This window comes from Cervus canadensis, chromosome 9 (assembly GCF_019320065.1).
Source record: "Cervus canadensis isolate Bull #8, Minnesota chromosome 9, ASM1932006v1, whole genome shotgun sequence".
NCBI lineage: Eukaryota > Metazoa > Chordata > Mammalia > Artiodactyla > Cervidae > Cervus > Cervus canadensis.
Window position 1 is genome coordinate 7,432,387 of NC_057394.1, and position 72,089 is coordinate 7,504,475.

The 72,089-nt window shown below is 41.8% G+C and overlaps 1 non-coding gene across 1 annotated transcript; it reads left to right on the forward strand.

Moving 5' to 3' along the window:
• The first annotated feature begins 44,667 nt into the window (after positions 1-44,667).
• LOC122447712 lies at positions 44,668-44,774 on the forward strand. The gene has a single exon (XR_006271362.1). It is a non-coding gene; the product is annotated as a U6 spliceosomal RNA (small nuclear RNA).
• The last annotated feature ends 27,315 nt before the right edge of the window (positions 44,775-72,089 follow it).

Consider the following 72,089-nt stretch of genomic DNA (forward strand, 5'->3'; position numbering starts at 1 on the left):
CAGTCCAGTCTGACTCTTTGTGACATCATGGACTGTAGCCTGCCAGACTCCTCTGTCCTTTGAATTTTTCAAGCAAGAGTGCTAGAGTGGGTTGCCATTTCCTTCTCCAGGGGATCTCGCCAACCCAGGGATCAAACCCACGTCTCCTGAATTGGCGGGTGGATTTTTTACCACCCAGCCACCTGGGAAGCCCCTGCAAAGCACAGGAAAACCCCATAACAAGGCTCCAGATCTCACTAGTGCTGAGGTTAAGAAACCCTGCTCTAGATTTAGACCTAGATCTAGAAGGCATGGTTATAGTATTTGCTAACATGAAGATGTCTTATTAATTTCTGTGAATTATAGTCCTCATATGGAACATATTGAAACTAAGAAGCACTACTAGAAACTGGTTCCCAAGGTTCTAGGTTATCAAGAGGTGTTTGAACATTAATACATTTGTAAATTTATCACTGAATAAATAATCCATCACTTGTAGTTATTTTTCAAATTTTGAACTTTGCAATCAGACCCCTGCCTGTTATGACATTCTTATTTAGACTCCAAGGCAGCTGAGCCACTGTGTAAAAAAATATTGATGGAAAATGGCATTGGTAGAATGATCTACAGCAACCGAAGCAAGAAAAGATAAAGGCAGAGAGGTCAATAAGGAGAAAAACACAGGTCTTCACTAGAAATCTAAAGATGTTTATAAAGAAGAAAACCACACTTGAAAAAGTCAAGGGCCCATGACTGTATCAAGTATCTATTTGAGAATTTGAAAAATATATAAAAATCCCAAACTTGGGAGCTTAAGATCATAAATATTATTGGACAGTTTTCTGGCCAAATTTTTCTTTTAGGTGTGTTAAGAAATATTTTCTACAAAACTTGAACAAACATGACAAAAACATAAACGATTTCCATGAGAATTTTGAGATATTTTCTATTCATTAAGAAAAAGGGTTTTGCCCCTTTCTAGATATGTTGGAATTAGTTTTCAGTGTATGAATCCTATTACTATGGATGTTTCTGGCCCTATATTATATAAATGAAATATATTTATTTATAAATGCTACAGCAAGAGAATTTGTTTCCCAAAGCTGTATTCAGCCAGCGGATCGTGTGGCCATTGAGAATCGATTCTCCCTCACTTTGTGGTCTGCGCCTGCAGTTTTCATTTTCCAGGGGAAACACCTGCGATCAATTGATGAACTGCTGTTTGTGGATCCAGCTGTCACCGGGGCCGCGTGGCGGCAAAAGCCTCATTACTAGGACGGGGATGTGTCTGCAAATGTATCATTGATATGCAGACTCTGAGCATGCACATTACTGTCTTTGCAGAGTCTCTTTTCAAAGCCAAGTCCAACATTTAGAACTAGCAACCCTGAGCCTTACGGAATGAATATTACCATTTGGTAGTAAGTTAGTGTGGCTTCCCTCGTGGCTCAGCGGTAAAGAACCCGCCTGCCATCACAGGAGTCATGACTTTGATCCCTGGGTCGGGAAGATCCACTGGAGAAGGGATGGCAGCCCAAGCCAGTATTCTTGCCTGGAAAATCCCATGGACATAGGAGCCTGGCCAGGATACAGGCCAAGGGGTTTTGCAAAAGAATAAGACATGACGTAGTGGCTCAACAGCAAGAAGTACGTTAATGTCTAAGACACACTCATATTCCTCCTTTGTCAGATCACAGTTATTTCCCAATTTCTTCTTCCCAAAATAACAACGAACAACTTCCCTCAGTCTCCCAAATGGAGTTGGGTCTGAGCATCTGTTCAATTTAGATATTGCTTTCAATAATATTCTGCCTTGTCACAGTTGATATGTGCTCTTCACAGCAATTTCTTTAAAAAAAATTAAGAGAAAGAGAGAAAGGGGTTCCTCTTTCAGAGTTATGGCAAATTCTGCAGTTCTTTACATTTGCTGTTTGCACAAACTTGGTTGCTGTAATTTATATTAAAATATCCGCACTTCTTATACCATCTCATAGTACTGTTGCACATGAAAGAGTGTAATTTTGGTAATTTAAGTGAATTAAGGCATTATCCTGTGTACTTCACTCATTTTCAGAAAAGACAGGAGGCCCATACCCTACCCAGATTACTAAAGCTCACTTAGCCAATTAGTGACAATCGTAACTTGAATCTGGGACTTTATTATATTCCTTAGGCCCCAGGATACTCTTATTCAATGGCAAAACTGAAGAGTTGACTAGATGTCAAGTAGTTCCTAATCTGGTCAGTTTTGGAAATGATACAACTTAGCATATACAAACTCCATGTGTATTCAATATTCAATAATCTCCGAATGAACTTAAGTGTTTGCATGATCTTCAAAGTTTTCAGTGGATAAGCTTTAACTAAGTAAGCACTGCCTTGGCTGGCATCTCTCTCAACACTGAGTATAACATGGGGAATAAAGGAGAGCCCCTACCCTCAAGGAGTTTGAAGGTCAGAGTGGGAGACATGAGAAAATATTCGTGGACATACCTTGTTTGATTGTCCTCTGCTTGATGGTCCTTCCCAGAAATTGTGCTGTGTTTTTTTGTTGCTGGTTTTTTTTTTTACAAATTGGAGGTTCGTGGCAACCCCGCAGAGAGCAAGTCTATTGGCGCCATTTACTCAACAGCGCTTGTTCACTTCCTATCTCTGTGTCACATTTTGGTAATTCTCACATTTCAAGCTTTTCCATTGTTATTGCAGTTGTTTTGGTGATCTGTGGCCAGGGATCACTGATGTTACTACTGAAACTTGCTGAAGACACTGATGGTGGTTCACACTTTTCAGCCGTAAAGTATTTTCTATTTACAGTATATACATTGCTTTTTTAGACATAATACTATTGCACGCTTAATAGACTTCAGTGTAGAGTTAGCATACCTTTTACATGCACTGGGAAACAAAAACATTGATGTTACTCCCTCTATTGCCATACTTGCTTCGTTGGCGTGGTCTGGATCTGAACCCACAGCATCTCCCAACTATGCATGTGACTGAAAGATAACTCGATAAGATGTTAAAACACAATAGATGTGATGCGTACAGTGGCCACAGACAAGAAAGGATGTTCAACCTCATCTATGGGGTCAGAGATGTCCTCACACCAGTGAGGTCTTGCATTAAAATGACCTTTCTAAGAAACATGTTTTGTTTTATTGTTTTTGTTTTCTTTCTAATTTACCATTCTGTCTCCAGGAATATTATATATTTTAAAGCTAGGTTATCTCTAAAAAATAATGTGAATAATATTTTAATAGGGAAATGTGGTACTTCTATTATTTTTATTTATCATGCAAATAAACAAAATAAGAATTAAAGAAATACAAATATAAATGCTTCTTCCCACTTGCCATTCTCCAAATTCCAGGTAGCACTTGCAGAAAAACACTTCCGTATTATTCGGTAAAAACTAACATTTATTGACTTTGTTGAAGTTGCAAGTCTCCAAGACCTGTTATGAAAGAACATATTGAGAAGAAGGAGGTGAAGGAAGGAAGTGCCTCTGGGGAGGGGGTGGGAGAGATAAGGGACTGTAAGGATTTGAGGGAACATGGAGCAGGAACTGGGAAATGAATTGGAGGACGTTGCTTTAAATGCAAGAGAGTCACTGTGAGACTCAGGAAGACCATTGAATCCCCAGAGGCCCCGTGGGAACTGGTCACCTTCATCCTATGAGCCTCTCCGCTGCAGCTCTGAGGGTCCAGGGGACTCTCCTCATCCCTTCTTTTGTAATTGGGGAAGATTTTCCTTTGTCAGTTTCTAGCATCTTGCTTGTAATTATCCACTGGGAGGGATGCTAGTCCACACCCCGTGACTTTGCTCCAAGACAGTATGAATTACTGGTGCGGGCATTTCTCATTCTCCAGCTTGAGCATCGCACTTAACATATGTCCAGGACACTATATTTCTGAGGGTGTTGCTGTTCAATTGCTGTCATGCTCAACTCTTTGTGATCTAGACTATAGCACGTCAGACTCTGTCCTTCATTGTCTCCCAGAGTTTGCTCGAATTCATGTCCATGGAGTTGGTGATGCCATCCAACATCTCATTCTCTGTTGCCCCCTTTCCCTCCCACCCTCAGTCTTTCCCAGCATCAGGGTCTTTTCCAGTGAGTTGGCTCTTCACATCAGGTGGCCAAAGTATTCAACTTCAGCTTCCGCATCAGTCCTTCCAATGAATGTTCAGGACTGATTTCCTTTAGGATGGACTGAGGATGGTGGACTAAACTGTGTTCCTGCCAAGTCTGTTATGTTAAAGCCATAACCCCTAATAAGATGGCATTGGAGCATGATGCCTTTGGGAGGTGGCATTAGATGAAACTATGAGGGTGGGGCCCTCATGATGGGGGTGAGCTGGCTTACTAAAAAGAGAGATCACTTTCTCCTTATGAGGACACAGTGAGAAGCCATGCCTGCAAGCCAACAAGAGAGCCCTCACCAGGGAAACTGAGTCAGCACCTTGACCTTGGACTTCTCAGCCGGCAGAACATGAGAGAAAAAAAAAAAATCCCTGCTGTGTAAACCTCCGAGTCTGTGATACTCAGCTATGGTAGCCCTGAGTTGACTGAGACACTAAATAAGTGGGGTGACTAGTAGCTCAGGGACTCCTCACCCACATTTGCACTTTGACCAAGGCAGTGAGAATCAGAAGCTGGGTTAGCCAGACTGAGGCATCCTGAGAGGAGCTGGTGGTCTACAGGATGCAGAAGAACCTGTGTTCTCTGGAAGTTGGGAAAATGGAAAGGTTTTTGATGCACTACGCCGCCCCCTTTCCTTCTCCCTGAAGTGAGCGGTTTCTCAAATCTCAGACCCGAGAGTACACACGTTTAATATGTAAAACCCAGAAAACTCTTGTAGCGTTAGGCTGAAGCTCCCCTTGGTTTCTATTCTTATCAATGAAAATATTTTTTCAAGGTGTCAGATTCACAGCTACTGAGAAATTCATAGCAGAATACAAGATCCACTGCCTTTAAAATCTAAAATGTGATTTCAGAATTGTTGAAAGTTGACGGTCTAAGACCCAAATGCTCTGAAAGGGAATTATTAACATGGAAACACTTGTTACCTAGGTGGTCACTCTGTGGAGCTCTCCACTGAGAGATTAGCTCTGGGAAAGGCATTAAGGCTTCACTGTGTTACTGTAGTGACCCAGGATACATGAAAGAATCCGAGCGCAGGAAGCAAAAAGCAAGTAGCTCCCTTAACCAAAGAAAGTTTGAAAGAGCAACAGCTGGTCTTCTTTTCTACACACTCAACTAAAGCAGGGCTTCTTAGGTGCCTCAGGGGGTGAAGAATCCGCCTGCCCACACAAGAGACGCTGGCAGGAGATGTGAGTTTGATCCCTGGGTCTGGAAGATCCCCTGGAGAAGGCAATGACAACCCACTCCAGTATTCTTGCCTGGGAAATCCTATGGACAGGGGAGCTTGGCGGCCTATAGTCCATGAGGTTGCAAAGAGTTGGACATGACTTAGCGACTGAGCATGCGTGTGCGCGCGTACACACACACACACACACACACACACGCACGCACATGGTATATTGCTGAGAACTAGCCACTCTGTCTCTCTTCTAAGGAGAGACAGAAACAGTGCTCACTTTGGAGCAAAACTGTGTGGTTCAGAGTAACTTTGACTAGCTTTCTAGAATTTCTAAATTTTAATCTAATTTGCTATACACTGGCAGTATTAATATCTTAGGATAGTAGTGAGGGAAAATGAGAAAATGCATTTATATTTGCATATATTCACTGGTAGAGCGTCTGCCTACAATGCAGGAGATCCAGGTTCAATCCCTGGGTCGGGAAGATCCCCTGGAGAAGGAAATGGCAATCCACTCCAGTGTTCATGCCCGGAAAATCCCATGGACCGAGGAGCCTGGTGGGCTACAGTCCAGGGGCTCACAAAGAGTCGGACACTTCACTTTCACTATCATTATGTGTGTATGTACTATATGTGCATTATATATATACATGCAAATGTGAATATCTATGTGTATATTAATAAGTATATGTATATGTTTGTATACAGGTATATTTGTGTAGGTATGTCAGTGTGTATATGTGCATTGTTGTCATTGTTTAGTCACTGAGCTGTGTCTGACTCTCTGTAATCCCGTGGACTGCAGAATTAAAGAATTCTTTAATTCTTTAATTCTTTTCTAATGGTGCGTGTACTTTTGACTTTTCATACTTTGGGCAGGAAAGCCCATTCCCTCCTCAGGGCCTGGCTCTGGGGCCTCCTTCCCAGCTCTTGGAGGAAAGTGATTTGCCAAAGACTTTCCACAATGTCAAAAGGCAATTGATTCATTTCAAGATCCCTAACAAAGCCAGTACTTCCATGGGTAAAGTTCCACCTCTCACTCTACCCCTCCCCAGCTTATGGCCACATTCTTCTAAGATAAAACCAGAAATGGCCACATTCAAAGTTCAGACCAACATCATCCGATGGGACCGCCCATTCTCCCTACAGGCTCACAGGCCACTCAGCGGGGTCCTCTGGCCTTATGATAGCTGACTTTGTCCATGTCCTCTATTGTATTTCTACACGACAGTTCTGTGAAAAGTACTAATTGATCTTGAGCTAGCCGCCATAGAGATACGGAACAGCTTGTAGCTGCTCTGTCACCAGGGATTCCTAGGGGGAAGGGAAGGGGTGAGGTGATTAACGACACCAGCAAGAAAGGTTTTATCTCAGATGAGATGCTTATGTAAGACAATCTGGCTTTTGCAACTTTCCTTTTCTGCCCGTGTTTTGTTAGAGGTCAGAAGAAGCGTGCATTCATAGGTGAGCCTTCCCCCTGGTGCTCTGACTTATTTTATGGCTCTGTTCTCCAGCTAAGTGAGAGGAGAGAGCACTAGACTTGGAGGCAAAAGGTCTTCATTTGGGCCTCAGCTTTGTGAACCTGGGAAAAATCACTAGACGTTTCAGAGCCTCAATGTCTCCGTCTGAAAAATGAGATAACAATCTATACCCTGCCTTTTCCTGTGTACTATTAGTCCTGTCTAATCCTGTCTTTTTGCCCTTTTAACACGCCCCCTATTAGAAAAAAATTAAGCATCTTCTCAGACAAATATGGCTATATACATGCATATGTCTCATGCACATGCAACTTCTAATATGTCATACATGCCAAATTCATGGGGTTGCAAAGAGTCGGACATGACTGAGCAACTGAACTGACTGACTGACATGCTAAATAAAAATAGACATTTTCAGAAGCTGATCAGAAAATCTAAGAAGCTATAATAGTTCCTTCTCATTCTCATCTTGTGTGTCCCTAGGGCCCATGACCACCACTTTGGAGGCAATGCTCCAGATATAGTAGATTAACCTAAACGTGACCTTCTCCCTTCCATGGTCTAAATACTCAAAATACAGTCCATGGACCATTAGCATCAGCTTCACCCAGCACAGGTTAGAAATGAAAAATTTTGGGTCCCACCCCAAACTTTCTGAATCAGAATCTGGATTTTGATAAAATCACCAGGTTGACTGGATATATACACGAATGTGAAGAGTCTTCTTACAAGCTCCCTCCATCTGGGGGGCTACAGAATGTTCGCTCACCTTCCAGGAGCGCGCAGGTGTTAAGCCATCCTTCTCCGGCCACCCTTGGGGCCCCACAGAGCAAGACGCTTTCACATTCTTGGTCCTTCGTACCTGTATATGCTCTGGCCCAGGGCCAGCTCTTAGATGTTAGAGACATTAACTTGCGTTTGTCAGTCTTCTTGGTGCTCAATATTCACTGACATGAAAATTCAAAGGAGTCTGTTGCCAGATCCAATGAGACAGTGCATGTGGAGAGACAACCCTTTATTTATTCATGATTTCAAGACCCGTATTTTGAGCAGCCACCAGCTGCTAGGAGAATCCCCAGGGGTGCAATAGAGAGAAGGCAGGAGCATTGCCTCACTTCGGGGACCTCACGGTCTGAAGCATAAAAACATCATGATTTTCATCCTCTCTCCTTGGTCATTCCTGTTGCTGCTTTGGCCCCAGTCATTGCAGAAGGCAATCACATTCTAAGAGAACTCAGGTGTTCACTCTTGGGACAGCTGTTGGGCCAGAACGTCCAGGTATCTTGTCCAGGAAAACCCACCTCTCGGTGTCGGTGTTCCTAGGACCCCAGCAGACCTTGCCATGCCCCAGGCCTCATTCTTCCCTTGGGGCTTGAGGTTTTGTTCCTGGCTGAACTATTTCCAGCTGTGAAGCAAATGGAAATGCATTTACATTTTCAATGGAGAACCCAATAAGTAAACCCAAAGTGTGTGTTACTCGTCCGTCTGTTTGTGGCCCCATGGACTGTAGCCCGCCGATCCTCTGTCCCTGGGATTCTCCAGGCAAGAAGACTAGAGTGAGTTGCCACGTCCTCCTCCAGGGGATCCTCTCGATCCAGGAATCGAACCGGGCCTCTGCATTGCAGGCAGATTCTTTACCGTCTGAGTCACCAAGGAAGCTGCAACAAACCAGAGAGGATGGCTAAGAGTTTGAAACAATGCAGTGTGGAAGTGGGGGGCTATGTGAAGCGTTACCATTGTTTTCATATGACCTTCTTACCATAGTTCAAGGAAACTGCCTCCAACTACAAAAACAAACAAACCAAACCAAACCAAACAAAAAAATGCTTGCAATGTATCCTATATACTACTACTACACTATAAATTGCAGAGTACCTGATAATCATGGCCCAGATAAAAACTAGAAGCCCAGAAAGTATGCTCTGAAAAAACAAGCTACACCAATTTGGTGGACCATCTGTCATGATAAAAGAATTAATCTCTAAATAAACATATTGAGCTCATTTCAACAGCTCAGAGCAATGGATGCACCTTGCCAGCTGCCTAGCCCCAGCTAAACAAGGGATTTCAGCTCCCTGGTTACCAGTATAGGAACCAAAGCACAGGGGGAACAACTTCTCCTGTAAACTCTAATCCCCGTCGGATGAAGCGTGAACTTGCCTTTAGTCACCAGGTAATATAATATCACCTTCAGAAGCTACTATTCCAACCATATCTCTCACACTTGGGAAGTAGCATCTTAGATACAATTCCTTTAAGAATTTGCCAACTAACTATAATTTTAATGCAATATTTCTCAAGGACTTAACAGAGATGAACTTTTAGCTTAATGCAGCTGTCGTTTTTCCCCTCCACTACTTAAGTTGCTCATAATTTGGAACTCAGAAGGGTCGATGCACAGCTCTATGCGAATGGCACTCCCTGGAATTGTTCAGTGCACAACTTGTACCTCATTACACGGCAGCCTGCTTTTACTTTTTCTCCGTTTTGCCCTCAAGATTACAATTTCAGAGTTATTGGTTTAATAGATAATTTTTGCCTAATTTAAATGAGTAGGCTGTTTGCACAGGGAAAGTATTAACCTCAGAAGAAAGACTGGTTTTCTAATGGAAATGCTTAACCATAGCAGCATGGATGCTGTCACTATAATTACCCTTTAAAGAGGGGAGCAGAGGATGAAGCAGAGTGGTGGACTCATTAATTTCCCTGCCTCTAACCAGCAAGATTCAGATGCAGCTTAGAGAGTGAGGCCAAAAGCCATATCCATCTGTGCTGTGAATGTTTAGCACAGTGAAAAGGAATGTCACGCGGAAAAGGAAGCAACAGGCTTCTCCGGCACTGTGTTGACCTTGAAGCAAAAAAATAGAAATGTTAATTATCATTTGGATTATCATCCTGTAATGATGTCTTTATTATGGTAATCATTAAATTTTAAGTAGAATTAAGCACATTAAATCAGATTCTTAGCAGATTCTACTGTTTGAGTTTATAAAGATACCTGATTTAAATGTGTCACTGAGGGTAAATGCATATAATAATTTAGTTTGAATTTGCTTATGAGTAACATTGTACATAAAGAAGCCTAAAATATAATATACAGAAGCTATAGCCAGTGCTTTTGTAATAAACATATTTTAAATCCCATGCCACATTGTACAGCTTTAATGAATGCAATTTACAGCAATCTTTACATGAGAATAAAAAATAGATATGGAATGTATGGGGAATTACTACATTTTAAATAGGGAAAAGAGATTCAATGTATTTGTTATTTCTACTAAGTGGCATGTACAAGTTCTTAGGACATGGAAACTACAAGTGATTGAGTAAAATATTTCAACAATTTTTATCAAAGACTTGAATAAGTTTGTAATAAAATGCATGCCAATATTTTAACAACATTTGATGATAGAATGGGGGCCCAACTGGCTATTATTCCTGGAACTTTATTATGTTAACTTCATAGAAAAATGAAATAAACAACAAAATTATATTCTTTGGTCACTATGTCTATGTACTTACATACTGTGTATTTTTCTTTGCATACATACATGTATCAAAATTTATACACGTGCAAGCACACACAAACATAGAAGATACATTTTAAGATTATGAGATTTGTAATAAAAATATGATTTGAATATGCATTCTGCAGATTCTCAGATGTATGCTCTTGGACAAAATTTTTAATCTCACTTTCCTTATTTGTAAAATGTAAATATGAACTCGACCTCTTGAGAGAGGGGTTGCTGTTATTTTTCAGTTGTTCAGTTGTATCCTTTTTGTGACCCCATGGACTGTAGCCCTCAAGGCTCCTCTGTCCATGGGATTTCCCAGGCAAGAATCCTGGAACGGGTTGCCATTTCCTTCTCCCGGGGATCTTCCTGACCCAAGGATTGAACCCAGGTTTCCTGCATCTCCTGCATTACAGGTAGATTCTTTATCAGAGAGCCACGGGGGAAGCCCTTTTTTAAGTGTACGGTTTAGTACAGTTAGTGTTGTGTGTGTGTGTGTTAAGTCTATCCTGCTCAGTTCAGTTCAGTCACTCAGTCGTGTCCTACTCTTTGCGACCCCATGAACCACAGCACGCCAGGCCTCCCTGTCCATCACCAACTCCCGGAGTTTACCCAAACCCACGTCCATTGAGTCCGTGATGCCATCCAACCATCTCATCCTCTGTCATCCCCTTCTCCTCCTGCCTTCAATCTTTCCCAGCATCAGGGTCTTTTCAAATGAGTCAGCTCTTTGAATGAGGTGGCCAAAGTATTGGAGTTTCAGCTTCAGCATCAGTCCTTCCAATGAATATTCAGGACTGATCTTTAGGATGGACTGGTTGAATCTCTTTACAGTCCAAGGGACTCTCAAGAGTCGTCTCCAACACCACAGTTCTAAAGCATCAATTCTTCGGCACTCAGCTTTCTTTATAGTCCAACTCTCACATCCATACATGACTCCTGGAAAAACCATAGCCTTGACTAGACAGACCTTTGTTGGCAAAATAATGTCTCTGCTTTTTAGTGAGCTGTCTAGGTTGGTCATAACTTTCCTTCCAAGGAGTAAGCATCTTTTAATTTCATGGCAGCAATCACTATCTGCAGTGATTTTGGAGCCCAGAAAAATAAAGTCAGCCACTGTCTCCCCTTCTATTTGCCATGAAGTGATGGGACCAGATGCCATGATCTTAGTTTTCTGAATGTTGAGCTTAAGTCAACTTTTTCACTCTCCTCTTTCATTTTCATCAAGAGGCTCTTTAGTTCTTCTTCACTTTCTGCCATAATGGTAGTGTAATCTGCATATCTGAGGTTATTGATATTTCTCCCCGGCAATCCTGATTCCAGCTTGTGCTTCCTCCAGCCCAGTGTTTCTCATGATGTACTCTGCATAGAAGTTAAATAAGCAGGGTGACATTAATTATTACTGTTCAGTCAATCTTCAGAACTCTTTATATCTTGCAACTTTGAAACTCTATCCCCATTAAACAACAATACAGTCTTTTAATTATTCCTGAATATATGATGGTATAAAACAGATCTGATTTGACTTACATTAGGTGACAAAGGAAACTCAAAGTACATGTAGCACATTCCACATTAACACTGAGTGCCAACCATGTATATATTGCATTTAGTGCTCAGAAATAACTCATGCTACTATCCATATGGGATCTTCCCTGTAGCTCAGATGGTGAAGAATCTGCCTGCAATGCAGGAGACCTGGGTTCAAACTCTACATCAGGAAGATGCTCTGGAGAAGGGAATGGCAATCCACTCCAATATTCTTGCCTGGACAATCCTATGGACAGAGGAGCCTGGTGGGCTACAGTTCGTGGGGTTGCAAACAGCTGGACACACTGAGTGACTAACACTACTATCCATTAGTAACATTAACAAATATCAATACATGAATATCATTATCCTAGTTTTTATAAAACATTACCAAAGAAGTAAATCATATTTTCCTAGCCACAAAGTTGGTAACTTATAGCCAGGATTTTCTCCCAGCTCTAGATACTGTGCTGGTCACTGTCTTTCCATTTCACTGGTTTTTGTGTAGCTCACACCTCATCATTTCTTGTTATGAGTCAACACTCAAATTCCCTAGTGGCTAGCATATTTCAATTTTTCCCCTCTTTGTGTCCAAACAGAGCTATGTTAGATGCAAATCTGACCAAGCAACTTTCTGCCTGCAATCCGACAAGCAGCTCCTGTGACCTTAAACACCAATGTAGAATTTCTTCCTGTTATTTTTCCATTCTTAATGAGATACAACTGACATACAATAAGAGCACAAATACAAAGGATATGAGTCCATGAAAGCATGCATGTGTACTCACCTTTAAAACTACCCACAGAACCAAGGTACTAAACATGTTCATCACCCCCAAAAGTTCTGACCCCCATTTCCAGGAAGTTGTTAATAAAGTTACATTATGGTTGGTTTGTGTTTTCTAGAATTTTATATAAATAAAAATCATAAAGTGAATATAGTTTTTCTGAATTCTTCCACAAAACATAATAATTTGGAGTTTCATTCATATTCATCTGTAGAAAGAAATGGCAACCCACTCCAGTATTCTTGCCTGGAAAATCCCATGGTTGGAAGAGCCTGATAGGTTACAGTCCATGGAGTTGCAGAATTGGACACGACTGAGTGACTTCACTTCACTTCACATGGTTGGGTCTATCAAGAGCTGTTTCTTTTTGTTGCTGAATAGGGTCTCACTGAATAGATAAGCTCCAATCTGTTTATTCATTCAATCGTTGATACACATTTTGGTTTTAGTTTGTGGCTATTATTTTTAAAGTGCTATGAAAATCATGTAAAAGCCTTTGTATGAAGGTATGCTTTTATTTCATTGGACTTCCCTGGTGGCTCAGAGAGTAAAGACTCTGCCTGCAGTGCTGGAGACCCAGATTCAGACCTTGGGTTGGGAAGATGCCCTGGAGAAGGGGATGGCAACCCAGTCCAGTATTCTTGCCCGGAAAATTCCATGGTCAGAGGAGCCTGGCTGGGCTATAGTCCATGGGGTTGCAAAGAGTCAGACATGACTGAAGGACTAACACGCTATGCTTTCATTTCTCTTGAGTAAATATCTAGGAGTAGAATGACTAGTACTCATGGCAGATGTACATTTCATTTTTAAGAGAGATTCAAACAGTTTCAAAAATTGTTTGTACCATTTTTCACTTCTCCCAGCAGCATATTAGAGTTCCAGTTGTTCCATATCCTCAACAACATTTGGTAAAATTGGCCTTTTTTTTTTAGCCATTCTAGAGGGTATGTAGTGTACTGAATGCATCCTAGGATACACTACATCCTAGTGTATCCCAATGGTTTTCATTGACTTTTCTTTAATGACCAATGACATTTGGCATCATTTCAGGGACTGTGTGCCACCTGTATATCTTCCTCAGCAAAGGGTTGGCTCAAAACTTTTGCCCATTTTTACAATTAGGTTGTTTGCCTCCATAGCTCAATTATAAGATTACATTGTACACATCTTTCATTTAACACAGTTTTTATAAATATTTTCTCATCTCTATCTTTTCACTTTTTGTAACTCTATTTTGAAGAGTAAAAGGTTTTAATGGTGAAAATTTCAACTATTGCATTTTCTTTGTGGGTTTTGCCTTCTGAGAAACTTTTCCCAAACTGAAAGTCACTAAGATTTTTCTCCTGAATTCTATAGTTTTAGCTTTTAAATATAAGTATGATCCATTTCAGGCCTTCCCATGTGGCTCAGTGGTAAAGAATCTGCCTGCCAATACAGGAGACATAAGAGACACAGGTTCAATTCTGTGTTGTGAAGATCCCCCGGAGAAGGACATGGCAACCCACTTCAGCATTCTTGCCTGAGAAATCCCATAGACAGAGGAGCCTGGTGGGCTACAGTCCATGGGGTCTCAATGTCAGATACAATTTAGCAAGTGAGCACACACACATACATGATCCATTTCAAATAAAGATTTGAATACATTTCAGCTGAAGATCAAACTTACTGTTTACTTTTTGCATATGGCTATCATGCTACCACTACTAACTAAAAATACTATTATTTCCAAACTGAATTACCTTGGCATGTGTCAAAAGCCAGTTGACCATGTATGTGTCTGTGGTCTATTTGAACTCTGTTCTAGCCCCTGGTTTATTTGTTAACATCTAATCCAGAATATTATGTCTTAGTTACACCTTGACATAGAGAATATAAGACTTCTGACTCTAATTTTCTTGTTCAAATATATTTTGGCTATTCTAGGTCCTTTGTATTTCTATCTGAATTGCAGAATGAACTTGCCAGTTTCTACAAAATGTCTACTACGATTTTGACTGAGTTGCACCGAATCTATAGACCATCCCAGGAGCAGAGATTTCTTCATCATGTTGCAGTCTATGATCCATGAACAAAATTCTGTAAAATACTCAATGTAGACAATAATATCCTCTGTGAATAATGACAGCTGAATTTTTCTTTAAGCTGTCAATGGACTTTATTCCTTCTCCTTGCCTTCCTTCACCAGTTATAACCACCACTACACTATTGGGCTTCCCTAGTGGCTCAGAGGGTAAAGCGTCTGCCTGCAATGTGGGAGACCTGGGTTCAATCCCTGGGTTGGGAAGATCCTCTGGAGAAGGAAATGGCAACCCACTCCAGTACCCTTGCCCAGAAATTCCCATGGACAGGGTGCCCAGTAGGCTACAGTCCATGCGGTTGCAGAGTCGGACACGACTGAGCGACTTCACACTTCACACTTCACACACACTATTGATAGAGCTGGTGGGGATGGCTGTCCCTGTCTAATTCTCGAACTGAGGAACAGAAGCCAGTCTGTCACCATGAAACATGATGGGAGCTGTAGATTTTCCACAGACGACCTCTAACATTCTCTTCCTAACATCCTGAGAACTTTGGTTTGGAACAGACGTTGGCTTTGTTTTTTCCAAATAGTTTTTTTTGTATTTTGTTATATGTGCTGAGTTGACCACATTGGCCTTGCTGGACCCCGAGACCCATCTTCTCAGCTTGATGATGCCTAAGGGTTCCCCTGTGACCCCTTACGTGCTATGGCCTGGAGACACTTCTAGAAGCAGAACCATCATAGGGCTCACCCCCTTGTGTCTCCCCCCGATTCACCGTCAAGTGCTGCCTCATGTGCATCATCTAGATATGGCTCCTTCACAAGTCGTTTCCTACTGTTTAGCTGATTGATGAAGGAGAACAAAACTAGACACTCCTCCTCCATCAAAGTCACCCCATCCATCTGCACAACCTTCTCAGTTGCCAGTCTCCAGCTTGCAACTTTGTCTTCAGACCTCCAAAGCTACTCCGAGATCTCCAGACGCACCGTATCTTTCCATACCATTTCCTCTGCCAACGGTGCCTTTATCTTCACCTCTATAAACCCGTCGTCCTATAAGATAAAGTATAGCTGCTACATCCTCCCAGAAAAGCTCCCTGCCCTTGCATAAAAGTCAGGGTCCCTCCGGTGTGAACCCCGTTGCCCTGCGCTTGTCACTGTCGCAGCAGCACCTGTGGGTCGTGGCTATCTGAGATCAGGACAGCTGCCACAGTCTTCCTTGCTTTCCCCAAATCAAGCTCATGATAGGAATTGAAAAGTTGAAAGAAGGAAGAGATGCTAATATACAATCCATTTCTCTTCCTGCTTTGGCATAGATGTGCCTGTATTTTCACTAGAGTTCCTTGATACGATAGCTTTTAATATTTTAATCACAGGGAAGCCTGGCATGCTGCAGTCCATGGGGCCACAAAGAGTTGGACACGACTTAGCGACTGAACAGCAACTTCCCGGGTGGTACAGTTTAAGACTTGACCTTCCAATGCAGGGGGTGTGTGTTTAATCCCTCGTCGGAGAGCTAGATCCCACGTGCCTCCAGGCCAAAGACCAAAACATAAAAGAGAAACAATATTATAACAAATTCGATAAAGACTTTAAAGATGGTCCACATCAAAAGAAAATCTTTAAAAAAAGAAATTAACATTATTCCAGGGTGAGATTCAGCCCAGGTCTGTTGGACTCCAAAGTCTTTTCTCTGTGCCATGATCTCGCTGTGATGCCCCCTAAAATAACTGAGAATCTTAAATGAGCCTGGGGTGAAGAAAGACATAGATAAAGACAGACCGGAAAAAGAACTAGTGATCTTTATCACAGTGTCTATCTCATTAATTTTTGCAGTATTTCTTCATGTCAGGCCTTCATATTCAGCTGAGTGTCCCAAGGAAAAGATTGTTTTCTGCAACCTTGTATTTTTGTTAAGCCTCATGAGACCTGGCAAATAATATTCAATATTTGTTATTGTTGCTGTTTAGTCACTAAATTGTGTCCATCTCTTCTGCGACCCCATGAACTGTAACCCACCAGACTCCCCTATCTACGGGATTCTCCAGGCAAGAATACAGTGGGTTGCCATTTCCTTCTTCAGGGGATTTTCCTGACCCGGAAATCACATTTCCTGCATTGGCAGGAGGGTTTTTACCACTGAGCCGCCAGGGAAGCCCAATATTCAAAATACATTCATGCAATTAACAAAATAAGTGTAAAAATGTGAGATCAGAATTTCTACACATTTTTGACTTGGAATTAAAAACTGTACTGCAAAAACAAGGCAATACCCAACACTTTGTATAGAGACCTAAAGGAATAAATTCCTTGATGATCACATTCATGTATTTCTGCTTTCTAGCACAAAAACCTGAGATAAATTAGTATTTAGAAAAATTCCATAACACAGCACCTTTTCACTGGCTGATGGTTTTTCCCAAAGCAAACCTCCCTCCTTGGTTCAGGGTCACAGACCCCTGCTTTTTGTCCTGCAGACACCAGCAGATACCAATCACCCTCCCATGCTCCTTGCTTCAAACAGATCGATGGCAGTCTCCTTCAGCACATCTCCCTGTTTTTCGTGGTCCAAAGCTTACTTTCCAGTATCCATTGCCCCCACCTCCTATTTACTGTGTAACTGAGATGTATATTAAATTGTAAACATAATTATATTTTCACAGTCTAGTGTTCTCATGGCAGAATCCTAGCTAAACTTTTTTTGTGTGTGACGTGTGACTGCTTCAGGAATATGCACACATCTGTGGAGAGTCAGCCACCCATTTGTCTGTTTCACAATATATTTGGCAGTAAATGTAATTGTAAATGTGGCTCTCAGGTCAGCGTGTCAGGCAAGTGTAGCGCTAACACGCAGCAGCGACCTTCAATTTAAAGCTGTATTGATTACTCAGGTCTTTGTGTATCCAGGGTTGGACCACTGACTTGAATGTGCATCTAAGCAACTCAGAGAGGACTTAGCAATTCTAAATGTTCCTTCTCTTTCCCTGAAATTGACTCACACGTGATTCTTTAAATGCTTTTCACATCCAGTTTGAAACTGAGAGTCTGTTCGGGGTCAAGTTCAGTGTGGTATTTCATGGTCCTGAAAAAGAAAATGAACTTTTGAAAAAAGAATCAGATTCTTGTCTCCGTTAATGGCAGGCAAAGCACCGGTGTGCACGGGTTTTGCATCAAATCTAAAAGATAAATTTAACTGATGTGTTTTCCAGTTCAACATTAGCTTTAACATGAACCGTGAGACTCTAACGTTTCATGAAGGCAAGTTTGTAATCGAGACGCATGCTATTTAAAACAGGTGGAGACCACGCACAGCTTCCCCCTTGGAAGTGTAATGTCATAGCAAATAACAAAATAGAATTTATTGGGCAAATAAGGAAAGCCACTCCAAATTAAGTCTCACAATGATTAGTGTATAAGGCACATATGGAGTGCTGCTTATTTTCCTAATAATTGCGATCACTGTTATGCTATTTCACAGATATCTTTTCCTCTACTGTTAATAGCCTTATTTTATTGAAATACATACAAGATTGGACAGTAAATCTGGATGTCAAGCATACAAGGGGGCATGCAGGAGACGCTTTAAAACTGGGTTTCAGTCCAAACCAAAGTTTCGTATGTAGAGTAAAACCTCTTCCTTAAGAGACTTGTATCCAGGACAATGAACATCATGGTTTCTGGTATTTACTCTTTTCAGCAGAGAAACTAAAGAAGTGCATGCTAGGAATCTGAAGGAGCCTTGGTCATCAGGAACATGTGATGGCAGCCCGAAGGTCACAAAATCAAGTTACAGTAAAGCCAACATGCCCAGCACACCAGCCCAGCCACGATGACTCCATTTCCCCACGTCTGCATTTCATGACTCTCAACTCAGTTTTCAAAAATGAAATTGTCGCCCATCACCAATCATGTCACAATTGCGTGTTCAGTCACTCGGTCGTGTCTGACTCTTTGCAACCCCATGGACTGTAGCCCGCCAGGCTCCTCTGCCCATGGGGTTCTCCAGGCAAGAATACTGGAGTGGGTTGCCATTTCCTTCTCCAGGGGATCTTCCCGACCCAGGGATGGAACCCATGCCTCTTGCATCTCCTGCATTGGCAGGTGGATTCTTTACTGATAGAGCCACCTGGGAACCCTGATGATGTCACAACCCAGTCCCACATTCAGAAATGTCACGGTTTCAGTGGAGGAAAAGTCAAAATGAACATTTACTCAACAGGAAAGTCGTGTTACCCTTCCCCTGTGTGTTAGGACCTTTGTAAAGTTGTGTTAAAAGGAAATGTGAATCAAAGACTGTAGAAATCCTGTTAGAAAGTGGAAGATCAGGGACAGCTTTCTGGAGGCGAGGAAAGGCAAGTGAATGGTGGCCAGGATGGCAACCAGGCCATCCTCCATTCTAGAGACTGGATTCATGTCTCCGGTGTGTACACCCAAATGAACAAGGGCAAGTCAAGAGTCGGCTGTCTGCAGCATACAGGAGGAAGTAATGGAATGATGTTGAACATGTTCAGTTCTGTTCAGTCACTCAGCCATGTCTGACTCTTTGCGACCCCATGAACTGCAGCACGCCAGGCTCCTCTGTCCATCACCAACTCCCAGGGCTTACTCAAACTTATATCCATTGAGTCAGTGATGCCATCCAACCATCTCATCCTCTGTTGTCCCCTTCTCCTCCTGCCCTCAATCTTTCCCAGCATCAGGGTCTTTTCCAAGGAGTCAGTTCTTCGCATCAGCTGGCCAAAGTGTTGGACCTTCAGCTTCAGCATCAGTCCTTCCAATGAATATTGTGGGGTATGATATTGACCTGGTGGGATACGCTATCTACTTACCTATGTAAGAAGTCCTTCATGCCCAGCAGGAGGAATCTGGGGCTGGAAGGAAAGAGTGTTGGTGTAGGATGGGGCCAAGCTGTGTGGAATCTCATCACTAGACTGGAGAGTGAAGATTATTTGTAAACGGGCCATAAAATGGCTAGATTACCTGGCACGTGTTCTCATCTGTCATGCGAAAGTGAGGAAAAGTCCTAGTCTGGGACTTCCCTGGCAACCCAGTGGTTAAGAATCAGTGCGTTGATTGCCGGGGACGTGGGTTCAACCTGGGGCTGGGGAACCAGGATCCCACATGCCGTGTGGCACAGCCACCAAGTAAATAAATACGAAAAAGAAAAGTCCTAGGAATACATCTTTCATTCCCTCACGCAAAACTTTTAACAGAAGGGAAAGAAGCTGAAAAATCAAATAGGGGCCGATCATTCAGACTTAAAATCTGGACCAGGATAAAGCAGTGTTAACAGAAAGGAGATGCGGCAGGGGGGTTTTCAGGATGATAAGAGTAAGAACACTGGTCTCAGCAAACGCAACGTGCACCCCATGTTCAGGTGACTCACGGTGCTGCTTGCTGAATCATAAAACACAATTTTACTGGGCGATTTCTCATTACACATTATATTCCTTAAGTTAATCTAGTGGCTAGATTCTATATTGACTCTCAGCTCTATAGATGGCTTGGAGGCCAATAAACAGTTACACACATTGAGTCCTCTACACGGCATACATGGATTAATGTTTCAGCAAACTAATTAAGGTAGAGGAGTTTTGAGCCGAATGCTACCCTAGAGGTTTCTAAAGTAAAAGTCAGAAAAACTCATCACAATCTTTGCTTCTAAACTTATAGTCAAAAGCAGTTTCAGGGTATAAAACAGAGAGCAAGTTATCATCCCCAGAGTAAATTGATCACTGCTGATAAGCATCGTTACTCAGAAGATGGGGACTCTAAGGGTCCAGGCTACACTAAGGCTATCCATTTGCTATACTAGAAAGTGTGTTCAGCCACTCAGTTCTGCCCAACTCTTTGCTACTCCATGGACTGTACCCCGCCAGGCTCCTCCATCCATGGGATTTTCCAGGCAAAAATACTGGAGTGAGTTGCCATTTCCTACTTCAGGGGATCTTCCGGACCCAGGGATTGAACCAACATCTCTTGTGTCTCCTGCATTGGCAAGTGGATTCTTTATCACTAAGCCAGCTGGAATGTCCATTCTAGAACAATGGGCCATGAAAGTTTTGAATCTCCAGATGGCCACCAAGTTGCCTGGAAGACAGTTGTAATCTTCAGAGTTACATCCAGAGAAATGGCAGCAAAAACACAGAAAAGATCTTGATAAAAATATGAAACCTGAGATGACAGCAGACTTCCCATTATGAAAAACCTCCATGAATTCAAGTTTATACTGCATAAAAAATTTCTCTACTCCAAACACATTTCAAAGGGGTCCAAGGCTTTTGAAAAAGAAAATCTCAGATTGTAGAAGAAAATCACCCTGTCAAGAGCAAAAACAATGAAGCTAATAACAATTAGAAGCGCTGCAGTTTGAGAAAGGTTGCCAAGGGTTATTCTATCAAAGCAATGCAAAACACCACTTAGAACATCAAAATGACTTGTGGTAATTATGTTCATGCCTTTGCTGTTGCATATAGATGAATATGCCTTGTGGAAAATAGCTGCTCTGCTATCATAGGCGTGCGATTTTTAAACGGTGTCCTCTTTCTGCAACGAATACAAGTTTCACTCAAGCATCAAATTTGGACTTAGGAATATCACTTCCCCCGTGGTTCAGATGGTAAAGAATCCACCTGCAATGCGGGAAACCCGAGTTTAATTCCCAGGTCGGGAAGATTCCCTGGAAAAGGGAATGGCAATCCACTCCAGTATTCTTGCCTGGAGAATTCCATGGACAGAGGAGCCTGGCAAGTTTTAGTCTACGGGGTCGCATAGAATCAGACACAAACACAACTGAGCTACTAATACTTTCACTCCCAGCCCCTCTGATGGGGTCTCTCGAGGATCCACCTACACACGTTCCAACTGCCACTTTCTCCTGAGCTGATCTATCTTTATGCCTATAGCGACTAATGGCAATGCTTCTGTATCTTTGATCATGTTTCGTTACCATGGAGACCCACCGTGACTGATGACTTCAATCAATTTTAGCGTTAAAATATTCCAGAGTAAAGCTATTGTCACGTGTAGGCAAATGTCATGAATGAGTTTGCGGGGAGTAGCTGTAATATTTCATCTTACTGAAGGAACTCAAACAGCCTAACTAAATGATGTCCCAAAAGAACCTGTGACCCTTGTCCCTCCGTGGGTGGTGGCCTCCCGTTCTCTTCCTGGACTCCAGAGCAGTGTGATTCTCGCCACCATCTGCCTGGCACCTGAACTGCAGCGGCTGTGGTCCTAATCTCTCCCATGTGGAGGGAAATAGCATTTATAAGTGTACTGGGGACGTGTGCATCTTATGCAACAGCAGCAGGAAGTTGTAATTTTCTCCACACAAAATACATGCAACATGGGTGTGAAATTACACGAAGTTGCATGAAGTCTCCAATTCTGGCACCTCATTAAAAACTTTGCTACATATTCTCCACTTAAAAAAAAAGGAACAGACCACATACATGAACTTTGATGCATGCACACACGATCCTGAAATATTCTGATGGGCAAAATTCCTATGCAGTTTCTCCTAATGTCAGTCATTTCAGTCAGAGACCACACTGTGTGGTGTGTTAGTCAGTCACTTGGTCATGTCCGACTCTTTGTGACCCCATGGACTCTAGCTTGCAAGGCTCTTCTGGCCACAGGACTCTTCAGGTAAGAATACTGGAGTGGGTAGCCAGTTCCTTTTCCAAGGGGTCTTCCCAACCCAGGGATCGAACCTGGGTCTCCCATACTGCAGGCAGATTCTTTTCCCCTGTGTTAGACAAGAGAAAAAATGAACTTTGGGGTTAGGATGAAAGATTTCAGAGTGCAATAAACATCCCTAATACCAAATGTCTTAGAATGATGCCACTTGTTTGCAATCTTGACTTTCAAATGTGACTTCTTATTCTGAAAAAAGTGATCATGTTCCTTTAAAAATGCATGTTCTCAACTGGTAGAGAGGCCACATTTTTAACAAAATAGATAGGGGCCAAATATAGTGTCAAACTGATGCGTGTTTCTTCTTAATGGAGCTGAGAATGTGAAAACAGCACAACAGAGTTAAAGCAAATGTGCTCTGATCTCATGCTCGATCAGAGAGCAAGAATGAATGGAAATCTTGCCACCCTGCTGCTCAGTAAGTGCCTGTCTGGAGTGAAGGTGAGAAGGGAGATCAATCCTGTGGACCCTTCCTCTGCCTCTTCAGTTATGATCGACTTGCCACCGTAAGGTCCCTAAACCCAAGTCACCCCCTCAAGTGAAGAACAAGGATTTGACGCTTTACAGGTGGCGCTATGGTAAAGAACCCACCTGCCAATGCAGAAGACATAAGAGAGGCAGGTTGGATCCCTAGGCCAGGAAGATCCCCTGGAGAAGCAAATGGCCACCCACTCCAGTATCCTTGTCTGGAGAATCCCATGGACAGAGGAGCCTGATGGGTTATAGCTGGGGTCACAAAGACTTGGACACAACTAAAGCGACTTAGCATGTGAGCACAGAGGAAAGACTGGCATGACCATCTCTTAAGCGGTGCCTTCCTGAAACATCTTTAGTCATAATCTTGTCTGTATGCACTTTTTCCTTGAAGTATTGATTTTAAAGTATCATCCTCATGGACAATGAGACCACTGGATAAAAATCCAGTCCTGCAGTGTAGCTGGTTTACTATGATTTGGGCTGATATAGAATTCCTAGCACAAAAAGAAAAAATGTTGAATGTTCAATTCCTTAAAGCTCCCACATATTTTCTGAATGATCTAAATGGACTGGCGATATGGCTTTTGTATTTTCATTCGAATTTTAAATCACATAAGTAACACCTGCTCATCTTTGAAAAGAAATCACAAAAAAACTTACAGACACAAAACAATTAGTGTTTTTGTACCTCTGTTTCCAATACACATATTATTTTATATGTTGACATTTTTCAAACAACAATCTAACTTGAAATTTTTCTGTCGGGAATATTTATATTCAATGTGAATTTAACAACTCTCAATTAGTATATCTTAAGGACACTGCAATTTATTTAAATAGTCTCCTGTTGTACTCTAGTTAACATTTCCATCATTTTATTAAAAATGATGAAACAAAGTCATACACAGACCTATCTTTAAAGAAAGACAACTCTTGGTATTTCTTTAGGACAAATTCCTAGAAGTGATCTTTCTGGTTCACAGGAAACAGACATCACCTTATCTGTTGAGGTATGTCAATGCTTTCCAAAAAGATCGTACAATTTACTCACTGCAACAGTTTAATCACAGTGTCTTTTTTCCACCATCCCCACAAGCCATGGATATCCTAACTCATTTTTTCCTTGCTTCACACTCAGTTTTTAAATATTTAATCCTTTCTGGGGGTAAGTAACTTTTTATTTTGGAGTAAGATTGCTTTACAATGTTACTTTAGTTTTTGCAGTAGGAAGAAATGAATCAGTTATGTATTTATACGTATCCTCTCCTTCTTGGACCTCCCTGCCATCCAACCCACGTCCCACCCCTTTAGGTCACCTCAGAGCACAGAGCTGAGCTCCCTGTGTTATACAAGAGCTTCCCACTAGCTACCTATTTCACACATGGCAGCGTGGCGTCCTGGAGAAGGAAATGGCAACCCACTCCAGTATTCTTGCCTAGAGAATCCCGTGGACAGAGGAGCCTGGTGGGCTGCTGTCCATGGGGTCGCACAGAGTCGGACGTGACTGAAGCGACTTAGCATGCATTGGAGAAAGAAATGGCAACCCACTCCAGTATTCTTTCCTGGAGAATCCCAGGGATGGAGGAGCCTGGCAGGCTGCCGTCTATGGGGTCGCACAGAGTCAGACATGACTGAAGCAATTTAGCAGCAGCAGCATAGAGAATATATGTCAATCCTAATCTCCCAGTTGGTCCCACCCTCCTCTCCCCGACCCTGTGTCCACATGTCTGTTCTAGGTTCCACGTATATGCATTAATATGCAGTGTTGCTCTTTCTCTTTTGAACTTACTTCACTCTATATGACAGACTCTAGATCATTGCCAGCAGCATAGCCTGCCATAGCCATGTGGTCCTCAACCACATGACTTCAGAAAGACAATCCAATAGTCTGAGTTAAATAGGTTAACAGCTGAGACAAAAATACCTAAATCTCAGAGACTTCACACAACAAAGAGTTCACCTCTTGCCAACACGCCTATTCACTGCAGTGTCTGGGTGGGCAGCTAGCCACGCAGCTGTTCGGGGACCTCAGCTTTGTCCATCTTCATCCTTCCTGTAATCCCATCACCCCGTAGGGCCCACACTGCCTTGGCTGGATCCGCTGTCTGTGGCCAGCACTTGTGGGAAGAGAGCAAACCTTACCTGGGAGAGTTTTATGGTCACGGCCAGGAAACAGCCTGACACCCCTGCTCAATATTCCGTCAGGGAGAACCTCATCTCAGGAGCACACTTAGCTTCAGGGAAGATCCAGACACGGTCTAGTGGTACAGCCCAGAAGAAACGCAACAGATTTGGCCAATATCTAACCATCTCTGCCACAAATACTAATATTCGCTTCTGTTTTAATCTACTTGGGGAGTTTCTACCTTTAAAAAAAAGAAAAGAAAGAGAGAGCAGTTAGTCCCTTCACTGTGATTTGGAGTGTCCACTGATATGTATGTGCCTATATGCCTGCCATTCTATGTATTTGTGCCGTTCATTACCTTCTAGTGTGATTTCCCATTTTACTCTGTGAGTTGGATGACACTATTATCATTCCACTTTCCCCCCTAATAATCTGAAACTAGGGCTATACTTTTCTATTCTGGTAATGGCTGCTGCAGCATGGGTAGATGGATTCATGAAAAGATGGATTAAGAACATATAACCTGTATTTCCCCACAAGGGCTTTTGAAATATCCATTTCAGCACTACTCCTCCCCGATATCATATCTTACATGATGAGAACTTTCACTTCATCTTTCCCTGTTCCCTCTCCCTTCAGACTGTATCTCCCCCTTATCACTACTTCTTCCGATGCCTAGATTTTAACAAAACTTGGGAGAAATTTAAGACAAGAGAAAACTTCATGTAGGAAACCTGCCCTGATTTAAATGACTGTACGATAAATTAAACACAAAGAAAGTGAGACAGAATTAGTCGGCAAGTGATGCAAATTATTTTAAAATTCCACAGAAATCAGTCAGTAGTGATATTTAAGCCAGGATGAAAACAATAAAGATTTTAATATTAGATAAAATATCTCTCTCTGGTATTGAACATTCTTACACACACACACACACACACACACACACAGACACTGTTTACCATGCAAGAGTTCACTGACACTGCTTACCATGGAAAAAGAATAATTATTGAATTAGAGATAAAGAGGATGCGCCATTACAAAATAGAATAAGAACTTAAATAGAACCCCAAGGAATCACCAGCACAAAAAAGTCTGCTCCTAAGGAGCAATTTTCTAGGGTGATAGGTTAAGCACATTCAAATAGGTAATAAATGAAAGCAGAGTGGCTTTTTAAGACAAAGTCCAAGTACAAAGACCAGCATCTCTCATTTATCAGTGCCAAAGCAAATAGAAAGCCTGGCCTGAGTCTTATCAGCTGTGTTCCTGGCAGAGTCAACAAGGAGCAACTACAAATACCAAAAGCAGGAACAACGAGAAAAGTTTGGTGCTTTTGTTCGGCTGATAATCAGTTCAACCTCCCAAGATTTTCTTTTAGTGATTTCATTTCAAAGAGATTTCATAAGCTAACACTCTTTGGCACGTTCTTATCCTCTTAGCAATCATTGTTGGGAGCTTTCAAATGAGAGAAAATATCTGCCTCAAAACACAGACTAGGTTTTGTTTTTTGTTTTTTTTTTTGAACGGCTCTTGCAGCCATTCCTACCTTCAAATAGCAAAGAAATAAACTATCGATGTAAAACCTGAACATCAGCAGAAAGGAAAAATGGGACATCAACTCTCCCAGGCAGATGTCACAACTTGAAGGGATTAGGATAGGAAACATTTCCATAGAGAAAATGCCATCTCTTGGTCTCCTCTGGAAAGGGAATCTGACTGCGGAACTGTTAGAACCCACACACAAAGTCCAGTTCAGACTGAAAATAAAACAAGTGAATTTCCACTCAAGTCAGCTGTCTAACTGCTCTCTATGAACAGGTGAGCTCCCTCCACTGGCCATTCAGAACCTTAAGTAAGTTGTGGGTCTCAAGTGAGAGAGAGGAACCCACTAGGAATCGTATTAAAAGGCAGCCCTGGAGTTCCTAGAGTTTCTGCCAGAATAGGTCCAAGAAAGGGCCTTGGAATCTGCATTCTGAAGTTTATCTTCAGGGATTCTAAGACAAGCAGTCCCTAGATTTCTTCAGGAAGCACCAATAAAACTGCAGAGACTCAGAAAACCTGGAGTTGCCTTAACTATGTCCTCAGATTTAGGAAATGGATTCCTTCTCTGTTGCGTTTCCTTTGGTCTGCTCCCAAATAAGTTCCAAGATGACACAGTTCTCTTGGAAATAAATCTTGGAACACCGCTGATTCTCTGGGCTGGTCCACAGGACCGGATGAAAACTTGGACTGCGCGAGTCATCCACACATCCTTTCCTTATGGAGAAGAAGCGTGTATGGACAGGCATAAAACGCAAAATTGAATTATTTCCTTCAGTAGGGCTGCATAAGGTTCATAAGCAGAGGAGAAGCAAATCACCAAGGAAGAATCCAAAAACCTGGCCATGACCTTTCCTCTCTCCAGGCAATTTTGTACTCCTTTGCTCCAACACCTTAAGCCAAAGTCTGTGCATGGTGCTAATTAATGTGCAATTATGTCATCAATTATACACACCAGTGCAGGCAGATAAACTATACAGCAGTCCCGTGGTCTTGCCCCCAAAATTACTGTCTCAATCTATCATGTGTAAATAGTAACATTATCCCACATGTGGTTCTGAGATATGAGATGATACAATAAAATGCCTATCACAGCAGTCCACAGCTTCTATAAATGGTCACTGCTTTTGTTTTTGTGACTACATTATTACTGTCAAAAGTAACTTCACTGTAGGAATCATGAAACTAGGACACTGACTGATCCCCCTTGACTCATCACCAGTAGGTGTTAGAGCGTTAAATCAGGTAAATGTTCTCAATTCCAACACCTCTGGTACTCTGTCCACAACCCCACATAGACCGAAAGTGGTAAAATGCCTTTTAAACATCTATGAACTTTAGTCAGCATTCAAAGTCCATGACATATAGCAGGAGTAATATGTATATTACAAGGAGAGGAATGCTATAATAGAACACCATAGACTGAGTGACTTAAGTGACATGTTTGGAAGTCTTATTGAGTTTGTTACAATATTGCTTCTGTTTTATGTTTCGGTTTTTTCGTCTGTGAGGCATGTGGGATCTTAACACCCGGAGCAGGGATAAAACCCACACTTCCTGCACTGGAAGAGGAAGTCTTAACCACTGGACCACCAGGAAAGTCCCCTTACGTGATATTTATTCAGCACAGTTTTAGAGGCTGGGAAGTCCAAGCTGAAGGCACAGTGCCTGGTGAAGACCAGCTTCCTGGTTTGCAGATGGTTGTCCTCTTGCTAATTTCTTGTGTGGCTGAGACAGCCAGCTAACTCCTTGACCTCTTCTTATTGGGACACTAATCCCACTCATGAGGACCGCACCCTTGTGACCTAACTACATCCCCAAGATCCTACCTCCAAAAACTGTCACATTAAGGTTAGGGTTTCAATATATGAACTTTGCAAAGACACAAATGTTCAGTCCATTGTAGAGAGTTCAACAGTCAAAAAATGTGGCCACTTGGGGTATTTTGCAGGAGAGAGAAAGTGTGGAAACACAGAATACTGCCTTTGTGGTTTGACATAAAGAACAAGCGTGAATCTGAGGTTCATAGGTACACATCAATCACCAGTTATTTTGCAGTTCCTTATTTACCTCTGCTGCCCAAACGTGACCTATTTTATCTTTGAGTTTTCCATTGTGTAGGGTAATCCTCTGTGCAGCAGCTAGAATTTCCTGGTAGACAAAAATACAATAACATTACAGCTAGAAAATGCAGGATTTGGTCAGAAAGAAGCAAAAGATAAAGGAGTTAGTTATCGACCCCGTTTCCAACACTCTCCAGCCTCATAAAAGTGCTCTGTGGTTGATAGGGCTCCAGGAAGTCCAATTCCCATTAGTCAATGAAATAAGCTTGCCAGCTGGGCTGACCTCCCTTCAAATATGCACAATAGGGACATTACTGGTGGCCCGCAAAGAGAAAAACAGGACTTTTCCTCAACAGCAGATCATTTTCTCTTAAGAATCTTCTCAGAGAAGGGCATCTGGGCATTCCCTGCTATTTTTCTTTTCTTTCTTTCTTTTTTTTTTTATCACCTGAGGCTTAACTTCACACAAATGAATTAGAACCATCAATTAAAAAGGGGTGGAGTGAAAGGGGCCCAGGGAAATTCTATTGCACAATCACAGACTCAAAACTGCAGAAATCATGAAGATGAGCAATATTAAAATGCATTCAGCACTCTTACACAGCCCACAAGTGTTCTTCAAATTATGCAAATGAATTAATAAAGTCAGAATTCATTTAAAATGTGTATCCCTCCACCACTCCATCTCTCCAGACACAGAGCTCTCTGGGCCTACATTCACTCATTTTTCTGTTAATCAGTGAAGGTAACTTTTTAATCTCCCAGGGTTTGGAAAACAGAGAGCTTTAAACTAAAGCCAAAGATGTCTTCAACTGAGCTATGCCAAGAAATCAAAATGAGCTGCCTTTCCATTTGAAAGCTAATACTGAAAGAAATAAGTAAAGGTATTTTCCCTGAATCAAACAGAAATCTATTCATGAAGATATTCATCCAACTGCCCTACCAAATAATTTCAAAGCTTTTCAAAATGAAACCATCTAACAGTTAAGACATTATCTTAGGTATCTTATTATCTGAGATATTAAGATATGCATCTTACTTATCTAATTTATATATCTTATATATCTAATTAATCTTATTTATATAATATATTAAGTTACTTATAGTTGGTAATGATTTTTATAAGAAATAAAGAGAAAAAAACAAAATGGTATAAAGAAAATAATAATATATATGCTCTCACTAAATCGTAGCAACATGATTTTAAATTAAAGCTTTCATAGCAAGTGCTTAATAGACCTTAAGTACTTTCATAAGTACTGTGACTCTACAATTTTAATTCAAACTGAAATTTTCTGTGTTTCAAAATATATATCTAGTTATTAGCATGAGTTTACAGCAGTCTAATCCACTTCTATAAAACTGTTTGCACCAAGAAGTAAAACATGACTCGGTGACTTTGTTTATATTATCAATTTCTTGGCTATAAATGTCCTCATTTCCCACAGGGCACGGAGGTAAATGTTATCCTGCTCTGCCTAATTATCACGAAACCCCAATTAGGAGAGTTCAAATCCATCACCTAGGATTATATGATATATTCCCAGTATTGTCAATACAGACCATGAGTTGTGTATGTTCTAGGTATGATTTATACCAGTGGTCAAAACCTTCATTACAGTGGCCCATAAAATATTAGCTTATAGTCACCGGAATGCAGCTTTCATCTTTCTCTTTCTATGACTGTAGCTCAGTTCTGTGAGCACAGTATCACACTGGAGAAAATAAAACGCAGTTAAGTCAAAATGGCACGGCTAATGCCCTTTGGGAGCTCGCATTTAAAATGGAAATATAAGCTTACCCCTGAGAAAGGACAAGAGGAAATGGGCTTAGAGTTACAGAGAAAGGGGACAAGGCGTTTTTCCTCTGGCTCTTCCATCCCCTAGCCTATCCAGGAGGTTGCTAACTGCCAGGTGAATAGGAGACGAGGGTGAAGAAGATGAAGGCATTATTCACGGACGACCATCCTCTTATCCTGATGTGGGGGAAAAAAGGACTGCACAGCTTCCGCATCATGTCCTCTTCATTTAGACTTTTTAAAAATTTTAATCTCTTTATTTGTGACTGGGCTGGGTCCTTGTTGCTGCGCACCGGCCTTCTCTAGCTGCGGCGAGTGGGGCTCCTCTCTAGTTGTGGCGCGTGGCCTTCTCATCGGGCGGGTTCTCTGGTTGCAGAGCGCGGGCCCTAGGGCTCTAGCGCTTCCGTAGTTGCATCTCATGGACTGGAGCATAGGCTTAGTTGGGGCACATATGGGCTTAGTTGCTCCGCATCATTACACTTTTTAAAACTCTTATTGGGGCTGTCCCCAGCAAAGTTGAAATGACAAGATCCATTATCCATTACTTTTAAACAAAGTTAGGGAAGTAATTGTTAATAACGGTTGGAAATCTCTGCTGGAAGTCATAACAAGAGCTCCCAAGATACAGTAAAAATTAAGACAGGGGTTTATTTGTTTGGAATAGCACTCCAGAAGTTTTGTAATCTCCTCATTACTGGCTTCAGGGACCTACTTTCATCCTTCATCTCTTCTTATGAAATTGTCGAACTAAACCAAACCAAATTGCTTCCAATAAAACTGGCTTGAAATACTCTCAAAGTGTCAGAAATCCAAATTATTCAGTATAGAAAAAAAAAGAAAAAAGAAAAAAGCCAAGGTGGTGATGTGGAAACATCATCATCTAGATTGAATCTTAGCTCCAAGAATTATAACTGAAACTATGGGAACTTAAAGAAGTTTCTCACTTATTTTTTAAAAGTTTCTCCTCACTGAAAAAGAGAGGTCTTATTGGTGAAGATGAAGGATAAAAGATGTGAGCCATTTAAGAGTAGTGACATAACAAAGAAAATTAATGAGAAGGAAGAGAAAATGTCTCAGAATAAAGATATGGGAGAATTAAGTAGAACAAAGAAGGAAAAGCAGCCAAGATGAATCATCAGGGGAGTAGGGTGGATTGTAGGCAGGGAAGTAAAGAAGGAGAAGGTTGAAGGAAAGCTATAATGAAGAAACATCGAGAATTTATGGGGAAGTGAAAATCAACAAAATATCTTTATTATAGATGAGATGTAAATTTCCCAAACATCTTACAGCAAATACTCCTTTTATGTTTTTGAAAGAAAGTGAAAGTGAAGTTGCTTAGTCGTGTCGACTCTTTGCGGCCCCATGGACTGTAGCCTACCAGGCTCCTCTGTCCATGGAATTTTCCAGGCAAGAGTACTAGAGTGGGGTGCCATTGCCTTCTCCAGGGGGTCTTCCCCACCCAGGGATTGAACCCGGGTCTCCCGCATTGCAGGCAGACACTTTAGCATCTGAGCCACCAGGGAAGCCCTTAGTTTATATTTAATGTGAAAGTTTTTGTCTTCCCAATCAGGGATCAAGAATAGTATTTTGCATTTCTTTATATTTCCATCCACACTCAAGACTGTATCATCACAAAAAAGGTCTATAATAATTATGCAACAAAAACAGTAGTTGTAAAGGATACAAAACACACATGAAATGATGCAGCCTTAGGTGAAGTGTCTATACAGGACAGAAAGGAGACCATGAACACAGATCACGGAGGTTTCTCCAGACAAAGAAAATGGGATGGAGAATTCAAGTACAGGTTGGAAATCCAGAGTGTATGCGAAGAGTTTAAGGAAGAGTTTGCAGGTGGGAAATGAAGTGTTAACAGTACAGCGCTGAGCTGAATGCGTGAGCCTGGAGTAGACACAGACATTGGTTCTGACTTCAGCTGCATAGGCAAGTTTAGAAGAACACTCCTCTAAGCCTCAGTTCCCTTAACTTGAAATTGAGTCTAATTATATCAACCTTAGTGGGAGATGGTGAAGTTAAAAGCATTCTCTGAATGTCAATAACTCCCCCCAGCACCTAGAACACAGTATGAACTCTATAGATAACCTTCACTGTCATAATTAGTGTTAGCATCACCACAATCATTCATCCTCAGTCAAGGATGCAGGAGAGAAATAGAAAAATGAATGTATGATTGAAAAGGGAGCCACAGAGACAACGCTGTACCTTAGGAGAAGAGTATAGAGGCATTGAGCTTCCCTGGAGGCTCAGATGGTAAAGAATCTGCCAGTAATGTGAGAGACCCAGGTTCTATGAGGCTCCAATACTTGGCCACCTAATGCAAAGAGATGACTCATTGGAAGAGACCCTGATGCTGGGAAAGATTGAAAGCAGGGAAATGGGGGGGCGAAAGAGGATGAGATGGTTGGATGGCATCACTGGTTCTGAACTTGGGCAAACTCCAGGATATGGTGAGGGACAGGGAGGCCTGGTGTGCTACACTCCATGGGATCACAAAGAGTGGGACGTGACCTGGTGACTGAACCACAAAAATAAAATCATTGCTGCAGGGAGGAGAGTAGGTATGGAGGAAAATTTGGGAGGAGAGGAGAGGACAGATGGCTGCTCACCAAGCTTTGTCCCGTGTCCTATGATGGAAATGGCAACCCACTCCAGTACTCTTGCCTGGAGAATCCCATGGACGGAGGAGCCTGGTGGGCTACAGTCCATGAGGTTGCAAAATCAGACACGACTGAGCAACTACCTCTTTCCCCTTCACTTTTCCACTGTGACTCAGAGAGGAGCGAGAAGGTACAAGCGTAGGCATCACAGGGCCCAGGACTGAGCGAAATCAGAAACACTGGGTGATGAGTAACTCGGTAAGACTAGTTCAAGGTACAAAGCCAAGGGGGGCAAGTGCTAATGGCGGACCTGTGCGTTCTGAGCATCAGCGGCAAGAGGATGATGCGGTGGACGCTCAAGGTGCAGAGAAGGTGGGAAATGCGGTTTTCACTCTGGCTTCATTTCCCCACCCTTTTATAAAACTCCTGCTAAGTGGGGGATTTTTCTACCCAACGTAGAACATTAGTACAGAGAGCAATCTTAATGTGAACTCAATTTTTTACGGATTAGAAACTTGAATTGTCAAAGTACAAATAATAATAATATAATAATATTTATATTTCAAGGTAAAATTGAAGATCACTAAGAAATCTAATTTGGAGGTAAAGGGAAGGGAAAAAATGAAGAGAAGATAGAATTAGATAATATCCTTATGTTTAATTTATAAGACCTCTCCCATACTCTGCTAAGTGAATGTGAAAATATAATAAATGTGCTGTTTTGAATATAACTTCTTTAGACTATCATGTTTTTCTTATTTTTTCTATGTGCATTAAAATTTTTATTCACAAATTAACTTTAAACATTGCATAATAACAGTTTAAATCAAGTTTAAAAAAATCCTTAATTTTATATTTGTTGCTATAAACTCAGAGATGCAGAGAACCATGGGAAGTAGTTTGCAAATCGCAGGTTGTTGTGCCACTGTATATTTAGTCTCTTTTTGCACTAATTGAATTATCTGAAAGTATATACATTATTCATTTTCTGGAGACTTGAGCTGATCTATCAACACAGCCTCTTCTGCTGTGACTTTTTAGTGTAAACAAAAGAACCCAGATGCCCACAAACCGGAGCCCCATTTGCATGGAATTTCACATTCATACACATCTCATTATCTTGGGAAAAGGCTTTATCTGAACTCAGCTGCCTTTGCACCCACATCCCAAGTACAATTTTCTACTTGTAATTTCCAATATGCTACTATTATAGTCGAACAAAAGAGAACACTTTACACATTTCCAAGAGTTTATAAGCAGCCTCAGATGCACGCTACAACCTAGAGACTTCATGATAAAACACGAAAGGTTTTATGAAAAGAAGAAACGCCTTTTTTTTTTTCCCCCTTAATTTTGATACACAACTTGTCTTAAACAAAAAGTAACTCTGAACTCTCAAAGTCTATCCCAGGGAGCATGGTGGTGCTCAGCCAAGAATTTTGAGGAAGGTGAGAGAAAGGGGTATTTTTCTTCCTTTAATGAATTATTCCCACCATTGAAACCTCCATGCCAGGGAGATTTGAATCAAGACAAACTTTAGACACAAATGAGAATTCTTTTATACAGAATATCTTTTTGTTTACTCTTATTTCCCTTAATGTCATCCTCCTAGTAGAGACCAAAGAGAGAAAGGGTTTAAGAGACTCTTATGCCCCAGTCGGTTGGGAGTTATTGGTCTAGACTGTGTGGTCCTTGAGGATAGAAGCCTGTTTAGCTCCTCACTCTGCTCTCAGTAGCAAGTCCACAGGCATTGAGGAAGTACCCAACATATGTTTTGTTTCTGAAAGATGGCAATCCACACATCTAGAGAGTATAACACACAGGTCTGAGCGCCTTTACTGTAAAGGGCCAAATAGTCAATATTTTAGACTTTGTGGCTCAGGTGGTCTCTATCATTGCTGTTTAGTGGTTAAGTTGCATCTGATTCTTTGAGACCCCATGGACTGTAGCCTGCCAGTCTCTTCTGTCCATGGGATTTCCCAGGCAAGAATACTGGAGGGGGCTGACATTTCCTTCTCCAGCACATCTTCCGGACTCAGGGACCAAACCTGAGTCTCTTGCCTCTCCTGCACTGATAGGTGGATTATTTCCCACTGAGCCCGTAGGGAAGCCCTCTTGGACAATATGCAAATAAATGGGCGTGGCAATGAGACTTTCCTTTCATAAACACGTGAGGGCCAAATTTGGCCTGTGGGCTGTGATTCCAGGACCTCTAGTTCAGCGTGTACAAATGATGGTCAGTTAGACCCAGTTCAGTCTACATGCAGGAGCCAGTTCATAGGTGGTTTAGGATAGAAAGCTTCAAGGTCAAGGGCAGGACTGAAGTCAAAGGGCTAATGCAACAGAGCCCCGTGGAACCTGAAGAGTAGCTCCCAAAGATTTCTCTAACATTTTCTCTAAAACTCTAGAGTCTTGGCCACTAGAGTTTCCTGTCAGGGTGTGGCAAGGGTTATCAGTAAGACTCCCACCCTGGGCAAGTTTCACTGAATCTTTTCCCAAACCTTCCTCAGTGACCTGCATGGTTGACTTACCAGTTAATTTTTAGATGGTAAGAATTTGGAGACTTGAACAAATCCATGATATTGCCACAATCTCCATGACACCAACATGTTATACTCAAAAATTCTCCCAGGAAAATGAAAAAAAAGAATAAGCATGAGGGTGGTGGAAAAGGAATTCTGTTTTATAGCGATGATTATTAATACGTGCTAGAATATGAACCATGTTAAGTGTTGTTGACATTTGTGCTCACATACTTCTCAGTACAACTGTGAAATAATCATTTCCCTCTTTGTGGGTGAGAAAACAAAGATTCAGAAATGCGCAGAGAAGCCTGTGTCCGTGGGATTTCCCAGGCAAGAATACTGGAGTGGGTTGCCATTTCCTTCTCCAGGGGATCTTCCCAACCTAGGGATCAAACCTCTGTTTCCTGCATTTCGGGAGAGACCAGGGGAGAACCTCAGAAACATTAATTCAAGTGAAACATGGCCTTCAATGCCTTCAATGGTCACTAGTGACACCTACCCTTCTAGGTCTCCTTGTCTCTCTGACTGGACCATGTTGGGCTCTGGAGCTGTGCTTCCATCCGGCCACCCTGAAGTGCCACTGTCCCCTGTGAGGTCATCTTTGGCTTTCTTCTAACTCCTGTGCTCCCCCTTAGGGATCTTAAACACTTCCAAAGCCACGATGACCACAGGTATGCCCATGGCGACCAAACCTCGACCACAGCCCGGTTCCTGCCCCAGGCTCCAAGCTCACATTTCACTTTGTCTTCTCCATCAGCACTGTGGCATTTCAGATGGAATATTTCCAAAGCCAGTCTCATTGTTTTCCACCCACAGCCTACCCCATCTCTAACATTCCCTCCATTAGCCAATGCTATCCCCTTCTACCCAGGAAATCGTGCTAGAAATCTGAGAACTATCTTCAAATTTTCAATTTCCCTTCCCTCCCACATCCAATCTGAGACCAGGTCCTGTCAATTATACTCCTGCCACTCTCAAATCTATCCTTTCCTCCCTGTTCCCCATGGCGGCTGCAAAATTCTTCATCATCTTTCACCTAGGCTGTTTAAAGTTTTCTAACTCTTCACAGAGTGAGTGTTTCAGAAGGAAATCCATCCACATTTCTCCCTTGCTTGAAACCCTTCAGCGGCCCCTTTTTTTGGTCTCAGTCAGTATTTTTCAAAGACATTTCCATGACCTTGATCTCGGGGGTCCTAGAATTCTTCATGAGTTTACCAGTTGTACACTTTTTAATAATAAGCCAAAACATAAATATCAGCATACACATAGGTGTATACTCCAGATAAGAAATGCATATATTCCAGAGAAGCAGAAACACAAGTATATATTCTTCTGACACAGTGATGTCACAAGACGTCAGCACCTTCTGTGCAGTTAGTGCCAACCATCTCATTAGCATCCGGTGACGCTACGCTCATTGTTCTAAGAAAGGGAAAAAAAGACATAGAAGAACTTAATGTCTTAAATCCATATGGCGCTGCTCATGGCATATAAACGCACAAAGACCTCTCTATGGTTTAAAGAGAGAGACGTGGTGAGCAAATTGGTCCTGGCGTGGTGCACGTCAGTGTTGATGGAGTCACGACAAAGTCAAGACTCCCACACCCAAGCAGCCAAGACTACGTTCACATCAGAGCAGTGTTTTAACCAAAAAAGAAAGCAGCATCCCTCCAACTTTGAATTGCAATCATTTTACAACTCTGTGTGTTTTTAACTTACAATTTTGTTTTGGTTATATAAGAGCTTTGTATATAAGGAGTTTGTTCTTGGTTTTACATGTATGCGTATGTAAGTTAGCATGTGGGTAAAAATAATTGAAGTGAACAATGGAAGTCACAAGAGCTATTTTCCTTTTAAAAAGCAGCCATATGTTACTCAAGTTTAAGAAATCCTAGTGTGATAAGCTCAAGTCCAAAAATGCCGTATGTTGACAAGTTCCTCCAAGATCCAGCCACCGGTCACCTCCCACTCCTCAACACACCCTATCGTTCAGCCATTTCAAACAATCTACTTTTTCTACCTTATCCCTGCTTTTGTATGCCTGGTGTTTGCAGTTTAGATTCCTCTGCCTAATCCAAATTCTATCTGGTATATCAGTGATATTTTTATTCTTTCTCATTTCTTTCATCTTCAACCCCAGTCAGTCAGGTAAATGTAAGTATTGTTTCCAATGTCTTTCTTAAGTACTGAATATGCCTATTATGACACTTACCACATGTGCTGTAATTCTTGATTTGGATGTCTGCCGTTTTTCTGAGGTTCTAAGAAACTTGAAATTAGGAGTGTTATTTTATTCATCTTTGCCTTGAGTGTGTGGTGCTCAATCCCTCTTTGGAATCCCATGAACTGTAGCACACCAGGCTCCTCCGTCCATGGGATTCTCCAGGCAAGAATACTGGAGGGGGTTGCCATTTCCTCCTCCAGGGGATCTTCCCGACCCAGGGATCACCCAGCATCTGTTGCACTTCCTGCATTGGCAGGCAGATTCTTGACCACTGGGCGCCTCCTGGGAAGCCCAGCATTTGCCTTACTGGTCTCTGGTTTATTTCCCAATGGATGGTAGCCACTTAATTGATCATTGTTACATAGACGGATGGAAGAATGAAAATATAAATGGGTGGATGGAAGGATGAGTGGCTGGGTGGGTAGGTAGTTGAGTGAATGGATGGATGATGAAGTTGATATATGGAAGGATGTTGTCACCTCAGAGTACAGTTTATTTTAAAGGGAGAAATCACTGCCCTTCTTAATAATAGTCATATTTTCTCCAGACTTCAGATCATGTTGTAGCAGTATTCTTGTTACCATAAATGGTTCCTTATGTAGAACATGAGGTGTAATCTTCCTTGAAGGTACTCACTTTGATTGTAGATGGTGACTCTTTTTACATCTTTTAGTGTTTCAGGCTTTTGGGTGGGGTTATTTAAATTAAAAACAATTGGTTACAAGTCATGATATACTTGCGAGAACAACAACAAATGGGTGGGAAAAGGGGCATGAATAAGGGTGGGAATGGAGAGGGACAAGTAGCCTTCCGGGTCAGTCATTGTAATACCCTTCTTGAGTTTTCTGCCATTATATTTTTCACTTGTGCTTGCATCCAAGATCATTGCTTTCTTAATTGGGATAGACTGCCACCATATAAAAGTTACCTACAGTTGGCTCTTACATGCCACAGTAAACTGACAAAAAGTGACCAGAGGGTCGTGTGTTTAACTCGCCAGGAATGTTAAGCTTCATGAGATTCACCCTGTGGGGCCATGGTGGTCTTTATATATGTACACACATCTACACAATTGGAAAGTTATGATATTTTAACCTGAGTGGATTGCTCAATGGACATAGAAAACTTTTGGTGGTCAATCTAAACCTTAAAGTGTGTGTTGTTAAGTTTTATGGTATCTTCAGGTCAAAATACTGTCAACCGTTTACATTGCATTGTCTGTTATTTTTCCTTCTGATGAAACTATTAGGAGAAGAACTGGCGATATGCTTGCTGTCCCACTTCAAATAGAATTTACACTCCGAAGGGGCAATGTAGTTCAGTTTGAGCAAGGGATCCTGGTTTTAACTGGCGTTCCCTCCTCAGGCTCATAAACACAAAGATGAGAGGTAAGTACCGGTGGAGGCCAATGAACACGAATTGTTCTTCGTTTAATTTGTGCTTTAAAATTGCTCATGGGTTTTGCAACTTTTTAAACGGTTTCAGATTCTTATTTGTGTTTGTTTTCTGAGGAATTTGAGCCTGTAGGCAATAAGTTTACACTTGAGGAGTGTTTTTCCAGCCGTAAATTTGTAACAGTTCTTCTCCTTTCGCATTCTACCCATAAGAGCAAGGATGCATATTATACATGACACATGATATATAAGATAGTGTCAGTTTATATATTTTATATTAGTTTGGTATTACCCTTTATTTAATATAAGCTCCTCCCTTGACATGTTATTCAGAGAACTGTAAGTATAGAAAGCAGGGTCCCTGGTGATCCAGTGGTTAAGACCTCACCTTGTAATTCCAGGGGTGTGGGTTTAATCCCTGGTCAGGGAGCTGGGATTTTTAATGCTTCTGAGGCAAAGGGTCAAGGCATAAAAGCAGAAGCAATGTTGTAACAAATTCAATGAAGACTTTAAAAATAGTCCACATCAAAAAAAAAAATTAATAGTTTTTTTTTTTTGGCTTTTATTTTATTTTATTTATTTTTTTTTTATTAGTTGGAGGCTAATTACTTCACAACATTTCAGTGGGTTTTGCCATACATTGATATGAATCAGCCATAGATTTACACGTATTCCCCATCCCAATCCCCCCTCCCACCTCCCTCTCCACCCGATTCCTCTGGGTCTTCCCAGTGCACCAGGCCCGAGCACTTGTCTCATGCATCCCACCTGGGCTGGTGATCTGTTTCACCATAGATAGTATACATGCTGTTCTTTTGAAATATCCCACCCTCACCTTCTCCCACAGAGTTCAAAAGTCTGTTCTGTATTTCTGTGTCTCTTTTTCTGTTTTGCATATAGGGTTATCGTTACCATCTTTCTAAATTCCATATATATGTGTTAGTATGCTGTAATGTTCTTTATCTTTCTGGCTTACTTCACTCTGTATAAGGGGCTCCAGTTTCATCCATCTCATTAGAACTGATTCAAATGAATTCTTTTTAACGGCTGAGTAATATTCCATGGTGTATATGTACCACAGCTTCCTTATCCATTCATCTGCTGATGGGCATCTAGGTTGCTTCCATGTCCTGGCTATTATAAACAGTGCTGCGATGAACATTGGGGTGCACGTGTCTCTTTCAGATCTGGTTTCCTCAGTGTGTATGCCCAGAAGTGGGATTGCTGGGTCATATGGCAGTTCTATTTCCAGTTTTTTAAGAAATCTCCACATTGTTTTCCATCACAGCAAGATCCTCTATGACCCACCTCCCAGAATATTGGAAATAAAAGCAAAACTAAACAAATGGGACCTAATGAAACTTAAAAGCTTTTGCACTACAAAGGAAACTATAAGTAATGTGAAAAGACAGCCCTCAGATTGGGAGAAAATAATAACAAATGAAGAAACAGACAAAGGATTAATCTCAAAAATACACAAGCAACTCCTGCAGCTCAATTCCAGAAAAATAAATGACCCAATCAAAAAATGGGCCAAAGAACTAAACAGACATTTCTCCAAAGAAGACATACAGATGGCTAACAAACACATGAAAAGATGCTCAACATCACTCATTATTAGAGAAATGCAAATCAAAACCACAATGAGGTACCATTACACGCCAGTCAGGATGGCTGCTATCCAAAAAAATTAATAGTTTTTAAGTATAGAAAACAAATGAAAGTGGAAAAGAATAAGTATTGCAGCTAAATCCAGTAAAATTTCTCTAAGCACAAAAGTGATGTAATGAGGAATATGAATTTTACTAACTTAAGTGATATTGTTAACAATATGAGAGTGTTCTAAAGGGGAAATTATATAAAAATGCAACCTTTCCTTCTTCCTTCCCCGTACCCAGTGGGAGACACTGCTTCCTTGAGGAAACAATGACTGAGTTTCAGTAGCAATACAATGGATTCAGGAATAATCCTAGTTAATTCCTTTGGGTCTTCTGATAAATGGTGAAATTGACCTAGTAGACCTTACCTGTACATTTATTCTGCACGGTAACTGAATTAATTCACTGACGGCAATTTTTCAGGGCAAGAAGTCTATATAAACATTGGCTGAAATAAGTTGAAGGAGAGGGCAATCTAGTGTCATAAGGAAGGAAATTGTGCTATTATTTTTTGTTTGCCGAGTGAAAATAGAATGGAAGTGGCACAAATATGTCTATTACGGCAATTTGTGAAGGTCACACAATTAGTAACTTACTGAACTTAGATTTGAACCAGGATATGCCCGATTCCCTTATTCAAGCAATCAAGAAAGCAGGGTCCCTGGTGATCCAGTGGTTAAGACCTCACCTTGTAATTCCACTCTACTGTACTGTGAATTCCACTCTCATTAACCCACAACACATGTGTATAACTCTTGTCTAAAATTGTTGTCATGAAGAATTCTGGGTCCTTCTATTTGTGGGAGGGCTGACAAGGAACCATGTCAGAATCCTGTTTCTCTTTGCTTGGATCCCAACTAAGAATTCTTGAGCCAGTTTATTTTCCTGGGTCATTCTTTAGCTATTCTCTTAGGAAAAAATTATGAATATTTTAAGAAAAAGTTTAATGATTGGAAAAATGATCAGAAAGTTTTTGATGTTCAATATAACATTTGAAGGCACAGCATCATAATATCATGTGTCCCATAGATTGTACTTCAGTGATTAGGAAAAAAAAAAAAAAGCAGGAAATCCACCAATTCCTAAGCTGATTTTGCCGCTGAATCCATCAGGGCCAAGCTCATCTAGCAAATGTCCCAGACTTACTACCTTTACACACCTTTTTCCAGACTTGTCCCTCCTTTGTTGTTTACCAGCTGTTCTGCTCTTAGCTTCCTTGCATCTTTTCCCTTGAGGAACCTCTGATATTTCAAGCTTATCCATTTCCTCCTAGACATATTCTATCCATTAGCAACTCTTTTCCCTTTCCATAAAACTGGAGGAAAAACTGAATCACCACCCTTCTTAGATTTGTTGGTTGAGCTTCTTTTCTGGTGTAGGCACAGTCAACAGCCCTGGATTAAGCTGCTGTGAAGCAGAGTTTATGTGGACTTTCCTGCTGGCTCAGGGGTAAAAAGCTGCCTGCTAATGCAGGAGACGCGGGTTTGATCCCTGATTCGGGAAGATGCACTGGAGAAGGAAATGGCAACCCACTCCACTATTCCTGCCTGGGAAATCTCATGGACCAGGGAAACTGGCAAGCTGCAGTCCATGGGGTTGCAAAGAGTCAGGCATGACAGGGATTGAGTGCAAACCCAAGAGTTTATAAACACAAATGCCTTATTTGGGAAATGAAGGTAGGGAAAAGCTTACCACATCTTTTCACACGGATATGACTTTTCTTTCTGTTACAAAAAAAAAAAAAGGCCATTTTTCAAATCAAAGAAAGGCCATGTGGAAACAGAAGGTCCTAACAATCCTCCTGGAATACTTGTACACAGGATTTTTCTTTAGGGTAGACGTTCTGTGTACGTATCCTAAAGGCAACTTAAACCTAATTTATTTAATTAGTTATAATAAGGGATTTTGAAATAATAAATCCAGTAGTAGTTGGCTTCTTTAGTAAAAAAGCTGCTTGAACTTGGATTTGCTGCCTTAGTCATGTTTATATTCCCAATAATTTAAAAGTTCCTGGAATAGAGGAGGTACAAAAATAAAATATGAATTAAATGAAACTTTGACTCACACATGTTGTTCAGTCACTGGGTGGTGATGCCATGGACCACAGCACGCCAGGCCTCCCTGTCCTTCTCCATCTCCTGGAGCTTGCTCAAACTCACGTCCACTGAGTCAGCGATGCCATCCAACCATCTCTTACTCTGTGATCCCCGTCTCTTGCCTTCAAACTTTCCCAGCATCAGGGTCTTTTCCAAAGAGTTGGCTCTTCACATCAGGTGGCCAAAGTATTGGAGCTCAACTAAATGATATTTTAACTGTGAGGGAGGGAAAGATTTCTACAAGTTTCAAATGAATATCTATAAAAATTGGGGTTGATAACTTTCTTAAGTTATTTAACTGAAATCTTCTACCATTGACACAGAGTAATCTAATGTGTAAATCAAAGACCCCAGCCTTGGGGATCTAATGCCCAATGATCTCAGGTGCAACTGATGTAATAATAGTAGAAATAAATTGCACAGTAAATATAATGCACTTGAATTATCCTTAAACCACCCCCACCTCCCAGTCTGCTGAAAAACTATCTTCCGTTAAACTGGTCCCCGGTGCCAAAAATCTTAGGGACCACTGGTGTAAATGAAGAACAGTGTCTATAATTTGAAAAAGGAGAACAAGACCTATTTGATGCCAGGTTCCACCTACTTGCTACTCAACCATTTTTGTGCTAAGTTCCATTCCATGTGTTGTTCAGTTGCTCAGTCATGTCCGACTCTGCGACCCCATGCACTGTAGGACACCAGGCTTCTGTGTCCTAAACCATCTCCCAGAGCTTGCTCAAACTCAAGTCCATTAAGTTGGTGATGCCATCCAACCATCTCATCCTCTGTCATCCCCTCCTGCTCCTGCCCTCAATCTTTTCCAGCATCAGGGCCTTTTCTAATGAGTTGGCCCTTCACATCAAATGGCCAAAGTATTGGAGCTTCAGCTTCAGCATCAGTCCTTCCAATGAATATTCAGGACTGAGTTCCTTTAAGATTGACTGGTTAGATCTCCTTGCAGTCCAAGGAACTCTCAAGAGTCTTCTCCAACACCACAGTTCAAAGCATCAGTTCTTCAGTCTTCTTTATGGTATAACTCTCACATCTACAAATGACTACTGGAAAAACCATAGCCTTGACTACACAGCCCTTGGTTGGCTGTCTAGGTTTGTCATAGCTTTTCTTCCAAGGAGCAAGCATCTTTTAATTCCATGGCTTCAATCACCATCTACAGTGCTTTTGGAGCCCAAGGAAATAAAGTCTCTCACTGTTTCCATTGTTTCCCCATCTATTTGCCACAAAGTGATGGGACTCGATAGAGTTTTTTTAATTAATCAGAAATGCTTCCAGGAGGTGAGAGAAATGTTGGGCTCTAGAAAAAGAGGCAGTCTTCTGACCTCCCCTGATGGTTAACACATCAGAGAGTACTCACCCACCAACCCAAAGCTGGGAAGCTAAAAAGTAGATGAGTGTTAGTTTCCACAAGGTTCTCGAGGAAGAGAATGGGAGTGACTGAATACAAGCATCAAGGTGAGCCTGACTGCCTTTGTCTGAAGTTACAGTTATCAGCTCTGGTAATGGGGGAAGCCAGGGGGTTACAAGGATGAGAGAAAAGGGCAGAGACAGACCACAGAGAGCAGAGACAAGGCAGACTCCGACCCCTCTGACAAGGGTTTGTGAGTGCAGCCACCCTGCCTGAGAGGTACATTCAGAAACCAAAAGTTAAGTTACTATGTCTATTTTTTAGTGATGTCTTCTGAAAGGGAACAGGATTGGTTATGAAAAAAGTCCAGTGACAAGTTCACAGTCTCTCACATTTCATAGTGTATGTATTAAACCTTGGTAGAGATTTGTTCAATCCTTAAAACTAGAAGTGTGGTGCTCGCTTCGGCAGCACATATACTAAAATTGGAACGATACAGAGAAGATTAGCATGGCCCCTGCACAAGGATGACACGCAAATTCGTGAAGCGTTCCATATTTTTAAAAAAAAAAAAACTAGAAGTGTGGACTTCCCTGAGGGCTCAGTGGTGAAGAAGTCACCTACCCAAACAGGAGACGTGGGTTGGTTCACTCATCTGGGAAGATCCTACACGACATGCAGCCGCTAAGCCCCTGAGCCAGCGCTATAGAGCCTGCACTCTGGAGCCCAAGAGCTGAAATCACTGACGTTCAAGCTCTGCAACAAGACAAGGCCCCACAACGTGACCGAGCACCGCAACGAGAGAGGGGCCCCCACGGCCTCAACTAGAGAAACACCCGAGCAGCAGCAAAGACCTAGCACAGAAAAAATGTAAATAAATACTAAAGCCAGAAGACCAGTTACGAAGGGCTTTTCAATACACCTAGCGGCAAGCCTGCCCCTTCCCTAGAACAGAACTTTGTTCTTCAGCCCAGAGCAAATAGCTGAGCTGAATTACGTTTCGGGACTTTATAAGGTGTTGACACAACATCGACTTTCACGTCGTAAATGGGCCACCCTAATAATCCCCCTTTAATTACTATTTATTATAAATGAATGCTCTCAGCGTTCCAGTGTGGCACTTTCCATTTTTCTGTCAGTGACGTTTCCTCTGGGGAAACTTTCGCCCCCAGCTACCAATGATCTGATCCCAGACATGCACGGATCTGGAGACCTTGGGGGATAGCACCTGGGATGCTGGAGGCAACATCCTTGTGGATACTCGAAATATAAAAACTAAACAGGCCCATAAAAATGATAGAAGAAGGCACTGCGCCTTCAAAGCAAATGTCCTCTAAAGACCAGATTGCCTATTCATGAGTTAGCATCAGTTCCATCCTGGTCAAATTTCCTTTCGATGGAAGACTGACAGCTAATGAAATTAACAGGAATAATAACTTCCTCTATCCAGTGGCTCACACATAATGCATACTAGGTTGACAACACAGAAATATAAGAAAAGGACAGGAGACAATCTGCGTGTGCCTTCAGAGTGGTAAAAGAGTCTAGAGGTCAAGCCAAAATTGAGCTAATTTTTACAATTGTTCTGTAAAAGAACAGCTGGCCTTAAATAGAATGTCAAAGGCTGGATGTTATGGTAACACAATATACAGGAATTAGAAAAAAAGATCAGGTCAATTAATACTGTTTTCCCTGCAAGGATCACACAGACCAAATTCTGTGAAATAAATATTTATGATAAGCAAAGCTCATGGTAAGAGAATGGGACTATTCATTATCACCAGAGAAGGACATTACCACCAATAGATGAAGCTGAGATTTTTAAAACTTTGGGTAATTAATTTCAATCAGAGCTGGATTCAAGGTCAGTTGTGTAATACCAGCCATTATTTTCCCTTTGCTACCTTTGGCAGGCATTCTCCATGGCTCATCCATAAATAATTAAGACCAGAGGATCTGCTGTATCAGCTTAACTACTGTAGGGAAATGCAAGATTTTATTTCATTTGTAACTTCTGAGAGAAAAGGAAACAACCTTCTCTGTATATTAAGAGATGAGGCTTACTTCCTGCATAAACAATACAAATGTTTCTTTTTAAGTGCTAGGTATGTTCATTTCCATCTGGACCTTTCTAAACTGCTGGAGTAAATTGAGAAAAATTATAAAAGCAAAAGCCTTGTGCACATTCTGCCAGCATGAAATCATTTAAATCTGAGGTAACCTCCAACTGACAATAGTGAGTCATCAGGATAATGTAATATTTTGTGAGACACATGATGAAATAACACTTTGAAATTTAGCAACATGAATCACACATCCAAAGCATGAGATGGGTGCCCAAAGGAACTCCTGAGATTTCCTCATTTAGGACTGGTTTGGGAAAGACAATCTCTAGGATGTCCCTAAAATGAAAAGTAGACTTCACAGGGTCAAGGTTATTTGATGAGCAGGTCAAAACGTTCAGTTGGTAATATTTTAATTTCTTCAGTGAAAATGATTTTGATTTTTCTTCCCCCTTATAAATGTTTCATTTAATTTACAAACAGATGCACCTTTGAAATATGTATATGAAAGAGAAGAGATTCAGTTACAATCAAAAACATTACATCTTGATTTAATAAGTGTTCATGTGCATTTATGCAAAACTCAACTAATATCATTGTGCAGGAGAAAGAACAACAAATTAGATATTAAAGATTTTAAGGTAGCACCTAATCCAGATTTTTAAAAAATGTAAAATATGCAATTTACCCAGTTCTAAGCTGAGGAGTCTGCTATGGTAAAATGGAAAGAACTGTGAGTTTGAATCACAATTTGAGGTAGAACTGTGAAATCATAAGGGATTATATATGCTATTGGAGAAGGAAATGGCAACCTATTCCAGTATTCTTGCCTGGAGAATTCCATGGACAGAAGAGCCTGGAGGGCTGCAGTCGAGTCAGACACGACGGAATGACTAACAACAACAACAACAATATATGCTATAGTTAGTTGAAAATCACTGTACAAATTTAAGGAAACAAAAGGACAGAGGAAAGAAAAGCAAGGATGTGAAGAAAACATGAGGGACTAGAGAGTCACACTTCCATGGCCTTGTATGTTTCAAAGGAACAAACGTGCTTGGGGATAGTCATCACTGTGACCCTAGGTCGTTCCACCAATACCTCCAGGGAGGGTGCCCAGATGCATCTGCTCACATAACTTGAGTAGGTTTCCTTTCATGCATCTTATGAGCAGCCCCAAGCCCCAAACCAGTTACCTGGGGTCCACAGTGAAGTTGAAGTACCTTTATATCCATTGCCGTCAAACTCATTCATCCTTATAATTCTCTATCACTGTGTTCATCTACCAGCCATGCTACTATAATAATATGTACTTTCATATTAGATCAAGAGCATTCATCATAGTGACAAAATGGAGGTTAACCATTAAATGCCAATAGTTAAGAAGAGCAAAGTAGAAGCCCTCACAAAATGATAGGTCCTTAATTGTTCTCGGTCAGATACTGTGATCCCTTTAAAGAGTATGTTATTAGCCCTTAATACTGTTTGCCAGCTACAAGAAATAAAGGTCCACCACTTCCTCTGCTGAATATTTGAAGATCTCCTCTCTCTACCTAAGTATTCGGAAGCCCCTCCCATCCTGCTGAATTAAGGCAGTTCTCAGAAGGGCATTATTCTGAAATTGAGTATAGGAAATCCCATAATTTCAAGGCTAGATGTATGTGTAAAAGAAAGCCTATAATGTCAATATATTCAGAAGGTTCGTACGATTGTCTCTCTGCCAACTTCCTTACTTTTGGCTGTAAAGTTCTTGGTTGAAAAAGATTCCTTTTTTTCAAAACAGTGTTATTGAGATATAACTGAGATAGAAAAAACTACAGATATTTAAATTGTACAACTTCTGATTAAATGAATTTGGATATTCTCATATACATCATCATTACAATCAAGGTAATAAAATATCTATCATTTCAGGAGGCACTAGCGGTAAAGAATCCACCTGCCAATGCAGGAGAATCAAGAGATGTTGTTTGATTCCTGGGCAGGGAAGATCCCCTGGAGAAGGCAATGGCTACCCACTCCAGCATTCCTGCCTGGAAAATTCCCTGGACAGAGGAGCCTAGCGACATACAGTCCATGGGACCCCACAGAGTTGGACATGACTGAGTGACTGAGCAAACATCTCTTCTAAAAGTTGCCCCCTGCCCTGCCCCTGTGTTTTTTGGGTGTTTTTCTTTGTTTATTTGTTTTAAAAACGCTAAACACAAGATTTACCCTCCAACATAATTTGTACAGTATTGTTAACCATAAGGCACTATGCTATCCGGCTGATTTCTAGGACTTTTTCATCTTGCATGACTAAAACTTTATCCTCACTGAACAAAAACTCCCAATATTTCCCTCCCATCAATCCCTGGCCTCCATCTTCCTACTCTCTGCTTCTATGAGTTTGACTATTTCAGATACCTCATAAAAGTGGGATCTTATAATGTTTGTCCTTCTGTGACTGGCTTATTTCACTAAGCATCATGTCTTTCAGGCTCATCCATGTTGTCATATATGACAGATTTCCTTCTTTTAAAAGCTGAATTATAGTTGTGTGTGTGCGTGACATTTTCTTTATCCATTCATCCATCAGTGAACATTTAGGCAATTTCCATATCTCTACTATTATGAATAATGCTACAATGAATGTGGGAACACACATACCTCTTCAATATCCTGACTTCAACTTTTTTCAATATGTTACTAGGTGTGGAATATATAGCCAGACACCAGTAGGTCTTTTTTAGCTTTTTGAGACCCTTTCTTACTGTTTTCTATAGCAGATAAACAAATTTGCACTCCTGATCAACAGTATGCAAGGATTCCAGTCTCTCCACAGCCTAAGCAGCACATATTATCTGTTTGTTTCTTGATAATAGCCATCCTAATGGATGTGAGGTGATACCTCACTGTAGGTCAGATTTTCATTTCCCTAGTGATTAGTGATGTTGAGCATCTTTTCATATGCATGTTAACCATTTGTCTGTCTCCCTAGAGAAATGTCTTTTTAAATCCCTTGTCCCTTTTAAATCAGGTAACTTTTTTTTCACTGTTGAGTTGTAGGAATTCTTTATTTATTTTGGATATCAACCCCCTAACAGATATATATTGTTTGCAAATATTTTCTCCCATTTCATAGGTTGTCTTATCATTCTGTTGATAGTTTCCTTTATTGTGCAAAAGCTTTTTAGTTTAATGAAGAACCAGTTGTCTATTTTTGTCGTTGCTACCTGCATTTTTGGCGTCATATCCAAGAAATCATTGCCAAGACCAATGGCTTCAAGCTTCTCACTCCAGTATTTCTTTTAAGAAATCTTAGAGTTTCACATGCTTATCCTTACTCCATTTTGAGTTGATTTTTTTTGTATACTATGAGATAAGGTTAAAACAAATTTTAATTGCAATCCTGATTCTGTTTTAATTTCCTAAAACAATAATAAAGATAATACTCAAATTATCCTGAAGAGAAGAAATACATAGAGCACTAAGATTAATTTATATAAAAGTCTACAAATTCACTTATATTTTTATGTCAATTTTTGTTTTGATCCACTCTAAGCATTTAGAGTTGCTTAAGCATAAAAGAATCTTGTGATATATGTGTGGCTTAAGGACTCTGACTCACAGTTCAATCAAATATGACATGCCATGCTTACCTAAAATATGAAAGTATTAGTTCAACAAAGATGTATTTAAAATACATTTCAGCAGCTAGAAAAGGAACACAAGAAACCAAAGGGCCAAAATTATAATAATCAAAGGGAAGCCTTTGACTTAGTTTAGTATTTCTCAAAGATAGAAAAAAAGGTTTTTTTGAGTTTTGAGACCATTATGCCTAAATTGAGCTGCATGATTTAAGTTTGCTTTAGTTCATTCTTTAAGTAGAACTTGGAAATAAATTAGCAAGTGAGTTAGTAAAAGAAACAGAATGTAGAGATGGAAGGCGAAGACTATTTGCCCTCCTGAGGCTTGGTGCCTGAAGGGCTGTCTTCTGTTTCAGAAAGCGTGATACACTTTCTCAGTGCAGCCAATCTATCACACCCCCAAGAGGGTGCGCGCTACACCGTTCCCTCCAAGGGGCCCCCGAGGTAGCAGATTTATAATAAAAATAATTCTGCCTTTTCACATGCTCCAGTCTTAAAATCTGGTGGAGCAGATTATTTTTTCCACAAAGGATTTGTTATTGCACGCAGTTGTTTCAGGCCATGTTTCGTCTTTGAAATCACAGCTTTTGCTATCTTTCATTTTTATTTTTCTTTTCTGTGTCCTCTGGGCCATTAGCAACCTGCTCTCCAAGATGTCACAGAAAAGAGGCTCACTTCGACCTTGATTCGTCTCAGAGACTTTAGAGCATGTGGATTTAGACGGTGACTAGATCTGCACCGGCTGATACTGGCTCGTGGTTCGGAGCGGCTAAGAGAGTCCGCCTAGACGCTGGTGTGGCGGATAGGATTCTTCCATTTGGCTTCACTCCAGCACATGCTAAGTCTGTGCACCTCAGACAAGTTTCTTAATGCTTTCATGTCTCAGATGTCTCATCTCAAAAATGGGCATCAGATTTTACCTAAATCTACATGGTTACCTTGGGTTCCCACGTGGCACTAGTGGTAAAGAATGTGACTGCCAATGCAGAAGATGCAAGAGATGTGGGTTTGATCCCTGGGTCAGGAAGATCCCCTGGAGAAGGGAATGGGGATGCACTGCAGTATTCTTGCCTGGAGAATCCCATGGACAGAGGAGCCTGGCAGCCTAAAGCCCATGGGGTCACAAAGAGCTGGACACCGCTGAGCAACTAAGCAGGCAGAGGGTTATCAGATTTTCCACCAGAATTTTTTAGGGTTTAGAAATAACATGAACCCTATATTGTTAGTCCCCGAATTTGCTTTCTTTCAATTTATGTGCTCAGAAAGTCCTGAATGCCTTTGTAGACAAATCTCCTTTGTCTACACGGCATGAAAGTGAAGGTCGCTCAGTCATGTCCAGTTCTTTGTGACCCTATGGACAGTCAATAGTCCATGGAATTCTCCAGGCCAGAATACTGGAGTGGGTAGCCTTTCCCTTCTCCAGCAGATCTTCCCAACCCAGGGATGGAACCCAGGTCTCCCTCATTGCAGGCAGATTCTTTACCAGCTGAGCCATGGGGGAGCCCCTGCATGGCATGGATACCCTCTATTTCAGTGACTTAACCCCAGAGGGAGGGAATTGTTGCTGCTGGGATTTTGGGTTTTGTTCTTGTTGGCCATGCCACCATGCAGCATATAAGATGTTATTTCCCCAACCAGGGATCAAACCCATGTCCCCTGCAGTGGAAGTGTGGGGTCTCAACAACTGGATGGCAAGGAAGTCTCATTGGTGGTTTTTAATGGCATGAAAATAGGTTCCAGGGGATTCATTCATCCTGAAATTTCATGAACTTCATGAAGTAAGCAATACTCTCCCATTTCCACATCCTCCACCTGCATCTATTCACATTTGGAAATGACTTATTGTGTAAAGCTGCTTCACACACACGTGCATACTTTGCCTCGGACTTGGGAGGTATAGAACTGGATGACATCAAAGACGTCAAAATAAAGCTGTAAACATATGGAACCAACATCAGAGGTTAGAGTGGCGCAGATGAGGCGTATTTGATGTAGAGAAGCCAGACCTGGGAAGAACTCCGGGACTCAGTGAGGAGAGCAAATTTAAAGGCCCCCAGAGGAGACTAAGCTTGGTGATAAGATGAAGGCCACGGCAGCATCACCGCACAAGGGCAGAGGTGGAAAGAGACAAGAAGAGGTGGTTGTATTAGTTTCCTAGGGCCGCTACGGTGGCTCAAAACAAGAGAAATTCATTGTCTCATAAACCAGGAGGCCAGAAATCGAAATTAAGGTGTCTGCAGGGTTATTCTCTTCAAGAGGTTCTAAGGAAAAATCTGTCCCATGCCTCTCTCTCAGCTGCTGGTGGTGGCTGTGGGCCTCGATGTTCCTGGACTTGGACCTGCATCCTTCTAATCTCGGTCTCCACCTTCATCCCTGTGTTTCCTCTATGCCTTAGAGTCCCTTCTTTTCTTCTTGGGAGGACTCCATTCATAGCAGATTCAGAGTCATGCTTATCCAGTATGACCTCATTCTTACATAACTGGTTACATCTGCAGAGACCCTGTTTCCAAATTAGCTCACCTTCTTAGGCTCCAAGGGACACTATTCACCCGAACACAGAGGGCCGCCAGTTGTCAGATCATACAGGGCCTGGTGACCCATTGCATGGGACTTGGGTTTTTGTGTTGTTCTGCTTTCCTAAATGCAATTTTAAATCTCTGGAAGATTCTTAGCAGAGAAAATAAGCAATTTAATATATACATTGGTAAGACCATTCTGGGACTTCCCTGGTGGCTCAGATGGTAAAGAATCTGCCTGCAATGCAGGAGACCCAGGTTCGAACCCTGGGTGGGGAAGATCCCCTGGAGTAGGAATGGCAACCCACTCCAGTACTCTTGCCTGGAGAATGCCATGGACAGAGGAGACTGGTGGGCTACAGTCCGGGGATCTCAAAGAGTCAGACCCAACTGAGCCACTAGCACTTTCACTTTCAGGATCATTCTGACCAGTATATAAAGAGTTCTCAGTAGAAATGAAGAGACATGTGAATAGCCAGAGTACTGACTCCTGCAGTAATCAAGGAGAGAGACGACAGAGGCTTGAGCGAGCGTGTTGGCATTTACAGCCGAGGGGTGTGGACCTTGGGGGAAGGACCTGAAGGATGTAAGTAACACGTGTGGCTGATGGGGTGGATGTGGGAGTGAGGGATAGGGAGGGACCGGGGATTTCTGGTTTCAGTAACTGGGTGGAGGACGGTACCACTCACACGAGAGGGAAGGCTGCCAGCTGGGTGGGCCGGACTGGAGCGGCGAGTTCCGCTGCGGACGCGCTGCACGTTAGAATTCCAAGTGGAGATAACATAAGGCACTTGGAGCCTGGAGAGAGGTCAGTACTGAAAGATAAATTAGACGGTTATCAGCAAGTGAAGGGTAATTAAAGCCATGCCGGATGAGGTCATCTGGAGTTTGAGGGGAGAGCGAGAGGGGAGCCTGTTATGCATCCCAGGATACAGTCGGGCTTAGAGGCTGGAGACAAAGACGAAGACCCAGCAAGAGAAACTGGGTGAGAGGAGCATTGGAGGAAGGAGGAAGCCCAGGAAGGGAGGGGGTCGGGAATCGTAGCTCTGTTCTTGCCGCTGTGCCTATGGTGATGTGGAAGTCACATGTGGAAGGTTCCGTTCATTGTTCAAAACACTGCTTTTTCTACCAGTTGCTACTCTGGTGGGACTCTCCCTATGGGATGAATGATCATCATTCAGCACTGACATAAGGCTTGACTATGTGACTCGCTGTGGCCCACGAACTGTGAGCGGAAGTGGTGAGTTATTCACCAAACAGAAGCTTTCAAAGCCATTGCATGCTCTGCATTGCACTGTTCCTTCAGGGTCAAGATCCCAGCTGGGACTCACTCCTTCAGCACAAACCCAACCGAAGAAGATGTGAACAGCAGGTCTCTACCCAGCATTTTGTTTGGGAGAAATAAACCTTGTTTCTGGGAGCTATGGAGACTTGGGACTAACCATTAACCACAGCATAACCTAGAGAGAGCCACGGAAACCATCACATCCTATGTAGGGAAGTTGTAAAATGAGATGCTCCTCATGGCTCTGGAGCCCACGGGGTTGTGGGAAGAACAGCAACCTTTACATCAAACTTATCTAAGGTCAGAGCCCAAGTCTGCCACATACTAAGTTCTGAACATCCACAAATGAACTGGTGTCTCTGAACCTCAATTTCCCATCTGTATTACAGGACTGTTGTGGGATTAAATGTGACCATATTGGCAGAGCATGTGGTACATTTCCCGCCTCTCTCTCCACAAAACATCCTCAAGGTGTATATATATATATATGTGTGTGTGTGTGTGTGTGTGTGTGTATATATATGAATGTATATATATGAATATTATATATACTATATATATGAATTATATACTATATATATATGAATATTCTTTGGAAGGACTGATATTGAAGATGAAACTCCAATACTTTGGCCACCTGATGCAAAGAACTGACTCATTTGAAGAGACCCTGATGCTGGGAAAGATTGAAGGTAGGAGGAGAAGGGGACAATAGAGGATGAGATGGTTGGATGGCATCACCAGCTCAATGGACACGAGTTTGAGTAAACTCTAGGAGTTGGTGATGGACAGGGAGGCCTGGCATGCTGCAGTCCATGGGTCACAAAGAGTCAGACACAACTGAGTGACCTAACTGAACTGATATATACATATATATTTTTTTTTTCTTCTTTCTTTCATTATCTGTTAACTCAGGTTTAGCATTCAAGGCACTGCTAGGTTGCTCATAGCATCACCAAATCATGAGAAAGGGGAGGGTATAAGCAAAGAATCCACAGAGTCCAGGGCTGGGGCCTGTCCCTGCTCTTGGACTGGCCCCAAGGGGACAGCAGGGTGTCCAAGAAATGGAGGTCACACCACTGTGAGTACAGCCTTCATTCACCAAAGTTTGGCCGCAGGGACGCATTCAGGTCTTCTTCAATAATGGAGGTAACCAAGGGGGTTTCACAGGGATAACAGAGCAAATGGTAGGACCTTTAGTGTCTGGACTAAGTTTGGGCAAAAGGAAGGCTAGAACTCTTAGTGATTAAAATGGTAAGAAATAGGCTTAAGGCTAAAAACTCAGAAGTTTATATTTACTTAGTAGAGAATTAACATCTCACCTAAACTGCATTATCCTTTTGAAATAGGTATAGTCATACCCATTTTACAGGTGAAGAACTTGACACTAAGAGATTAGATAACAGAACTGGAAACAGCACCCAATTTTTTATGCCCCCCAGAGTCCATATTCTTCCCACTTTGCACACTGCTTCTCCAAAAATAATAAATAAATAAAGTTGGAAGTCAGAAATCTAAAAGTATGACCTTAGCCTATAAAACAACTGAAAGGGGGAGGGGGAATCTTAACAATATATGATCACCCAAAAACTTGTACAAAAAATATGATCCTAGAACATTATTCTTTTTTTAAGACTTTTTTTGGATGTAGACCATGTTTAAAGTCTTTATTGAACATGTTACAATATGGCTTCTGTTTTATATTTTGGTTTTTTGGCCAGAGGCATGTGGGATCTTAACTTCCTGACTGGGGATCAAACCTGTACCCCCTGCATTGGTAGAAGTCTTCAACACTGGACCTTCAGGGAAGTCCCTAGCAGCTTTATTCTTAATAGCCAAAAAGTGGAAAATAACCCAGGTATCCATCAATGGGTGAATGGGTAAACAAGCTGTGGTCTTTGCATGCAAAGGACTATTATTGAGCCTCATAAAATGAAATGCTGACACTTGGTGAACATGGATGAACTTTGAAAACACCATGCTCAGTGAAAGAAGTCAAACATAAAGGCCATATACGGTATCAGTTCATTTATGTGTAATGCCTAGGATAGGTCAATCCATAGAGGCTTAAGTAATCTAGATGACTACTTGCAGAAGAAAGAGATAAAAGGGAATGGGATGATGCTTGATGGGTGTGGGGTTTATTTGTGGGGTGACTAAAATATTCTGAACTGGTGATAATGGTTCAACCTTGGGAATGTACTAAAAACTATGGGACTGTGCATTTCAAAACTATGAATTTAATATTATCTCAATGAAAAGAAAAGGGCAGAAGAAAGGTATGACTAGGGAGTGTCTTCTTAGTAGCACTTGGCATTAAGGCTTATCAGCCGCTGACTCAATTCCCAATTAGACAGTTCTATTTTTGGTTTTTTAAGGAGCCTCCATACTGTTCTCCATAGTGGCTGCACAGACTTACATTTCCACCATCAGGGCAGGAGGGGTCCCTTTTCTCCACAATTGCTCCAGAATTTATCACCTAAAGATTCTTTGATGATGCGTTCTGACTGGGGTGAGATGATACCTCATGGTCGCTTTGGTTTGCACTTCTCTAACAATGAGTGATGCTGAGCATCTTTCCATGCACATGTTGGCCATCTACATGTCTACTCTGGAGAAATGTCTGCTTAGGTCTTCTGCCCATTTTTTGAATGAGTTGTTTGTTTGGTGATATGGAGCTGCATGAGCTGTTTGTATGTTTTGGAATTAATTCCTCATCGGCTGCTTTGTTTGCAAATAATTTCTTCTATTCTGAGGGTTGTCTTTTCATCTTGTTTATGGTTTTCTTTGCTGTGCAAATGCTTTTAAGCTTCATTAGAGGCCATTTGTTTATTCTTGTTTTTATTTTCATGACTCTAAGAGGTAGGTCAAAAGCGATCGTGCTGTGATTTATGTCAAAGAGTGTCCTGCCTGTGTTTTCCCCTAAGAGTTTTATAATGCCCAGCCTTACATTTAGGCCCTTAATCCATTTGAAGTTTATTTTTATATATGGTGTTTAAGGAGTGTTCTAATTTCATTCTCTTACATAAGTATGGCGGATTCATTTTGTGGGCTGCACAAAATAGCACAATGTTCTAAAGCAAATATACGCCAATAAAAATTTAAGAGAAAATTCCCAACTGGATTGCTTATCTGGAGTCTAAACCCCACAGTCTTCGCGGGGGTTGGAGGGGAGGCTTGCATCTCAGCAGCCCCTTGATCCCGGCTGAGTGAGGCAGGGGGCAGAGCCTGGAGCCCGTGGCTGGCAGGGCAGCAACAGAGACAGCCACCCCGGGCCAGACACCAGGAGGTCTGAATATGAAGATGTACCGTGTATGGACTCCCCCAGGCTGTGCAAGTCACGTCCATAGAGGACTCCGGGGCCCTGGGGGCAAAGGGAATGCCCATCAACTTTCAACTCCAGGGAATTACATCAGGATCGTCACCTATCTTGAGAGTCCCCTGAGGAAAGGAGGAAACATGAAGTGCAGGAGAGCAAAGAGCCTGGTCTATGGCAAGGCAGGTAGATCTCCGTACATAGGCATCTGTTAGACGCCACAGGTTGCCTGGGCTCTCACCAAATGGACGGCATCTTCAGATCAGCACAGTGACTGAGCAAGTTCCCCAGGGACAGAACCACCAGGACGCAGTCAAGACCGCCCTGCTGCCCAGATTCCCTCCCAACCCCTGCCATCACATCTCCAAGTTCCAACATCACAGGCATGCTTTCTGATTCTTGCCAAGGAAATGATTCAACATCTGAGGACAGCAGTGATGATAGGGGCCCTGGCCTGGGAGGTGGCAATTAGCTCAGTGTGTGTGTCGGTGTGTGGGTGTGGTATATGCGTATTAGTCACTAAGTTGTGTCCAACTCTTTGGGACCCCACGGACTATAGCCCGTCAGACTCCTCTGTCCATGGAATTCTCCAGGCAAGAATACTGGAGTGGAGAGCCATTCTCTTCTCCAGGGGATCTTCCTGACCCAGGGATCTAACCCAGGTCTCCCACACTGCAGGCAGATTCTTTACTATCTGAGCCACGAGGGAAGCCCAGCAATGAACTGGAAACATCTAAAACAGGAGGTGGGGGGAAGCAGCCAGAGACCTTCCCTCCAGGCTTGATTCCCCATTGCTTCAGTGACCATAGGACCATGCTGTGCCGTGGGCTCCCCGGTGGAAACTGGAAACTGGTGAAAACTTAGCTCCCCTTGATTCTGGATGGGGTCCCCACATGCTTCCACCGGGCAGGGGAGGACGATCTCTGTTCTCTCCTCCTGAGTGGTCATCTCTCCGTCTTGTGCTCCCTGGAAGACTGTGCTCACAGGAACTCAGAGGGAGACAATTAACAACAGTTTTCTATTTCAGCCTAAAATAAGGAAATCAGGCAGTGATGTGGAGGGAGCATTCAGAAAGAAGCTTGTAGTCTTTAATCTTGGCCACCACATCCAGAAAAAATAAAACCAAAAGGTGTGAGTACCACGTCACCTCCACAAGTCACAAATGCATTCCCTGATACCATCCTGAAGCATTTTGCAAAAACTTTGTATTTTCTTTGTTTCAGTAATTTGGATTCCTGAGTAAACATCTTTCATCCTACTTTTCCCTGGGTTTCCCAGCTGGCGCTAGTGGAATTTGGATTCCTGAGTAAACATCTTTCATCCTACTTTTCCCTGGGTTTCCCAGCGGGCGCTAGTGGTAAAGAACCCACCTGCCAATGCAGGAGACTCCAGAGACAGGGGTTTGATCTCTGGGTCGGGAAGATCTCCTGGATGGCCACCCACTCCAGTATGCTTGCTTGGAGAATTCCATGGACAGAGGAGCCCGGCGGGCTACAGTCCATGGGGTTGCAAAGAATCAAACATGACTGAAGCGACTTAGCATGCACCTACTTTTCCCTAAATAGGCATTATGGCTTTAGATATCCAAACTTCTTAAGGCTTAGGATTTGTTTTTAACCCCTGTGAAAAATTGCTAATGTAATTTCCTGCTTAGCAGTACCACGAACCATAAACAGTGCCCGAATCTTCACAAAACTTGAGTGCCCAGAGATGAGGAGAAATTTTTTTGTTTCAATTTGATCCTCTTTCTTTTCTTAAAAAAACAATCTATTTCTAACTCAGATTGTACAAAGTCCTGTCTAGATCCTTTTTGTCAGTGACTTGATATCTTTTCGATTACAGTACATTAAAATGCACCCAGAGAGCCTAAGGGAGAAAAAAAATAAATATGGCATTTGTCTTGAACTCATAAAAGGGGTCACACATAAAAGGAATTTAATAAAAATTATTACCACCAAAGAGCCATGCCAAAATTTAATTACACATTTTCAACCCCCAAAGTAAATGCTCTACCATCTAAACCCACTGAAAATCGTCCTGGCTTTATTACTGCCATACCTACAGTGTTTTTGTTTTTGTTTTTTTTTTGAAGCAGTCTCATTTACTTCTTGAATGCATGAGCACTTAGCAGTGCGGGTAGAGAGAACTTTTCTCTTTTGCTAAAATAGGCTCTGTTCTCAAAGGCCCGTGGCAATCCATCAAGGCTCCTGGGGGTCATTAGGCCCCGCCCCCTTCCCAGGCAGGCTGAAGGATGCTGAGGGCTGGATGATGCCGATGTCTGGGGCTGTTATCAGCTTCACCGTTGTCCCCGGCTCCTCCGTGTCACAGCAATCTTGCAGAAGGGAAATGAGTCCCCCCTGCCAGCTCTTATATTTTGTATAAGCCCAGATGCCGCACTTTGCTAATATCATACTAGACTGTAATATTTTTATAATATAGTGTAGAAAACCAAAGCGGAGCCAAATAGACACATTGCTGCCAGATGGCTGACCTTTATTTACTGATAAAGGGGGTTTTTTGGTGGTGGTTTTTTTTTTAATCGTAAAACTTGAACTTGTTAGAAATGAGCTAAGTTTTCAAGTGAGCATAGTCCTCTGGGCGGAAGGCGGGAGGGCAGATGAGCTCAGAGAGAGACAAGCTGTGTGGAAATCCAGACGTTTTCAGGGGGCAGCGACCAGAGGGGGACACTTGCCCCCAAGCATGTGGGTTTTTTGGGCTCCTGACAGCTGGTGTCCTTGCTCAGGAAATAAGCCTCGGGGTGTTCAGAGGCTGCCTGCCTTCAGAGGGTGAGGGGCTCTTACTCAAACGACGTCTTGTCTTCCTCCAGTGTCCCCTCCAGAGAAGCAGAAAGTCAACCATGTGGGTTCCCAGTCATGCCTTTTGCTTTCTCCCTAAAGCCATTCTTGTACAGTAACCGAATTCCTAATTGGATGTAATTATGTTATTGCTTCAAAGAGAGGCCATTACCCCTCCTTCAGATTTCCCTGTAGATTTATTTCCTTTGAAAACGTTTTCTGTCCCCGTGGATGCATTGTTTTTTCTTTGTGATTGGTTCTAAAGACAGCCGGTATTTTAATGAGCCTTTTCCCCATTTCTGATATTATTTTTTCCCAAACAAATGATTCTCCCTCCATATTTATTTATATTGAACTCTGCACCATAAAATCATCATGACCTTGAAAACAGAAAGTCACCTCCTTCTCTGTCATCAATAGTCTGATTATCAGGTACTTTAATAACAATAAATGGCTTTGTCAATACATTTAGTTCCTATCAGGAACACCCTGGATTTGTTACTTTCATATTTGTTAATAATTTGCTGTCTCACTCATGTGAACAATACTATCATTTTACTTTACTATTTTCAGATAAACAATAATCCCATTTTCCCACCTTCACAGATTCATCAGGCCAACAAGCGTATTATCCCACTGAATGAGGATATATTAAAACCCAGATATTCTGTCTAGTCCAAAGATTCCTGATTCAGATATATTAAGAAACTGCCCACCCTTCCGTTTTCCCTGCTCATTTTCTTTCTACAAGGTAGGGTCTTATAAACTCAGTCTTAACTATTGATAATGATCCCTCTACAGAGGATGATCACCCCAGCTAGGCAGCTTGAATCTCACCTTTCTGGATGAATATCTGAGTGGGTAAGCATTATGTCTGGAGAAGGAAATGGCAACCTGCTCCAGTATTCTTGCCTAGAGAATCCTGTGGACAGAGGAGCCTGGTGGGCTACAGTCCATAATGTCACATAGAGTCAGACACGACTGAAGCAACTTAGATGCATGAATGCATTGGAGAAGGAAATGGCAACCCACTCCAGTCCTCTTGCCTGGAGAGTCCCAGGGATGGAGGAGCCTGGTGGGCTGCCGTCTATGGCATCGCAGAGTTGCACACAACTGAAGTGACTTAGCAGCAGAAGCATGCTAAGTAGATTCAGTCATGTCTCACACTTTGCAACCCCATGGACTGTGGCCTGCCAGGATCCTCTGTCCATGGAATTTTCCAGGCAAGAATACTGGAGTGGGTTGCCATTTCCTTCTCCAGGGGATCTTCCCAACCCAGGGACTGAACCTGTGTCTCTTACATCACCTGTATTGGAAGGCGGATTCTTTGCCACTGGCGCCCCCTGGGTAGCCTGCAGTGGGGTCAGGCTCAGAGAAATGTGCTCAGAATGCTCAAAATTGTGCGTAAAATGTGCCTTGAATAACGTGAGAACTCAATCATTGTGGACCAGAGGGATAAGAGAAAGAAATCTGAATTTCAGACGAACCCAGAAGTAAGAGTAGATGTATCACTGCCCGCATGCCTCTTCTCTTAAAACAAACAAACAAGTGAAGATAAGAAGAAAAATGCTTTCTCTCATTTAGACGCATAGTACATAACTTACACATCTTCCCTTTCTCTCTTTTCATTACTTTTTCACGATGATATTGAAGATAGAATCGCCAAACTCCTACCAGCCCATTAGTGGGAGGAGAACTTTCTTTTTTTTCCTTTTTTAAATTAGATTCAAATCCAGGTTTGTCTAACTTTATGTTTTTTTTTCTAATTTTATACAATTTTAAATGTTACAAAGTATGGACTATATCCCACATGTTGTACAATACATGCTTGAGTCTGTCTTATACTCAGTAGTTCATACCTCTCACTTTCCTTCCCCATAACTGGCCCCTCCCCACACTGCTAACCACTAGTTTGCTATCTGTGTCTGTGACTCTGCTTATTTTTTGCTATATTCACTAGTTTGCTGTATTTTTTAGATTCTGCATATAAGTGATATCGTACAGTATTTGTCTTTCTCTGACTTATTTCATTTAGCATGATGCCTTCCAAATCCAGCCATGTTGTTGTAAATGGCATCATTTCATCCTTTTCGTGGCTGAGTAATATTCCATTGTATATGTGTACACCATCTTCTTTATCCATTCATCTGTCAAGGGACACTTAGGTTGCTTTCACCTCTTGGCAACTGTAAATATCACTGCTGTGAATTTACCAGCACTGGGGTGCTTGTCTCTTTTTGAACTGGTGTTCTATTTTTTTTTTTTTGGTTATATACCTGCAGGAGAGCCTTCTGAGCAGCTACCGTGTGCCACACAGGACCTAACTGTGCACAGATGACTAAATCAGGGTCCCTAGAGCAAGTGGTATCTGTCTTCATTCTACCCAGACCCAACCGAGGCTTCCTGGGAAATTATTTGTTTTTGTGCAACTGGAAACATTTGTCTAAGGTACATATTAAAAATAAACAAACAAAATCTAGCAAGAATTGAATTAGCAAATCCTTTTCACTAAAAACTCACTTGCTTTCATCGAACAAGTATCCAGTAGAATTAATTAACCAGATGTCCATTTACAAATTACAGTACAAACTCTCCTAGTGACTTCCTTTGGACAATACTTTTTGGGACATAAATCTCAGTGGGCACCAGCAATTCCTCAGGTTTATCATCAGCCACTTTCTTGATTACCTTAGTTCGTGAAAGCAGGCTTTTCTCATTTGTTTTTTATCTGTTATTCGGGTAATTTCTCTTTCCCTCGAGTGCCTCTGAAGACATTTTCTCCATTCCAAGAACCGATTTCTTTTCTAAATCACCTGGCTTTCTTTTCACCCCTTACCATCTTTCCTCTATCTTTTTAAATATTTCTCCCACCAAAGAGCTCTCCTCACCATTTTAATCATCCACCCCCACTTCTGAGTTTCTTTATCCTGCTCTAAATCCCCTCTTTTCCAAAGCAAGCCGCCACCTCAAAGAAACTTCTTCCTTCCCACCCCACCATATCAGCAATTTTTTTTCTCGGTGGGGAATCATTTTTCCCCAATTCAGTTTGCTGTATATTTTCTCCTGGAAGTGAATTCTCAGGGCATGTGGTATGGATCTCATCTCTCCCTTCCTACAGAAAGACTTCAATCCTTTGTGTCATATGTAATTTGTATTTTGGCGATTCCTGCTGGGGTCAGTTTTGCTTTTTTTTTCCCTGTGAGGCAGCAGAAGTTCCCTCAGAACATTAATCTTGTGGTGGCCAGAAATGGAGATAATGTTCAAATATGTTTCCTCCTGTGAACCTGCATGTGTGGTTTGGCAGAGAATTCACAAACCTCACTATCTTCCTGTGTCTTTTCATGATAATCTTTCAGGGGAAACTTGAGTCGCCTGCCAGCCTCGCGGTGGTGGGAGGAAAACTTGCAGGCTCTGTTCCCGGTTGTGCCTGGAGATGGCTGTGGACTCTCCTGTTACAGTGGAATGGGAAAGGAGAAAGGAAAAAAATACACATTGATATGACTTCCTTACCCTCAAAGCCCCCAAAATGAAGCCAGCTCAGAGGGAGACTAGGGCTGCAGAGGATAAGATGCTTAGAAAGCATCACCGACTCAATGGATATGTTTGAGCAAACTCTTGGAGATGGTGAAGGACAGGGAGGCCTGGCGTGCTGCAGTTCATGGGGGTCACAGAGTTGGACAGGACTTAGCAACTGAACAACACCAGAGCATTACTTCAGTTGACACCCTCCACTGACATTCCTGGACTGAAGCACTCATCTGCCTGATAAACTCCACCCTTCATGGAACAAGTCCAGGTCTCACCTTCTGAATCCATCTTTAATGGTGCATTTTCTCTAATTTGCCCGTCTCTGTGCTTTCCATGAGCTTCATAGGTGGTTCAGGGGTAAAGAATCTGCCTGCAGTGCAGGAGACCTGGGTTCGATCCCTGGGTCAGGAAGATTCCTTGCAGGAGGGCATGGCAACCCACTCCAGTGTTCTTGCCTGGAGAATCCCATGGACTGACAAGCCTGGCGGGCAATAGTCCATGGGGCCACAGAGAGTCGGACATGACTGAAGCGACTTAGCACGCATGTACACGGTTCCCATACAAGTTACACAGACTCTTCAGCTCACGTTTCCTAGAACATAGAGCCCTTGGTGTTCTCATCTCAGTTTCTGCTGGGTCTTCTTAAACTCTGGGTCCTCTCACAGGTTTGATAGGGAATCTCCTTTTGATGACTAAAATTCTTTAACTTGGGCTTTCTTCAGCTGACCACATGCTTCAACAAGTTACAGAAATCTTCATGAAGTCCTGACTTTTCATCTGCTTATCTCATACATTTTTCTTTTTCATTAGTTTCAGAGATTCTCCTTTGTGGCCCTTTACCTGGTCTGTTTTGTTTAAGTTACTTACCCTCGCTCAATGCCTACAGGCAAAGAAGTGTCCTCTTAATGCTCCAACGGTTTATTGTTATATCTGAGATAAGATGTTGGCATACAGAATTTACATGGAAGACTCTGTTTTTCAAATATCAAATGGCCAAGATGATACACTCTACAAGGTTAGGAAGAGAGAAGCTTCATTGCAGGACGGTGGGGAAGGGGTCAGGAAAATGCCATGGGGATGGAGAGAGGTGTGTCTAAAAGGAAACTCAAGCTGTGTTGAGGAATTGATGAACATGCTAACAGGGCTAAGCCAGCAGGAACGGTGGGAGTGGGGGAGAGGTGAGCATGGAGGACTCCTTAAAAATTAGAGTGGGGAAGGAAAATCAAGTCCTGATGGTGACAGCCAATTTGTGTAGGTGGGACATTATTTCAGCAGCTTTAGAGACACTTTGAGACTACTCGGAGGGGAAGTGGTAAAATCAGAGCGTTGATTGCAATGCAAATCAAAGCTCTAGTTGAGCAGTGACTACAGCAGGATGAGGCAGGGGGCAGGCCTCTTGTAGGAGTCAGTATTAACTTGAAGTTATTAGAGACAGAGGAGCGGCCATATGAGGAAACCGATGTGGGATCCGCTGAATGGTCAAAGCCTCCCTTTTGGGCAATCAGTGAGCAGAAGGCGGAGTATAATTGCACCGGCAAGGTCTCTTTTCCGTCTTTAATGTGTCTTCAACCTTGGAGAGCAGCGTCGCCATAGAGAATGTTTGTCAAACAATCACTACAGGTCAGGAACTGTGCTAAGGACTTAATGCAGGTTAACTAGCATATTCCTCATGACAAACCATTTGCAAGGAGGAACCTGAGGCCAGAGGAGCCAAGGAACTTACCTGAGCTACACACCCAGCCTGCTTCAGGCAGTCTGGCTGCCAAATCTGTGTTCTTAACCACTACACCGCACCGCCTCTCCTCATCTGGTTACGGAACAAGTTCTGGTTGCAGACACACTAGGTTCACATCCAGGACCACTTTGATGTCATTCTAAAGTGATGGTGAAGTTGGCTGACTTCACTAAGTCCTAACTGTAAAACAAGAAGATAACAGACCCTACCTTAGGGTTACTGTAAAGATGAAAGATTTCATCTTAAGTACTTTGCAGTCTCAGCATACTTTCTATACTAATAACAGTATAAGAGTGATTCAGTGAATCAATAATTATTCATCAATAGTTCAATGAGTTACGATCAATAATGACTTAAGGGATGGAACAGAGTAGGGGTTGGAGGGAGATTCAAGAGGGGGGGCATATGTCTCCCTATGGCTGATTCACGTTGTTGTATGGCAAAAACCAACACAACACTTAGTTGTGTATTGTGTAGTAAAGCAATTAGTCAGTGTAGTAAAGCAATTAGTTAGTGTAGTAAAGTAATTAGTTAGTGCAGTAAAGCAATTAGTGTAGTGTTACTCAGTCATGTCCGACTCTTTGCGATCCCACGGACTGTAGCCCGCCAGGCTACTCTGCCCATGGGATTCTCTAGGCAAGAATACTGGAGTGGATTGCTATTCCTTTCTCCAGAGGATCTTTCCTACCCAGAATCGAACCTGGGTCTCCTGCATTGCAAGTAGACTCTTTACTGTCTGAACTACAGGGAAGATAAAGCTATTATCCTCCAATTAAAATTTTTTCAAATATGGCGTTTCGATGAATGCCTGTTGTTAGTACAGCAAGTCCTAGACAAACTCAGTTTGGCATTGTTGCCCTCGTATGGACTTCTCTTGCTGAATGTCCCTTGAACTCTGTTCCGACTATAAGCCATAGGAACTCTCCTCTTGCTAGCACAAGGCTCACACATGTGAAGTGTTTCCCTGCCTTGCCTCCCACCTCGAGCTCTGAGGTCAGAGCAATTCCCACCCTTGAATCATAAGTGGCTCCTCATTCATGGCCAGTGTCTGGATGGTCAGTATGTCCCCCAGCACTCACAGGGGAGGGGTTGCAGAATAAATCTTTTATTCTCATTTCTTGAGGCCAAAAATGTCTCCCTCCTGTTTTATCCCCCTGTCTACACCTAAAGCCATCCAGTTTCTTACTCATTTGTCCTAATATCCTGATGTCCTTTAATTACAAGCATATGCCGCCTCTAGCAAGCATAGTACATGGTATGTAAACAGTCTTGTCTTGCTATTGCTTCATGGCATTTTGGTGCTGTTTAAGCCAGCAATGTTCCTTTTCTTCTCCAGAAATTTCATTCACAAATAAACCACAGTCATCATATGCTTTTTATGCTTGGTATCTTTGACTGCTAAGGTTTTCTATATTATTTCCAGTGGTTTTCTAATCAAGGTTTTCCTAAAGGAAAAAAAAAATTGCTTTATGGACCCTTGCACACCTCTGTTCTGAATCTTCCTAAAGACCAATGGTTTGTTTGTTTTTTTCCTATTAAAGTTCTTTCATTTAAGAATCTGAATGAGCCGTTCATTCTTTCTGCAGAGAACTAACCATGCCCTACTTTCTTTATCCAGTCTTCAGTTTTCTTTCTTAAAAATGTTAAACCTTACTACTTGTGCTAATTTTCAACACTTGACTTCCTCCACTCTCTTTCTGAATTTGAGTGAAGACTCTTCAATGTGGATCACAGTTTATTTTTCCTTCCCTTTTTCTCCCTGCAGCCAGTCCCCTCTCCTGCCACAGATGCTCCATCGAGAACCCCTCTTCTCTTCCTAGCAGGAACATTTACATAATTATCAGAAGATCCCTTGCTACCTGCTTTGTAGTGGCAGGCATCACACACACAGTAGCCACGTCTGTCTTCCTTCCAATAATCCTCTCAGTCGGGGGTGGGAACTGCTTTTGAAACCACTTTCCAGATAATAGAAGTAAGATACAGAAGAGTTAATTAATTTTCCTAAGATCAAAAATTAAATCAAATTGGAGCATCATTCTCCGAGGTCCCAACTCCTTGTTGCTGACTGACTCTGCACTGTTGATTAGGAATGGAAAAGGAAGAAAATCACCCCTCCCCTATCTGCCATATCACAGTCCACATTCCCCTAAATAGACATCTGCAATCAGGCAAGTTTTCAGGAAGAGTCTAGAATTTTCTTTCCATGTCACAGCTATTAATTTATGTTCCAAGTAACATGAGGAACACTCGAGGTAAACCCAATATTGTCAGATCCGCTCTCCACCGCACTCAATTCTGAGCCTGTTTGCGCTGCCGCCTTGCTGGATGGCCGCCGGAAGTCATTGCACTCTGATAGGTCTCAATTTCCTAATTCATAAAATAAATGGGCTCAGTTTTCCCCAAGGTCTCTTCCAGGTCTGACTGTTCTTAATCTCTGCTATAAGATAGAAATGTTCATTGCCAACTTTCTCAGTATTCTTGGTATGTCCCCTGAGATTTCTCCTGCTGGGAGAAATGTATCTGCAAAAATCCTAGGCATAAAAGTGTACAAGTGAAATATGAAAGGCTTATTAAACAAGCCCTACCCTTTCAACTGGGGTACGACAGTGCGGCTTCCGCTAATAAAGTGATACAGCTTCCTAATCCAGTGAGAATACAAACCGAGACTTGCAATGCAGACGGCAGATATGTTCTGTACCATATCAACATATTTATATGTCACTTTTCAGTTAAAATTACAGTTTTCTGACAGCCTTCATCCTTCTTGTTACAGTCAGAAGGAATACTCCTACAGGCTTCTCTCTTTCGTTGTACCAGGTTTTCTAGCATCTTGATTTCAGATCATGACTCTGAATGGTTTAATGTCTCTTCTTGAGAGTGGGACAGTTTCTTTCTTTATGACAGGTAAAGATTTCCAAAGATCCATAAATCAGAATTTTAATCCATATGAGTCTTGTGTATGACTAGGTCAGCTGAACTGTTGTCAAGGTAAAGAATGGTAGCTGGTTCCCAAGATTTAGCTCCTCCAGAAATCTTTTCAGAAAATACTCATTAGATGAATGAAATTTTAAAGAGCAGTTCTTCCCATTCATCAGGTGCATCTTAGTCACTTGGGAATGTTTAGAATGCAGATTCTGAACCATCATTTCAGGGGCCGGGACTGAAATCAGGATGATAAACCTCCCGGGTTTCCCCACGGCTGAAGAGATTCTGGGATAAGGGACTTTCATGCCGAAACTGGCAAAGTCCTATTTTTGTTGTGGTTTAGTTGCTAAGTTGTGTCCGACTCTTTGCAACCCAATGGACTATAGCCCACCAGGTTCTTCTGTCCATGGGATTTTCCAGGCAGGAACACTGGAGTGGGTTACCATTTCCTCTTCCAGGGGATCTTTCCAACTCAGGGATTGAACCTGCGTCTCCTACATTGGCAGGCAGATTCTCTACCGCTGAGTTAGCTGGGAAGTCCCGAGTCCTGAGCACAGCTCTCTGAACTAACCGCTCAGCTACGGGAGGCTGTGCCTCCCTGGAGCATCAGGTGCGGCTGCTCTGTCAGCCCTCAAGTCAGAGTTTGCGGAACCAGCGCCGGGTACTCTTTCAGAACATGTGGTCTGGGTAGTTGGTTTCCTTTCGCTATTGTTACTTATGTGATCTTATGCAAGTTTCTTGAATTACCAAGCCTGTAATTACCCTCACCTCAAAATTAGGATAGTAATAAATGCTCACTTCACGGGGCCGTGAGCTTTAGAAGAGAGGAAGAGTGTAAAATCCCTGATCAATTATGAATTTTCTGTGATTCTTACTTTTGGTATAATCATTATCCTAATTTTTTCTCTATAAAATATGGGTTAAATGAATGTCATTATAGTACACAGCAGTACAAGAAACTTGATTAGAAATGATCTTGATACTTGGTTGAATTGAAGCAAGATTTTATTTCACTTATATCAACTCTCTGAGCAAGTATGTCTTTAGGAAGTCAAGAGCATATGGCAAAATAATTAATATGAGTACAATATCACGCTTTAAATATGAATGTGCAAAGGGTAGCAATATGGCATCTGCCTTAAGTTCAATGTCTCCTGATCACTGGTTCACCATTCAATACTGAGTCCATTCATGGAAAGGAAATTCCCATTCAAGTATGCCGATTCATATGCATAATAACTAAGGGAGAATAAAGTAAAAATCCTGTTTAGTCAATGACCAAATCAAGCAACATGATACCTTTCCTTGAAGTTTATTTTTAAAAAGCAGCTTTCAGGAGGTAATTCCTTTGTTCGGATGTTAAAATTGTATGTCACCTAAGACCACAGTGGTCCTTATAAAATAACACAGCATGGGGCTTCCCTGGCGATCCAGTGGTCAAGACTCCAAGCTTCCACTGAAAGGGGTGTGGAAAGATCCCTGGTTGGAGAACTAAGGTTGTTTGAGCCTGAAATAAGACAGGTTGTGAGCAGGAAAGAATTAACTGAAGAGGAAGGGGAAGAAGAAAAGGGCCCTGGGAAGTGAAAAATGATTGGATTTGAAATGCGATGTGACAGATAAGGCAAAGGAGACTGGGTGAGGGTCAGAAGAAACTCCAAGACTTTAAGTTGTGGATTCTAAGTATTCAAAAATACAACAAAAACACCAAATCCTCAGAAAGAAGATGATCTGAATCAACTGTTACTTAATTTCATCAGTACTGTTAGTTATATTTTTAATTTCCTATTATAATTCACCATGCACATAATCTTAAGAATTTGCATGTCAAATAAATCGGAACCTGATGATCATTTGGGTGTTTTTTTGCTGTTGTTGTTCCCCTTCTACTGTCTACCTTGAGAGATTCTAGGACTCCTGTTTTTCATCATATAGTCTAGCATTTGAACTCGATAGCCAGAATCAACTGTGAACACGCTGGGCAGGTTTGTGATCATTAAGTCACAGGATGTGACCTGAGCCACTGTTTCCTCACTACTTGTACCTCTAAGAGCCATGGCTTTTTTCATGCTTTGGATGTGGTTCACCGTCTAATCAATCAACAGGACAATTGACACACAATAATTTATTTCATGTTAAGTTCATCGAACAGTCTGGGAATATGTAAACTTTCGGTTATGTTTAAGATACTGTTGTCATAATAAAAAATATTAAACCGTGTATTTCAACTTCCATATGACACAAGAGGAGCATAAAGAAACCAAGATGTTGGGAGCAGGGCTTGTTCTAAAACTTAGCTCATCTAACTTCTGGTCTTCAGCTGTGTCTCTTACACTAATATTGACAGAGAATAAAGAAGAAAAATTGCATCAGGGCTTGAGCATCGATCACCTACTTTGTCGTTTGTCAGAGGAGTAAATGTTCCATCCTTGCCGAGCCCTTTTGTAGATACTCGTTTCGTCTTTCTCTTTTATTGATTTAATTCTCGTTTCCCCAAACTTCTTAACTTCCTATGAACTTGTTGAACAATTCCATACTCAAGGGCATTCATTAATATAGTAGAGTCATCATAAAGGAAGCACACAGCTTGGGGCGCAGACAAAGAATTAATACTTCACATCACAGGAGGCACGTCCATGAGACAAGTGTGATAAATAAACACCTTACCTCAGCCTCAAGCATCTTGAATGTGGCCATACATTAATGGCTAACTTGAATATTTAATTTTCTGTGTTCCCTGTGTGTTCAGGTTTTTGCAATCTAGGGTGCTTTTGTTCTCCAAGCAATAGATTTTCTTTAGAATAAAGTGGTTTATCAGTTTTTCTTTTTTAAAATTATTTTTTATTGGAATATAGCTGCTTTCCAATGTTGTGTTAGTTTCTGCTGCAAAGTGAGTCAGCTAAACACATACACATATCCTCTCTTTTTGTGGATTTCCGTCCCATTTCGGTCCCCGCAGAGCACCAAGGAGAGTTTCCTGTGTTCTACAGTAATTCCTCATTAGTTATCCATTTTATACATTGTATTCATATGTGTTCATTGGCAATGTATGGAAATGTTAAAAATAATTTATCAGTTGAACAAAAAAGAAAGGAGTTTATGAAAGTGTCCCTTCCCTCTGTGTCTTATAATCTTCAAGAAGCCCTGGGCCACCGACAGTAAGAAACCTCTTCTCTTACAGGCCTGCTTTAAAAAAATCCCCAGGGCTTCCAAAACCATGTCATCTGACCTTTATTGGAAAGCCCACCCTCCTGCCTCCCACCCCCTACATTTGGCAACTGATTTACAAACATCTCCCAGGTGCCTCAGTAAGACAAGTTGCACATGTGCACACACAAAATTATGTGTCCTTTATCAAAAGCTGGCTTGGGAGGGGAACTTCTGTGGCTCTTATCTGCAGATGTTTTATTTGAACAGATATTATAAATGGATTTTAATTGTGCTCTCAGATGTAAAACACCCACCAAGGAATACCCCTAATAGACCTGTAGAAACTCAATAAAATAAACCAATAACATATGTACTGTAAAAGTATCGCACATTCTAACATTTTGATCAATAGTGACATTTGACCTACAAAATTTGTCATCTTCAGTTTTGGGTTTTTGGTTTTTTTTTTTTTTTTTTCTTTTTTTAAGAATTTGCTGGAACAAGCACAGCTACATACAAGAAAATATATTAAGGAGAACTTTATTCTCCAAGATCTTGCCAACATTTTTCTGACTTGTCACCGCATTATCACCTCTCTCTTGCTAATGCAGCTCTTGTTGCAGGAAATAATAATCATTCTTTGTGTCAGTTCCACATCCTCCTCTGAATCTGAAATACTCACGTGGTCCCATCACCTACCAGGTCAGTATATTAGCTGACTTCTTGCAGGTCTGCAGGAGAGGCACAGAAACCACAGAGCTAAATTGAGGTTCTCTGTGACACAGCACAGTGAAATGTAGCCAAATATTTCCAAAGGTCAAGGTCACAGCCGCCCTGAGATGGGAGACATGTGGTCACGTCCCTCATAGGCCCTTGGTTCCAGCAGAATCAATCTGATATTGACACTTCCTGTCTTCCTGATGCTGTATGGCTGGTTT